This window comes from Pelobates fuscus, chromosome 2, assembly GCF_036172605.1.
Source record: "Pelobates fuscus isolate aPelFus1 chromosome 2, aPelFus1.pri, whole genome shotgun sequence".
In the NCBI taxonomy this organism is placed as follows: domain Eukaryota; kingdom Metazoa; phylum Chordata; class Amphibia; order Anura; family Pelobatidae; genus Pelobates; species Pelobates fuscus.
In genome coordinates, this window is record NC_086318.1 from 13,407,260 (window position 1) to 13,468,644 (window position 61,385).

At 40.9% G+C, this 61,385-nt stretch overlaps 2 protein-coding genes across 2 annotated transcripts; both read right to left on the reverse strand.

The window, feature by feature from the left end:
• Positions 1–19,083: 19,083 nt before the first annotated feature.
• Positions 19,084–23,718, reverse strand: LOC134586087 (olfactory receptor 2D2-like). The gene is made up of 2 exons (XM_063441597.1): positions 22,841–23,718; positions 19,084–19,198 (listed from the first exon to the last, which is right to left on the reverse strand). Exons 1-2 carry the CDS (start codon positions 23,716–23,718, stop codon positions 19,084–19,086), a joined length of 993 nt encoding a protein of 330 aa, XP_063297667.1.
• A 6,356-nt stretch (positions 23,719–30,074) lies between these two features.
• On the reverse strand, positions 30,075–52,015 carry LOC134586088 (serine/threonine-protein kinase N2-like). Its single transcript, XM_063441598.1, has 21 exons — positions 51,820–52,015; positions 51,559–51,650; positions 50,003–50,057; positions 47,504–47,634; positions 44,494–44,514; positions 40,978–41,137; positions 39,524–39,709; positions 38,795–38,904; positions 38,224–38,367; positions 37,630–37,705; positions 35,804–37,154; positions 35,044–35,167; positions 34,692–34,828; positions 34,500–34,575; positions 34,316–34,407; positions 34,031–34,213; positions 33,754–33,816; positions 33,412–33,488; positions 32,831–32,973; positions 32,082–32,192; positions 30,075–30,269 (listed from the first exon to the last, which is right to left on the reverse strand). Exons 1-21 carry the CDS (start codon positions 52,013–52,015, stop codon positions 30,075–30,077), a joined length of 3,723 nt encoding a protein of 1,240 aa, XP_063297668.1.
• Positions 52,016–61,385: the final 9,370 nt, after the last annotated feature.

Here is a 61,385-nt window from a genome sequence, read left to right on the forward strand (position 1 = left end):
CTGAAGTTAGATACAAAAGACCGAGAAACAAATAAATATGGATACTAATGACAATAGGACAACATTTACTAGGACCCCGAAAAAGGAGACTTTTGAGACCTCCAATAGATTTGATCAACTTAGAAACAAGGACACAGATGATTTTTTAGGACTAAGACCCCTAGAAATGAGGGAAAGAAGAAAAATTCATACCCCCCTAAAAAGATAAAGAGAACTAGGAGAGGAAGAAAAAGAACTAAAAGAAAAGGGGGAAAAAAAGAGGAGGAACGAAAATTTTTGGAGAAAATAAACCCTAATAAGGGAGGAGATAATTTTAGAAATTTTAATGTATCAAATAAAGTATTAACAGAGGCACATATGAACATTTTTTAAAAAGGTTTTAAATTCGCCCCAGCTGTAATCTAGATAAATTTAATTCATTTTTAGATATTAATAGGTTTTTAAGGAAATTATGTCTTAAAAATGTTTTTAAAGATTCTGTAGAAAACAAAATGAACGATATTAATAATATTTTTATTCATACTTAAGAAGAAATCCTAATTTTACCCTATTAACTGTAAATCCGATGTAATGAAAACTTTTGAAAAGCTATGCTGTAAAGATATTAAGAAGATAAAGTCTATTAATAAATACCTAGAAAATTTGACAAAAGAGTAAAAAATAGCAATGAAAGATTTAAAAACAGATAAATCAATTGTTATTAAACCAGCGGATAAAAGGGGTGGGGTTGTTTTATGGGATAAAAATAAATATTTACAAGAAATCCATAAACAACTTGAATATGATATAACGTATAAAGAATTAACACATAACCCCCTCGCAGAGATTAAATTAAAATATGAAGAACTTTTAAATGAAGGTTTAGAAACAGGGATTTTAACTAAGAAAGAGTACGAATTTTTAAATATTAAATATCCAAGAATCCCCGTTATCTATGTTTTTCCTAAGGTGCACAAAGATATTGAGAATCCCCCAGGTAGACCAATAGTGTCGGGGATAGGGTCTCTCCTATCCCCTTTATCTCAATACATAGATCAATTTTTACAAAAAAAGGTAATTGAATGTCCTGCATATTTAAAAGATACCATGAGCCTCCTTCAAATTTTGGATGATTTTATATGGCAGGAGGACTTTATCATGGCAACATGTGATGTAAAAAGTTTGTACACAATTATAGAACACGAAAAAGGATGTGAAGCAGTTAGATTTTATTTGGAAAAATCAGGAGAAATGGATAACCTACAAATTCAATTTTTAATGAAATGTATTTCCTTCATTTTAACGAATAATTTTTTTTTGGTTCGAAAGTAAATTTTATCTTCAAATTTTAGGAACAGCTATGGGGACCAGCTATGCCTAGCTATGCTAACCTTTTTATGTCTTTCTGGGAAGAACAACATATCTACTCCAAACCTGAATATGGGGCAAATCTGGTCCTCTACAAAAGGTATATAGACAATATCTTTATCATTTGGAAAGGTAATAGAGAATCCCTTGAACATTTTATCATTTCTCCTAATTGTAATTCTTATAATATTAAGTTATCGCATGAAATTAGTGCAGAATGTGTCAATTTTTTAGATCTCTTAATTTATATAGAAAATAATATTATTAAAAGTAAAACTTTTTTTTAAAGCGTTGACGTTAATAGCTTTATAGATCTAAAGAGCTGCCATTTTAAGCCATGGCTAACCAATATCCCAAAGGGACAGTTCTTAAGGCTCAAAGGAAACTGTACAGAAGGAGAGGATTATTTTAAACAGGCAAAAATCTTAAAAAGAAAATTTATTGAAAAGGGATAAATAGAAGAGGACTTTTGAAATTGAAAATGAGATTGCACAAAAAGAGAGGCAGCCTCTTTTGAAATATAAGAAGCAAGAAATTGAAACCAACAAAACAACAAAACATTTCCTTTTATCTTTAATTTTAGCTCTAATAATGGAAACTTGCAAAGGATAATTAGAAGACACTGGCGTATATTAAAAGAAGATTCAGAAGCAGTTCCTTTTTTAAATTCTAAACCAAAATTTATTTTTAGGGGGGCGAATAATTTTAAACAGATATTAACAAAAAGTTTTTTAGACAAAGAAAAAAAGGAAGATAAATCATTTTTAAAAGGAAGTAAAGGTTTCCATTACTGTGGTACATGCCAGGGTTGTTCATTCAGAACAAATAAAAATAAAAAAGTTTCCCAGTTTGTATCACTAGTTACTAAAAAAGAATATAAAATCAATACATTTATTAATTGTTCAAGTAAAGGGATAATTTATCTACTCACTTGCCAATGTGGTTTTCAATACATTGGCAAGACAATACGTAATTTAAAAATTCGAATCAGAGAGCATATATATAACATCAAACGGAAATTCCTGAACCATAATGTATCTAAGCATTTTGCCGAAGTACACAATGGGGACCCGAGAGGTATAGAGTTTATTGGGATTGACATGATAAAAACCCACTGGAGAGGTGGGGATAAATAATACACTCTAGGATATGCAGAGATGGAATGGATGTTCGAGATGGACACCATGGTCCCAAAAGGTCTGAATGTTGACTTTGAAATTAATAGATATATTTAATTTTATTCTATTCTATTTTTAATAAACAGTGAACTAAACATTTTATATTTTATTTATACATATTCTTTTTATTATATATTTTTAATTATTTTATACTGTATTATGTTTTTTGCCCATTTAACATTACAACATGTGGGATTAAACTGTTTTAAGTATCATTGATTATGATATCTTTTCCCTCTCTTTTCTTTCCTTGCTTGTGTGGGCATATTTTGTAATTTTAACGTCCTTTATACTGTAAATGAATGGACTTTGCTTAATGACGGTTCTCACACGTCATTTTCGCCGAAACTGGAAGTAACGTCAGGACGTGATGACGCAGGACGCGTCCTGACGTCAGAACCCGGAAGTAAAATGCCGGGAAGACGGCGAAAACGGCGCCAAATTAAGTTTAAAAAGAACTCCTCGCCAGAACAGAACATAGCACCTCTGATGAAGGCTTTGTGCCGAAACGTGTAAGGTGGACCCTGAGGACATTTTGGACATTTTGGGACGTTTTCCATATTTATGGGACTTTCCTTATTTTTATTAATTTTGTTTTAACCAGTTTATATTAAAAGTTTATGTGCAATCTTCAACCTGCATTCCTGTTTTTTGCACCAATCTTGGGAAGATACCCATTAAGAAATTTCCAGTTCGAGTCCTTAGGATTATTTCTGTTCAAGGCGCTTAGCTTGAGCCAGCTTCAAATTGGCTCCGTGTATGTGAGTGCAATTAATCCATTTTTATTTTGGTTTATTTGACGTTATTACCCTATATTATGTTTTATTTTTTTCAGTGTTATCCTCAAAGTGGGTAATATTTTCCTTTATAGGGTGCTCTCACTTAATTGTTTTTATTTTATCACTTGTGTTTATTTTAGTGGTTTATTGTGGCCCACTAAGGTGATTGTAGCACCAGTATCTGTTCACTATTTTTTCACCGTGTGTATTGTATTCTGTTTACACAATGCATATAAAATATGTGGGTTATTAGAACATAAAGGATAGAAAATAAATCATAATGTGGAAAGGAAGTCATACTAAACGTTTCCCATCATTACTATAGTATGCCTTGTGTGGTTAGTAGACTGTCAGATTAAGGGGAGAGTATTTAAGCTGATCTGTGCTCAAATCAGCATTGACACGTGGTAGATGTTGCATGGGAATAGAATTGTCAGTGCAACCTGTATGCTTATGGTTAAAAACAAGGGGGTAGGTGCAGCGCTTCAGTAATCTTTGACAACGTATATGTGAAGAGAACCAGAGAAGAAATAATAGTGTAGTATTTAAAACTGTAGTGGTGATAGATAAAATAAAAGATGTGCACTCACACTTTCCTGGAGCTTCAATACAGCTCCAGTGTATGCGCCTGGGCGGAATAATCCCCGCCTATGGATCAAGTGCAGAGGCAATTCTTCAAGTTGTAGATGTGGTAGGGGGTATCCTCATAAAAAACAAACAAATAAAAATCGTATATGGTGAAGTATGTAGAGCTATGAAGCAAGGGTAGGTAAAAACTATAAAATGTGCACTCACGTGTAATGGAGCCGTAAAACCTGGCTCCTCTGATAGCGCTTGAAGTGGTATGATCCCCACTCAAGGATACAGGTGTAAAACCAAGTTCTTCCCTCCGTATATATGTGGGGATAAACAAACAGAACCACAATAGTGTACACCGTAAAAAAGGAGTGTAAGCAGAAATAAATAAATAGTTTAAGCCTACTCACATGCTAATGAGCAAGTTCCGGTTTGCTCAATCCAAAGCGCTTGGGTGGTATGATCCCCACCAGGGATATAGCTCCAAACAATCCAACAGCAGCAAAGTATGGTCCAATTAAAAAAGTACTTTAATTTTAAAAAAATATAATAAAAGAAATACAATATATAGTAAAATAGTGATAAAAAAGTTATAAACAAAACACTTAACGAGTTTCTCCTTGGATAGGCTTTATCAAAAGTGTTTTTTTTGGTGTTCCAGCTGCTTTTGGACTATTATCACTTTGCTTCCGTGCTGAATTTATTTTTGTGTGATTGTGTTTCTGTATGCTTATGGTGCCAACTTGATAGTCAGCTAAATACACTGAAATAAAAACTAATATTCATATTTGAAAGAAATCCGCCGGCCAGCAGGGCGACAAAAAACTGAGAACCGACCACCGTGGAACGGAGGAGGGGTCGCGAGTAGGTGCACTCTCCTCCACCCGGTCGGCTGCCCGCGGCTCTGAGAGGGAGCTGAGTGCAGCGGCGGCCACGTGGCGCGCGGGGTGGCCACGTGGGAGAGCGGAGCGGTTGCCGGGTACTCCCGACAGGGGAAATATCTACACATCAATACACATAACCTACATAAGCAGGAAGAAGTAAATATATCAGAAATATATAACTAAACACAAAAAAATATAGAACATATAAATATATAGAAGAAGAAAACATATGATACTAAATATTAACTAAGAACAGCATAACAAAATAAGTAAATATATAAAGATACCAAATATATAAATCAGGAGGCAGTGGTACTCTGACCTGTACTGATGCGGAGCAGCAAAGGAAGAGGAAATTATGCATGGGGAGGGGAGTTTTATAGTACCTAACTTTTTTCTGATTGGTTGTTTTTCTGTGCTGCTGTGGAGTTCTAGTAAAGAGAGACTTAAGCAAATACGAAGCCTCCTGTCATGTTATAAAATTCACCACCGTGTTGACTGCATGGAAAGGCAAATACTTTTCCTGGCTGGGAGATTAGCCCCGATAAACATGATACTACCCCCAAAATGTCAGTACTTATTACACTCCTTGCCTATAGAGTTATCCAAAACCTACCTAAACTCACTACAACGACTTTTCGTCTGCTTTGTCTGGGCGAAGATGAGAATTAGAGTAGAATTACAACAACCGATACGGGAGAGGGGATTGGGGCTGCCTGATGTTCATAAGTACTAGAGAGCAACACAGGGGTCAAGTCCTGGGGAAAAAAGTGTGGGAACTCACCCAAGATTCCGCCTCCTTCCCCCCCCCGCCTTAAAAAAAATTGCACTCCTATGCATATAGTGCAGTGCAGGGTGTGTATAATGAATGTAGTGTGTTTGTAGTGAATGCAGAGTATGGATAATGAATGTAGTGTGTTTGTAGTGAGTGCAGTGTGTATAATGAATGTAGTGTGTTTGTAGTGAGTGCAGTGTGTATAATAAATTTAGTGTGTTTGTAGTGAGTGCAGAGTGTGTATAATGAATGTAGTGTGTTTGTTGTGAGTGCAGTGTGTGTATAATTAATGTAGTGTGTTTGTAGTAAGTGTAGAGTGTGTATAATGAATGTAGTGTATTTGTAGTAAGTGTAGAGTGTGTATAATGAATGCAGTGTGTTTGTAGTGAGTGCGGATTGTGTATAATAAATGTAGTGTGTTTGTGGTGAGAGCAGAGTATGTATAATGAAGTGTTTGTAGTGAGTGCAGTGTGTATAATAAATGTAGTGTGTTTGTAGTGAGTGCAGAATGTGTATAATGAATGTAGTGTGTGTGTAGTGAGTGCAGTGTGTATAATGAATATAGTGTGTAGTGAGTGCAAAGTGTGTATAGTGAATGTAGTGTGTTTGTAGTGAGTGCAGTGTGTATAATGAATGTAGTGTGTTTGTAGTGAGTGCAGAGTGTGTATAATGAATGTAGTGTGTTTGTAGTGAGTGCAGAGTGTGTATAATGAATGTAGTGTGTTTGTAGTGAGTGCAGATTGTGTATAATGAATGTAGTGTGTTTGTAGTGAGTGCAGATTGTGTATAATGAATGCAGTGTATGTAGTGTGTTTGTAGTGAATGCAGTGTATGTAGTGTGTTTGTAGTGAATGCAGAGTGTGTATAGTGAATGTAGTGTGTAGTGAGTGCAGAGTGTGTATAATGATTGCAGAGTCTATATAATGAATGCAGAGTGTGTATAGTGAATGTAGTGTGTTTGTAGTGAGTGCAGAGTGTGTATAATGAATGCAGTGTATGTAGTGTGTGTGTAGTGAATGCAGAGTGTGTATAATGAATGCAGAGTGTGTATAGTGAATGTAGTGTGTGTAGTGAGTGCAGTGTGTACAGTGAATTTAGTGTGTTTGTAATGAGTGCAGAGTGTGTATAATGAATGTAGTGTGTTTGTAGTAAGTGCAGATTGTGTATAATGAATGCAGTGTGTGTGCTGGATTATGTGTGTGTGTGTGTGTGTGTGCTGGATGATTGTGTGTGTGTGTGTGCTGGATGATGTGTGTGTGTGCTGGATGATGTGTGTGTGTGCTGGATGATGTGTGTGTGTGCTGGATTATGTGTGTGTGCGCTGGATTATGTGTGTGTGTGCTGGATTATGTGTGTGTGTGCGCTGGATGATGTGTGTGTGTGTGTGTGTGCTGGATGATGTGTGTGTGTGTGCTGGATGATGTGTGTGTGTGCTGGATTATGTGTGTGTGTGTTGGATGATGTGTGTGTGTGTGTTGGATGATGTGTGTGTGTGTACTGGATTATGTGTGTGTGTACTGGATTATGTGTGTGTGTACTGGATTATGTGTGTGTGTGTGCTGGATTATGTGTGTGTGTGCTGGATTATGTGTGTGTGTGTACTGGATTATGTGTGTGTGTGTGCTGGATTATGTGTGTGTGTGTGCTGGATTATGTGTGTGTGTGTGCTGGATTATGTGTGTGTGTGTGCTGGATTATGTGTGTGTGTGCTGGATTATGTATGTGTGTGCTGGATTATGTGTGTGTGTACTGGATTATGTGTGTGTGTGTGCTGGATGATGTGTGTGTGTGTACTGGATTATGTGTGTGTGTACTGGATTATGTGTGTGTGTGTGCTGGATTATGTGTGTGTGTGCTGGATTATGTGTGTGTGTACTGGATTATGTGTGTGTGTGTACTGGATTATGTGTGTGTGTGTGCTGGATTATGTGTGTGTGTGTGTTGGATTATGTGTGTGTGTACTGGATTATGTGTGTGTGTGTGTACTGGATTATGTGTGTGTGTGTGTGTACTGGATTATGTGCGGGTCTCGCGAGATTTGAAGCTGAGAGAGCTGGAGAAGAACGCCGCGTGTGATGGGTTCCTGTGTGCAGTTAGCAGGGCAGGTCCTGCAGGACTGGGAACGGCGTTCCTGCTTTGGAAAAAGTGCAGGAACGCCGTTCCCATGCGTTCCTGCAGGACTCGAGCCCTGGAGCAACACAACTGGCGGCAGTCAATGCTTCCACCTCCACAGGTGATCCCCTGCAATGGACATTATTGAAATCTCACTGGGCATGCCAGCAGGGCGTGAGACACCTATTCTGGCTCCCAAAATACGCACACCAATCGCAAACACATTCTCCAAACCACAGCCCTGATGCTTAAAACATGGGATGAGATAAAGGGCAACACGGGAGAACCTGAATCAATATCACCAAAGGCCCCAATTTCCAGCCAAGCAGTAGGGATTCTAACCTTTGACCACACGCAGTGGACTGGGGCAGGATGTAAAAAAATAAAACAATTATACAAGGAAGACAAGCTATTACCTTTCCTGTAAATCCAAGCTATCTTCCACATAACCAATACCTACAGTTGAAGTCCTTTCTAATGAGGGTAAAAGTTGCAAAAAACCTATCCCCACACAACTCCCCAATAGGGACAATATGTCTTGCCAACACACTGCCCAAAAAGACATTCTCCATATTGTACAACTTGCTCCTGTGCTACAGGCGTCCTCACTCAACCACATGGCCCTGGCGGACGTCAGAGGCCCATTGGATTCTTCTCCTGTCAGCTGGATATCGTAGCCAGAGGCACCCCCTCCTGCCTCCGTGCTGTCTTTGCAGCTCAAGAACTTATTGAGTGTACTGGGGACCTGGTTCTTGGTCACCCTCTTACTGTTTTAGCACCTCATGACATTTCTGCAATAATTAACCAGGTCCAAATCAAACATGTCACAGCTGCCAGACACCTTCGACTCCAGTGTCGCCTCCTATTACCTGACAACGTCACCCTCCAAAGATGCCAGGTTTTAAACCCGTCCACTCTTCTGCCACTCCCTGAGGGGGGTACCTATTATGGATTCATCATGGATGAAGGATATGTCCTACTCCTTACACACACTCTGGCAAAACTACTCCCCAAATTGCCTCCCTGTGACGGGCCTGAATATGCTTTTTGCACCATGTGGTACAAACCAACCATCAACCCTGAACCTCGCTATGAGGATGAACTTTTTCACTTGGTTGAGATAACACTCACCTTACAGGACTTCTACTATGATACTGAAGGTAACAGCATGACCTTAGTCCAACTTGGGCCCATGGCAAAACTATGGGCCACCATGGATGATTCACAACTTCAAGAAATATGTGTTGCCAAGTATGCATCAACTGAACGTGAACCTGTAAGAGCATGGCCACGTTACTTTCTGGAAGAAGAATTTGAAGACCTGGTCATACAGCATGACTATGATCCAGAAACCCCCCATGACTGCTTTGAACAGATGAAAGTGGAAACTACACATCTACCAACCGTGCATGAGGATCCACTAACAGATCCTGACATCACCCTGTTTGTGGACGGCTCCAGATATGCTGATGAAGAAGGAAAATATCATACAGGATATGCCGTCACCACAACAGATGAAATTATTGAATCATCATCACTACCATCAACAAAGTCTGCACACGAAGCTGAATTACAAGCCCTAACTTCAGCATGCAAGATTTCTGAAGGAAAGTGCGCCAATATCTATACAGACTCAAGATATGCACTGGGCGTGGCTCATGACTTCGGACTGATTTGGAAAACAAGAGGATTTCTTACCACTGACGGTACACCAGTCAAGCACAGTTTTGCAATCAAGGAGCTGATGGATGCCCTCCTACTTCCAGAAGAAGTGGCTGTTTTGAAGATAAAAGAACATGGGAAGTTGGACTCGGATGAAGCAAAGGGCAACCATCTAGCTGATCAAGCAGCAAAGCAAGCTGCAAGAGGACCACAGGAAGTGGAAAGAAGAGTGTCCGGAAACGAAGCAATCCCAAGAAATGAAGAAATTCCAAGAAATGAAGAAATTCCAAGAAATGAAGAAACTCCAATATTCACTCTGCAGACTCTTCCAACCGACCTAAAGATCTTACGAGAACAACAGGCTACCATAGCCCCTGAGGAAAATCAAAAATGGAAACAGAAAGGGGCTGTTCTAAAAGATGGAGTGTATTACAACAACCTCAGATTCTGTCTCCCTAAGAGTTTGTACCCAGCAGTTGTTGAATGGGCACATGGCCCTGCACACTTATCAAAAGATCTGATGAATGCCCTCGTACAGAAGTACTATGAAGCTCCTGGAATTACCACGCTAATCAATAACTACTGCAAAGCGTGTGTCATCTGTGCTAAATGTAATCCTGGGAAAACAGCTAAAGTCCCCGTGAAGCACCTGGCTAAGCCCATGTATCCATTCCAAAGAATCCAGATAGATCATATCCAGATGCCAAAGAGTGGCAACTACGAATATGCACTAGTAATAGTGGACATGTTCTCAAGCTGGCCAGAAGCCTACCCAGTGATTAACATGACCGCCAAAACAACAGCACGACGTCTACTTACAGAAATTGTGTGTAGATTTGGATTGCCGGAAGTCATTGAAAGTGACCAAGGTCCGGCCTTCACAGCATCAGTTACCAAAGAAATTTGGACTGCTCTGGGAGTGACCCTTGCTTTTCACACCCCTTACCACCCACAGAGTAGTGGTAAGGTGGAGCGTATGAATGGTACCTTGAAAACTAGAATGCTAAAAATGTCACAAGCAGGCCCGGACTGGCCATCGGGCACACCGGGCAAATGCCCGGTGGGCCGCGGTGGCCAGGGGCAGAGGCCGGCAGGGGAAGATCCCATGATCTCCCCTGCCGGTCTATGCAGGGCCGGCACTATCCAAGCGCCGGCCCCGCTGTGTGCCATGGCGGGCCGGTGAGGAGATCAGAGATCTCCTCACCGGCCCACTTGAATAGACCTGCGGCTGGGGAGGGAGAGGACCCGGCGGAGCTCTATCTTGCAGCTCCGCCGGGTTCCTCTCGCGAGATCGGGAGCGTTGCTATGGCAACGACCGGATCTCGCGAGAGTGAACTCTAGCCCTTAGGCTAGAGTTCACTCACCACTGGACCACCAGGGATCGTGTGCGACTGCCGGTCCCCCCCTCCCAGGTACCACCATGCCTGTCCCCCCCTCCCCGGCTAAAGGTAAGAAGGGAGGGGGGGATTTAATGCCTTCTTAGTTTTATAATTAGTTTTTTTACCCCCCCCTTAGTTTTTTTTATTTGTTTATTTACCCCCCTAGTTTTTTTATTTGGTTATTTACCCCCCTTAGTTTCTTATTTGTTTATTTACCCCCCCCCCTTAGTTTTATTATTTGTTTATTTACCCCCCTTAGTTTTATTTGTTTAGTTACCCCCCTTAGTTTTTTTATTTGTTTATTTACACACACAACATTTACACACAGCACTCTCACACACATCACACTCAGCACTCAGCACTCTCACACACATCACACTCAGCACTCAGCACTCTCACACACATCACACTCAGCACTCTCACACACATCATACACAGTACTCTCACACACATCACACACAGTACTCTCACACTCAGCACTCTCACACACATCACTCACACACAGCACACTCACAGCACACATCATACACAGCACTCTCACACTCAGCACTCACAACACTATCACACTCAGCACTCTCACACATCACACTCAGCACTCTCACACACATAACACTCAGCACTCTCACACTCAGCACTCTCACACATCACACTCAGCACTCACACACATCATACACAGCACTATCACACTCAGCACTCACACACATCACACTCAGCACTCACACACATCATACACAGCACTATCACACACAGCACACTCACACACATCACTCACACACATCACTCACACACAGCACACATCATACACAGCACTCTCACACTCAGCCCTCACAACACTACCACACTCAGCACTCTCACACATCACACTCAGCACTCTCACACACATAACACTCAGCACTCTCACACACATCACACTCAGCATTCTCACACATCACACTCAGCACTCACACACATCATACACAGCACTATCACACTCAGCACTCACACACATCACACTCAGCACTCACACACATCATACACAGCACTATCACACTCAGCACTCTCACACACAGCACACTCACACACAGCACACATCATATACAGCACTCTCACACTCAGCACTCACACTCAGCACTCACAACACTATCACACTCAGCACTCACACACATCACACTCAGCACTCACACACATCACACTCAGCACTCTCACACACATAACACTTAGCACTCACACACATCACACTCAGCACTCTCACACACATCACACTCAGCACTCTCACACACATCACACTCAGCACTCTCACACATCACACTCAGCACTCTCACACATCACACTCAGCACTCTCACACATCACACTCAGCACTCTCACACATCATACACAGCACTATCACACTCAGCACTCACACACATCACACACAACACTCTCACACTCAGCACTCACACACATCACACACAACACTCTCACACACATCATACACAGCACCCACACACACATCATACACCGCACCCACACACAGCACTCTCACACACAGCACTCTCACACACAGCACTCTCACACACAGCACCCTCACACAAATCAATCACACACACCACCCTCACACACATCACACCTCACACACATCACACCTCACACACAGCATCTATCACACACACATACTGCACCCCTCACATACACACACAACCCCCCCGATACACTGCATCACACACATACACAATACTTCCAAACATATTTATATAATATAGCACCCCTCACACACACAGCACCCCTCACACACATACTGCACCCCTAAACACATTACATTCCAGACACACACTACATCCTTTACCCAACTCTGGATCATCTACACACATACACACACTAGATCCCTATATACACTCTGAATCCGTTATATACGCACACCCACTAGATCTCCTATACACATTCTGGGTCCTTCAAACACACACTAGACTCCTATACATATATATATATATATATATATATATATATATATATAAATAAATATATATATATATATATATACACACACACACACACCAGATTCCTTGTAAGCAAACACATATTACACCCCTAAACACACACTCTCTACAAACACTACATCACCAATACACACACACACTATAGCCTGTATGCACACACTTGCTACATTCCCCTATACACACATTCTCTACAGTCCCTAGCCACATAAGCTCTGCGCATGGTCTGCCCTGGAAGAGCATTGAACCAACATGCTCACTTTGAGAGGGGGCGTGTTTGTCATTGGTGATGACAAAACACACACCCTCTCTGCCCCGCCCCCTTCTTAGTGGGCCGCTGTGATTAAAAAATGCCCGGGCCGAATTTTCTTCCCAGTCCGGCCCTGGTCACAAGAGACAAAAATGCCCTGGCCAGAAAGCTTGTCAATAGCCCTGTTCAGTGTCAGACATACACCCAGGGGAAAGCCCTCATTGTCCCCGTATGAGATTCTATTTGGTACTGCACCCAGGCTAGGTTGCTATTTTCCCCAACAACTGCAGCTTCAGACTGATGTTTTAGTAGATTATGTGACTGAACTTGCAAGTGCCTTAAACAAAATCCATGCCCAAGTTTTCTCTTCAATTCCAGATCCTGATTCTGACACAGGCAACCACAGTCTGCTCCCTGGTGATTGGGTCCTAGTCAAGAAATTTGTGCGAAAACACACTCTGGAACCAAGATTTGAGGGACCATTCCAAGTTCTCCTGATCACCGCTACCTCTGTCAAGCTGGCTGGTAGGCCACATTGGATCCACGCCTCCCATTGCAAAAAGACACCCGCTCCAGAGGAAGCTAATTCCACACAACCATGTACTTCTGGTACCTAATCCCCTTGATTGGCCTCCTTAAAGCCCAGCAGGTGGCCATTACCAAAGATACTAGTGGGTACACCTTCTGGTATAACTCATCATGTACCCGTGTAGCCACCTTTACTTTTGATTACTGTGACATTGTAAATTGCCCATTCCCTAAATCACAGTTTCAAGCCATTTATAAAGATATACCACAAGCAAAAGACCCCTACATTTGTGTAGTTGACAAACAGTGGGGGCACAATTGTAACCATTGGGGGGCGGCGGGATGGAATGCCGGGTCTGCCTGGGGTTACAAACCAAAAAGTGCTTTATCAAAAGTAGATGATCATGGCAGATCCCTCCTCCAAAGAATGACTTTAAGAAAGCCTGGAGGAAGTACACCTATGAAATTAATGTTAAATATTGAACATCCTGGCCCAGAGGATGCTGGTCAATACGTAATGGGAATGTACTGGAGAAGGGGTTCCTATAATAAACTAGGACATTTCTACCTCAAGGTAGCAAGGAGCTGTACATATGGTCCCAAATCCGAGCTGTACATATGGTAGCAAGGAGCTGTACATATGGTCCCAAATCCGCTGAAACCACATATCCAGTCCTTTAAGGACATGCTGGCCATTGCTAACCCTACCTTTGAAGACACCATGGCCGCTGAAACTGGATTTAATGACATTAATTTGTGGTTAGAGTGGATGAGATATAATGCCAACAAGCATAATAGAACCGCATGTTATGTATGTGGTGGTGCCCGACCTCATCTTGGCACCGTTCCCCTAATCCTCCCTTTAGAAATAGAAGAGTGTTTCTTGAGTCTTTTTGCCTACCGCTATGATTTTAATAGATCCCTCTGCGAAGCATGGACAGCAGAGTACCCTCTCCTAGTAGGAAGTGTCAAACCCCCAGATGGAATCACAATCTATAAAGGTAATTACACTTGTTACACCATGTATGATGGGATTGGTAAATTCATGGGTAAATTCTCCAAAGGTTATTGTGCCACTTACAGAACTGTTCCTACACGCCTGTTACAACACCATACCAAGTCACTAGGAGACATTTACTGGTTATGTGGGGATTTACAGTTAAGGTCTAGACTGGAGTCTGAGTGGTGGGGAGAGTGTACCCTAATTAAAGTCATCATGCCCATTCATATTATCTCTGATAATCATCCTGACATTTATGAATCTCCTCAAACATCAACCAGAGTCAAACGTGAAATCCCAGTAAAAGGCAGCTTTGACCCACATGTTTACATAGATGCCATTGGGGTACCTAGGGGGGTACCTAATGAATTTAAAGCTAGAGATGAAGTTGCAGTGGGTTTTGAATCACTGTTCACTATAGTCACTGCCAATAAGAACCTTAACTGGATAAATTATATCTACTACAACCAACAGCGCTTTGTTAACTATACCAGGGATGCCCTCCAGGGTTTAGCCGAACAATTACAAGCCACATCCCAAATGACCTTCCAGAACAGACTGGCCTTAGACATGATTTTAGCCGAGAAGGGGGGTGTATGTAAAATACTACCCGACACCATGACTTGTTGCACTTATATTCCAGAAAACACAGGCCCTAATGGTAAGGTCACTTTGGCCATAGAAAAATTAAATAAACTCTCAGAAGAGTTGAAAAGGAATTCTGGGGTGACAGATCCCTGGGAAAATGGTTTGGTTGGATGACTGGTTGGCAAAAAGCTTTAGTTCATATTGGTATGGCTCTACTAATTTTTCTTTTTATTCTTGCTCTTCTCGTTTGTTGTGTCCTCCCATGCCTCAGAAAATTCCTACAGAAGACTGTAGACCAAACGACACCAACCTTTACTCATCTGGATATTGGTGATCAAGATCTCACATCGCCCTGCATTCCGCTACAAACTCTTCCCTATGACGACGAAGTGCAGAAATTCTAGGGAGGGACAGGTAAGGGACAGCTTCCATCTGTATGGGTTAGCCTACCGTGTGGAGAAGTGATGTACAAGCCACCGTGGGATACCCATGGGAGTGAAGTGTTCGAGAGCCGTACTGACGGATGAGCTGCAGCCTACTAGGGTCAGATTAGGGATAGACTTGCACTTTGCACTAACATCAAATTAGCGGACATGGGGGTTTTATGTGTCTTTGGGCTAACAAATCTTCTGATATTAACAAATAAAGTTTATCCTTTTTAGTAATTAACACTCTATAGGGGGGACTGTTGTAGAATTATTAGGCCCCTTATAAACTATAACCATTACTGGGCCCCTTTAATACTATATTCTCATATTCAGTTCTCAGGCCTCATAGTTTAAACCTTACAAGATTGCTTTGTTCGTAGAAATAGCATGTCAGCAGGAAATGCTAGAATCTTGATTAAATGAAACACTGTAGCAGATAGTCTTAGTAGAATGTATAATTGCTAAAAAGGCCTTGAGGATACTAACCTTGAACGACTAACGTACCAGCTACTCATTATGGATAGCTGCCAAGCCCCCCTCCCATCGAGTAAGCTCCCTCGTGTTTAGCAAAATGGAGCCGAAACCTGTAGGAGCTCGTCATGACGTCAGCTATGACATAAAGATGTAACACCCAACAAGGAGGGCATTTGACTAACCACTTTGCACTTGAGCCAATTGACAATGTTTATTTGCCTATATCTTGATTTCTTTCAATGATGTAATTTTGCCTTTAAAAGGGTCTGCGAGCCCGCTTTTTAACAGATGCCAATAAATTTCCTCGAAGTTCTTTTAACCTGAACTCCGTGTGTCAGTGTGAATTTACTTCTGCGTATACGCAATTTAAACATCTCTAATTTGGTCAGGAACAGATAGTCATTCAAACTTATTGTTCAATATACAAAATAATCTGTGCTTTATAGGCGCTTTAAATAGAATTAAAACAAGTGCTCTTTAATACAGCTGCTCACACACAAAAAGTGGGACCTCTCCAATCCCTCCAAATTCAATGAATACAAGGTACACTATTTCCACAACCCGTGTGTAATAGTGAAAGTGCGTAGCGCTATAAAATATTTACTTACTCCCCGAATTACTTTAGGGGTGTAGATAGTCTCCTGGTAGCTAGAAGAAATTAAAAATACATAGTGTGTTCCAATTTTTACAAGTAATTATACCCCTTATAATTAAGAAGCACTCACGTGGTTTAGAGCCTATTTGGATTGGCTCTAATCACTTTCGCTTTGTGTCATTCAGGTGACACACACCTCAACGTCCAGATGGAGTGTACTCCTCAGAGAGGGAAACAAAAGCAGGGGAGGGGAGGACAGGAAGAGGGATTTGAGGGATTAGAACGTTGGGAGAGGAATCTGAACTTGTGGAGTCTATTTTTTGAATATATGAAATGTGAAAAATCTTTTGTGATATTGATATACATGTTTTTACTGATGATGGTATTTTGTATATATCCTTTTTTCTTTTTCTGTGCCTCATAATGCTCTGATATGAGCATGGCATCTTTAGAGTAAATAGAGTAACAATTTCCAGTAAATTATCACAGTACATTGACAGGTGTCTGCAGCCCATTGTCTGTAATTGCCCCAGTTACCTCAAAGACACCATCAGTGTATTGCAAATAATTAAGAATTTAGAATGGAAGGAAAATTATTATCTTGTAACTGCAGATGTCAACTCACTATATACAATAATCTCCCATGGAAAGGGTTGTGAAGCAACGAGGCACTTTTTGGAACTTTCTAAAAAATTTCCACAGGAGCAAATAGATTTTATAACAGAAGGGATAAATTGGATTTTAACAAATAATTATTTTTGGTATGGTGACCAGTTCTTTATACAAATTTGCGGTACGGCGATGGGCACGAGATTCGCACCTGCTATGCGAACCTGTTCATGGCGCATTGGGAAGAGGAGTATATCTATAAGGACCATAGATGGGATGCGAATCTCGTGTCCTACCGCCGCTATATTGACGACATATTCTTCATCTGGGATGGAGATGAGACATCATTGATTCATTTTTTAAATCATCTCAACACAAATGAATGGGGCATCAAGCTCACAAGTAACTTCAGTAAAGATTCTGTATTAAAGACCTGCACGCACTTTAAAAAGGTGGACGTTAACAGCTATATAGGGGAAAGCAGTTGCCATTTCTCCCCCTGGCTGCTAAACGCCCCTAAGGCACAATTACTCAGAGTTAAGAGAAACTGTACGGATCAACATAAATTTGTAGAGCAATCAGAGAAAATCATTAACGATTTTAAAGAGAAAGGATATAAAAATGACCTTTTAAACAAAGCCCTCACAGAAGTGACATGCAAAGATAGAACAGAACTATTAGACTATAAAGGGACCAGGGACAATACGAAATCAGAAAACGTGAAACTAATTTGTGATTTCAACCATAATAGTTGGCGTTTTGAAAAAATCGTCCGAAAATATTGGCCAATCCTAAAGAATGACCCTATATTGAATTCAATCCTTCCAGTGAGACCCGATATAGTGTATAGAGGGGTACCAAATTTAAAAAGTAGCCTAACGAAAAATCACATACCGGTGAGGAAATTAACGAATCAGTTCTTTAAAGAAAAAAACGGTTTTTATGGATGTGGTATGTGTGGAGCATGTAGGGGCTCCAATAATGGTAAAAGAGTAGTAAGGGAATTCCAAAGTATACAGGAAAAAGATAGAAAATTTAAAATTAAACAAGTAATCACCTGTCACACAACTAAAGTAATTTATATGATTACTTGTCCATGCGGATTAATGTATGTAGGTAGAACCACCAGAAGCCTGAATACCAGGATCCAGGAGCATATAAGGAACATTAAAAACGGGTTCCTGAAACATAGTGTGTCCCTACATTTTAAGAACTGTCATAATAAAAATCCTCACCTAATGGAATTCACAGGAATACAGAAAATAATTGGAAACTGGAGAGGCGGTGATCCGATAAAACAAATAGGGCAAACAGAGATGAGATGGATTTTTAACTTGAATACCATGCAGCCTTTCGGTTTAAATGATGATTTTGAACTATGCCATTTTTTTATGAATGGATATTCTTAGATTTTTTTATATAATTATTTTTAATATTTTTAATATTTCTAATATTATTAATTATTTTTTAAATATTTTTAATATTTCCTATATCCATATTTTTTATTATTCTTAATTATATTGATATATATTCCATTTTTTAATAAAGTTAGTTTAAAATCATCATCAATTTGAGGGATTAGAACGTTGGGAGAGGAATCTGAACTTTTGGAGTCTATTTTTTGAATATATGAAATGTGAAAAATCTTTTGTGATATTGATATACATGTTTTTACTGATGATGGTATTTTGTATATATCCTTTTTTCTTTTTCTGTGCCTCATAATGCTCTGATATGAGCATGGCATCTTTAGAGTAAATTGAAGACGAACTGACTGCATTATGGACGTTTTTGTGGATTGCCAGCACTTTGCCCTTAAGTGCAATGGCGGAAAATGAATATTGAGACAAGTGAGGATCGGTTACAGATCCGTGCAACAGGAAGTGGAACTGGAAAACGGACCAAACCGGATGTACAATAGAGGAGATACTACTCTCCCAGATTCCCGGAAGTGACGTCACACGCACGGTCACGTGTGGGTGCGTGATGACGCCACTGTTATGGGATAAAGCAACACAGCTGTGCTAATGCACCCTCCCCTGCACGAATGCCTGTGATTGGTTGGAAAGTGTTTTGTGGCCACCAATCAGGACGGAAAGTGGGAAATTTAACCGGAACCAAGCAGATCAGAAGACACCAATTGAGAAAGCTGAACGGATTCGGCGAAACGCGTTTTGGACTATTTTACTGTATGTATCAGATTGATTTTTAATATTTAAGCAATAAATGCTCTTAAAAGCTGAAGTACATGCATTTGAAGCTTCATCTATCCTGCTGAAAGAAGGGAGAGAGCTGTCCCTAAACTAGCTCATACACTATTATACTGGGAGCCAGGTCACAGGCTCTTAACCTGGTGAGGAGTAACCTTTACTCTTGTATTTATCTTATTATTATACTGTGTCCATAAGGATTTCAACACCAGGGCGAGCTCTTCCTGTCCTCCCCTCCCCTGCTTTTGTTTCCCTCTCTGAGGAGTACACTCCATCTGGACGTTGAGGTGTGTGTCACCTGAATGACACAAAGCGAAAGTGATTAGAGCCAATCCAAATAGGCTCTAAACCACGTGAGTGCTTCTTAATTATAAGGGGTATAATTACTTGTAAAAATTGGAACACACTATGTATTTTTAATTTCTTCTAGCTACCAGGAGACTATCTACACCCCTAAAGTAATTCGGGGAGTAAGTAAATATTTTATAGCGCTACGCACTTTCACTATTACACACGGGTTGTGGAAATAGTGTACCTTGTATTCATTCAAACTTATTGGTTTGCCTAAAAGATTCCCTTATCACTGTCATACAACACAAAAGTAGAAATGCCCTTCCAAATAGCTTGGCACAAATAACTAGGACATCCCCTAAGTAAAGATCTATGGGAAAGAGCATTTGAGGCCCATAACGGCAACACATCTTGCGCATCATACTTAGAGATTATCAGGAAATTACAAGGTATATGGTCCCAGATAGACTATCGAAAATGTATCCAAACTCCCCCAATATGTGCTGGATATGTAGTACAGACATAGGTACAATGGGCCGCATTTGGTGGACATGTGGGGTGATCCAGCTCTATAAGAAAAAGGTGGAGGAAATAGCATCAGCACTGTTGAGTAGACCATGGGAGCTGACCATGGAGCAATGTCTGCTCTTCATATTCCCAACTTCCATGAACAACATTGAAGAGAGATTACTATTTCACCTGTTGACATCAGCAGTATTACTTATAGCTAGAGCGTGGAAGACACCTAACACTAATTAACCAAATCTCATTGAATTGGAGATACAAAACGATGGCCCACAACCACATTAAACCAGGAAAATATCTCACTAGAGAGAGATGGGATGCTTTTCTTGTAAGTTCAAGCAGGGAAGAATGAGAAACATAAAATAAAAAAATAAAGCCATGCAACCAAGCAATGCTAGGATAGAGAGGGTCAATTGCGGAATTTCCATATGAGACCACATCACCGATCATAAATCTATAACGTGTGTTAATCTCTATTGTTTTTATGTTTGTTCACTTATGTTAACTAAGACTGTGTAGATTCAGTTTCTGTTAAAAAAATAAATAAATAACTAAATACTAAATGTATTATACAAGACAGTCAGTGCTCATGACCTTACTGATAACAAGAGAAACGACAAACAGAATACGTGTTAGGCCATGGGTCTCCGTAGACACAGTGAATACTCAAGAACTTTGACAGATAGCAAAGCAAAACTGTATGGTTTAACAACCTGTGCGGCACAGGGAACATACAGACCTAATGATATATGTCAATGGAATTAATAAACCCAGTAATACAATTATGTATATGACAACTGTCTAATGCATATCTGTTATATGTGTGATGCACGAAAGGTAAATACAATAAAAATTGTCACAAAAAAAACCCGAAATGGTGTGGTTTCTTATAAGGTACTGTACCTTTACAAAATAGTGTCTATGTGATACATTGCACAGTGTTTCTCAGAAGATGTATCTAATCATAATGGGGGTTATAACAATGGCACACATCCTATTTACAAAATAACCATCAAAAATTCATGACATAAATTGGTGAAAACATGGTGGCATGTGAAGGCACAATATTTATTATATACCCTTAGATGTCTACTTTCATGAATGGTAGGCCTTTGTGGGGTAATTTGAAAAATCAAACTGCTATCATGCCTCAAAATGAGACATAGACTCTTCACATCTGTCTCCAAATTGCACCTGTAAAACTGAAATGGTCAGGTCTCGTATGCTACTGTAACTTCACAAAATAGTGGCAAAGGCATACATTGAGGTATTGATTTACTCATAAGTTTCCTGAGCATAATCATAGTGGCACATATCTTATTTACAAAATGTACATTAAAATGAAATGTGTATGTAACAAAATGCAATTTGTTTTTACCACAAACTGACATAGACAGGTGAAAAAAACTGCAGCATCTATATAGCCCATATGTGATACAAAGACCTTCCACGTGTCTACTTTCACACATAGTAGGCCTTTGTATGGTAATTTGAACAGTCAAACTGCTTTGATGCCCCAAAATATTAGATATCATAGGTAATTAGAAGATGCAGCTGAATGCAATTTTGGGTTTGTACAGGAGTACAGGAGCACACATCAGGTTTCCGAAATGCACATGGAAAAAAAACTTGTAATATGTGTGTATGTAAAAAATATAATTTAAAAAAATCATATATTTCCTACAATTCTTAGCGGAGATGACAGTTAAATGGCTATGCAAAAATACCTCCAGGTAAATACCATGTAACGTCTACTTTATTTAAATATAAACTTCAGCAATGAAATTGTGTTTTCTGTTTTATGTTGCACTAATTATGTACACATTAGTATTGCTAAAACTAGTATTGTGCTCAGCTCTGTCTATTTTATGTGTTTTAATATTGTATGGGTATGTTTGTATTTTTTTCCAGCTCCATGTATTGTACAGGTATCTCTGTATTGTACCTACTTCTGAATATTGTATGAATAAATCTTAATTATACTTAGCTTTTAATGTTTTATGGATGTCTCTGTATTGTATGTGTGTTGAATAGAGACTACCAAATATAGCGAAGTATATGAGGTTAACGGAACAGAGAGCCCCATGTCAGAAGATAGTGGTCAGTAGAGGTTAGTAGGAGTTAGTAGGGGCTCAGTCATATTCCAGGGATGAAGTCTAGCACCCCACCATCTTAAAACTTCCAATAATAATAATTAACAACTTTGCTTCTCTGTTCATGAACAAAACGAGTAACAGAATAACATGGTAACTATTACCAGCAAAGTATATTTTAAGAAGCACTCATAATAAGGAAGGTATGACTGCAATATTCTTACTCTATTTTGTGTTCCATTGGATTCCCTTTTCTCTGCTGATTATTGGTTGTTTTTTAAAATGCCAACATGATGAACTTATATGCAAGCATTTTGGACAAATGTGCTGCATTCTAAATTAAAACAATATGGTGCCAGGACTTTACAATGGTTCTTAGACGGGTTGCAATGGGACTATAGCATCCCTAGTAGATTTTAGAAGTTAAATTCAGATGTTAAATTCTACAGGAAACAGCTTACAATAAAGCAGATGTTAAGACATATTTCTGAATCATTGTTTGATGTAATAAATCCACAATGGTGGGAAATTGTATTTTATGCGATAGACATACACCAAACCATGCTTTCATTTAAAATGTTATGTAAAAGAAATACATTTTCTTAATTTTCTTAAAGCTTGTTGTACATCTTTATTTCTCAGACTATAAATCAAAGGGTTCAACATCGGGGTGATTATTGTGTAAAACATTGACACAATTTTATCTAATTTGTCTGTCCCTGAATGCCTCGGTCGCACGTACGTAAATATGGCTGTCCCATAGAAAAATACCACAACAACCAGGTGTGAGAAACACGTGGAAAATGATTTGGACCACCCAGAGCGTATTTTTACAATACAAGCAATAATCTGGATGTAAGAAAACAAAACAAGAACAACTGGAATAAGAAGAATTAAAGAATCCCCTGCTAATATAACAATATTAAGATCGGAGATATCACTGCAGGTTAGTTGTATCAAGGCTGTAGCCTCACAGAAGAAGTGATCTATGATGTTGGGGCCACAGAATGTTAACCGATAGACGAAGAGAAGGTCAACTGAAGATATAACACCACCCATTAACCATGCAGTACCTATCATCCGACCACACAATGGAATGCTCATAATCATGTTGTAGCGAAGGGGATTACAGATCGCTACATATCGATCGTATGCCATAAATGCCAAAAGGACGCATTCACTTTCTCCTAGGAAAAGGAAAGAAAAAATCTGTACCATACAACTTGTATGCGAAATACTTTTCCTTGTAACCAGGAAATCCATAAGCATTCTGGGGACAATGATGGAGGTGTAACAAATATCTGCAAAAGACAGCGTAGCGAGAAATAAATACATTGAGCTGTGTAGCCGTCTTTCGACTTTCACTGCTGCAATGAGAAGAAGGTTTCCAGACAGTGTAGCCAAGTAGATAGTCAGGAAGATGAGGAAAAAAATGAGCTGCAGACTGGGTTCCGAAGAGAGTCCAAGCAGAATGAATTCAATCATTGCGCTGCCGTTTCCATTGTAAGTAACTTGTTTAAGGTCATCCAACTCTGTGGAAACACAGAGAAGACATTATTAAGATACAGATTGTTTTTGCTAATTAAGTGTTGTGACATCTATTTTTATAAACACAATTGGGACATCCTAAAAATTGTGATGTTCTTTTAAATTAAGTGCAGACATTTTGTGTACACATATAATAATAATCTAAAATTAACTTACATTCTAACTTTCACAATACAATAAAATATTATTTCAATGCATGTTCTCATCATGTTTTATACTTTTATTGTTTACTATTTTTCTTACTAGCAGAATTTGTGAATTAAAAATATTTCTCAATTGATACAAAATTTTAATTGTACGTCTAAATCCATAATTGAAATTAAAATTATACAAACCGAATTACAATCTATACCAGATACATTTTTATGCCAATAATCATTTATCATTCTTTTAGTTTTAATTTAAAATACTGTATTTATTTACAATATGTTAGCATTTATTAATTTGAATTATCTTACAATTAATTAACACTGCTTCTCCACCTTCGGCAGACTATTATGATGGACCGTGTTTACAGTCTATTTAGGAACTTGCTTTCCATAATGCAAATTATGGGAATTGAAATGTTAAGGAAAAACTAACTATTCAAGTTGTATTAATGTATGTATCAGGAAATGCACATGTAGCCACTTACTATTTTCCAAGCACATTCTGGAGTCTAGATTTTCTTATAACTCATCTTAATGGTACTCATTTCATCGTCCTTGGTAGAATGAGTTGACTCTGTTGGAAATCCATTCATTTGTTAACTACTGTGTCACTCAAATGGAAAAAAGACTCACTTACTGAACAAAATACAATACTTTATACAGTACAATATTTAAATTTGACTTCTGATTGTAAATAGAAATCCTCAGTATAATACAGAGTTCCATGATATATTCATTGGTCTCCAGAGTGCACCTTGCCACTTGTTCTCATATTTGTACCTTGCTTTAGAAAATACAGACAGGAGAGACACAATGTCTCATACATCATTTATGAAAAACATCTTAAAATCTCTGTACTGTTTTAACACATGCGAACATGCAATGTTATTCAAGGAAGTGTAAATTATCAGCAATTCTAACTTAATTAAGTGAATTGTAAATATGAAGGCAATATAACTAAATTGGAAAAAAAGCATCTAAAAAAAAACACATTTTCACTTCAATTATTTTAGCCTAGTATTTGAAATTCCCATATATTTGTTTTTTTATTCTCAACAGTTTACACTTTAGTGGATAACCCAGTGTTTGTATCAATACAATTAAATGCCAATACTGATATTGTTATGCCTTATTGTCACTAGTTTTATTGAAATACTTTACCTGAATATACTTTAATGAATATCCTTTAATTAATGTTTTCAATGTAAGAAAATCCTTTATTCAGATATTGCTTGAATATTTGAATGTCAATGCTTTTGGAAAAAAATAAGAATAATAATTAAAATTACTCATGGCACAAATACTTGTCAGTTTTTATATAATGTAATACAATATAATAACAATAATAATAATAATAATAATAATAATAATAATAATAATAATAATAATAATAATAATAATGAAAAATACCCTAGAGTTCAATGCTTTATACTAAATTATAATGAAAGTATTTAGGTATTTTTTCTTTTTTTTGCACACAAAAGAAGCATTTCAATGGAATTTCTCCCAACACAATTTCTTGTATATTATGATGATTAGGAAGAATGTAAAATAAAATATACAAAAAAATGTGAATATATAAAATGCAATAAACATGAACTGTTATTGAAAATCTCTAAAATATAAATGTTCAATGATATTTGTGATTCATATGGGAGATATTATATCGCTGTAATCACATCAGCATCATTTATGTTATGTTGAGTGTGATATTTTATATATGTATAAGTATATGGGGACTTCGAGGCTGAGAATTACTATCTTCCTCCAGAGACCTGAATACGCAATTACTATAATTGAAGATTATGCTAGCTTTAGTGTACTAAAAATCTTAATTTTAATAAAGACAGGAGGCGAGTATTTTGCATATCTCTCTTTACTAAAACTCCATAGCAGTAAAGAAAGTGATAATAAGAACCAATCAAAAAACAGTAGGAGGTATAGTATTCCCAGTGAACAGGCTCCTCCCCCTCTTTCAACTAGCGACATCGCAGACGGCAAAGTTCAAATAATGTTGAGTCGAAACCAGTCTTGGGTCTGTAACAGAAGAATAAATCCGAGTGTCTTAGGACCATCCATGTGGAGTGTAGGGGAAAACTTGGGAGAATCAATCCAAACCAGTTAGGATAAACTTGGGATAATCCACATAGGGATAGTTGGAGGTCCACGTTGATTTACGCTGAAACGAGAGTGTGGAATAGGTTAGGTACTAGTCGAAAGACTTTTAAAGCATGGGAGTCATTCGTACAGTATTTTCATGTAAGATTATAGTATTAAATAGTAATATACTGGTAATACATACTCTTCTCTCTAAAGAACAACAGGGTATAATAGTCATGATCTAAGATATCTACAGAATACGTAGAACAGTCGAATATGAAGGGAGAGCAGAGACTAGTTCCCTATAGAAAGATAAAGCTAGCATAATCTTCAATTTTATTACATGACAGGAGGCTTCGTATTTTGCATTTTTAACGCTGATGTAACAAGGAAAAAGCCGCGCAGTAGTTCGGTCTAAAGTAGAAGGTCCGGAAAGTGGATTCGCGGGACCAGTCAGCCGTGCGTAGGACATCTGATAGTGAAGCTCCGGCTGTGAAGGCCGAAGAAGCAGCCGCGCCTCTCACCGAATGAGCCCCGAAAGAGGCGTCCACGCCTGCCAGTGACAAGATCCAGCGTACCCATCTAGCGAGAGTGGTAGAGGAAACTGGATTGTGAGGTTTGACATAGGAGATCAGAAGTTGACCAGAGGGAGTCGGGCGGAGAGAGGCAGTAGCTGTCATGTAGCTGCGTAAGGCTGCGACCACGCACAATTGAGGCTCTGTGAGGAAAAAGGGATACAAAATAGTGGTAGAGTTAGATTTGGTGCGTCGGGAGACATGGAATGTCACCCCTTCAGGATCAATTGAAAAGGCATTGGCTTCGAAGGCTCTAACGTCGGATACCCGACGAAAGGAAACTAGGCAGAGTAACACCGTCATTTTGGCTGACAGTTGGCGGAGTGAGAGTCTGTCGTTAGGCGGCCATTCTCTTAAGAAGTTGAGGACGAGGTCCACATCCCATAGGTGAGTGTATTTGGGGGCCGGAGGACATTTGAGTTGCATGGCCCTCAGTAGTCTACATACCATAGGATCCTTGCCCACCGGAATCCCTTGGATGGGGATATGGGCCGCTGAGATCGCTGATCGGACTACGTTAATAGTCCTATAAGATTTCCCTGTTGTAAAAAACGAAGTCAGGAAGTTCAGGATGGTGGGAATAGGTGCCGTGAATGGATCGAGGTCCCGTTCCAAGCACCAAGAGGACCAGGAGGCCCAAGCAGAGAGGTAGCATAGTCTGTCCCCGGTGCCCACGACTCCCATAAGAGGTCCCTAGCAGTCTGCGATAGTTCGCTGACTCGCCAGGTGCCCCGGAAAGAGTCCAAGCCACCAGGGAGAGTCTCTCTTCCATTATTAGCGGGTGGGGGTTCCCTTTCGGATCCCTGAGGAGAGTCGGATGGGACGGCAGTAAGAGCGGGTCTGCGTAGGATAGTGCTAGAAGGTCCGGGAACCATGGTTGACTCTGCCATAGGGGAGTAATCAGGAGCAGAGAGATCTGGTGTGTCTTCAGATAGTGGAGAGTCCTCGCTATCATGGCGAATGGGGGAAATGCGTAGGCGCCGAAGGGCGGCCAGACCTGGAGGAAAGCGTCCACTGCTCTGCATTCTGGATCCGGGAGCCAGCTGAAGAAGTCTGGCGTTTGTCTGTTGTTGCGGGATGCGAAGAGGTCTAGATGGAAGGGTCCTCTCCTTCTCGAGAGGGCATTGAATATCTCTGGATCCAGCATCCAATCGCTGCCGTCTCTCAAATGGTGAGAGAACCAGTCGGCTGTTAAATTCGTCTCCCCTGGGAGATATTCCGCCTTGATGGAAATGTTGCGTGGGAGACAGAAGTCGAACACCTCTTTCGTGAGTTCGGATAGGAGTCGTGAGCGGGCTCCGCCTAAGCGGTTGATGCGGACTGTGTCACTATACCCCACTCCCTCTAACATGTAAGTTCACTGAGCAGGGCCTCAATCCCTCTGTTACTGTGTCACTATACCCCACTCCCTCTAACATGTAAACTCACTGAGCAGTCCCTCAACCCCTCTGTTACTGTGTCACTATACCCCACTCCCTCTAACATGTAAAACTCACTGAGCCGGCCCTCAATCCCTCTGTTACTGTGTCACTATACCCCACTCCCTCTAACATGTAAACTCACGGAGCATGCCCCCAATCCCTCTGTTACTGTGTCACTATACCCCACTCCCTCTAACATGTAAACTCACTGAGCAGGGCCCTCAATCCCTCTGTTACTGTCACTATACCCCACTCCCTCTAACATGTAATCTCACTGAGCGGGCCCTCAACCCCTCTGTTACTGTTTCACTATACCCCACTCCCTCTAACATGTAAACTCACTGAGCAGGGCCCTCAATCCCTCTGTTACTGTCACTATACCCCACTCCCTCTAACATGTAAATTCACTGAGCAGGGCCTCAATCCCTCTGTTACTGTGTCACTATACCCCACTCCTTCTAGCATGTAAACTCACTGAGCAGGCCCTCAATCCCTCTGTTACTGTGTCACTATACCCCACACCCTCTAACATGTAAACTCACTGAGCAGGGCCCTCAATCCCTCTGTTACTGTGTCACTATACCCCACTCCCTCTAGCATGTAAACTCACTGAGCAGGGCCCTCAATCCCTCTTTTACTGTGTCACTATACCCCACTCCTTCTAACATGTAAACTCACTGAGCGGCCCTCAATCCCTCTGTTACTGTGTCACTATACCCCACTCCCTCTAACATGTAAACTCACTGAGCAGGGCCCTCAATCCCTCTGTTACTGTCACTATACCCCACTCCCTCTAACATGTAAACTCACTGAGCGGCCCTCAATCCCTCTGTTACTGTGTCACTATACCCCACTCCCTCTAACATGTAAACTCACTGAGCAGGACCCTCAATCCCTCTGTTACTGTGTCACTACACCCCACTCCCTCTAACATGTAAACTCACTGAGCAGGCCCTCAACCCCTCTGTTACTGTGTCACTATACCCCACTCCCTCTAACATGTAAACTCACTGAGCAGGGCCCTCAATCCCTCTGTTACTGTCACTATACCCCACTCCCTCTATTATGTAAACTCACTGAGCAGGGCCTCAATCCCTCTGTTACTGTGTCACTATACCCCACTCCCTCTAACATGTAAACTCACTGAGCATGCCCCCAATCCCTCTGTTACTGTGTCACTATACCCCACTCCCTCTAACATGTAAACTCACTGAGCAGGGCCTCAATCCCTGCTCCTTCTAAATGGACCGCTCAACCTTTCGAACATTGTTTCATGGAGAAGGGGATAGAGCAGCAAGTGGGCATGTTCCAAACCAGTCTTGTCCTCTGACGTCGGCGCTCTCCATGCTGCCTCTTCCAAAAGCTGGTCCATATTCAGCCGAAGACCAAGAATGGGCAGGCAGTGGTGATTATAGTGCATTGCTTAGCTCTGAGCGCCGACTCAGTTTCAAGCTCCGGTCAGCAAAAGCAGGTCAAACTGTCAAACTGGTATCCAAACATTCTAAACTTATGCTAAATACACTGAGCCAATAAAAAAGTAAGTTATCTGCAGAGTCACACACCTTGAACTAGTAAAAAACGTAATAACTTAACTCAATACAGACTGAACCTAGCAGGGCTGCGTGTGATGTTTGTGGGCATAAATCCCATAACAGTTCATACTTTATTTGAAAATGAACCCTAAAAAGACTCTTAGTCCTGGAAACTTGGAGATCTTTAAGACATATAATCACTCACCGAATGCACATTACCCAATGCACAATGCATGAGGCACTTACAAACATCCTTTCCAAAAAGGTATGTTGCCTTTTACCATCTGCTGATTTTTTTCCATCCTTTCTTCTCTTTTCTATCCACCTCTTTTCTCTCTTTAGTTCTTTAAAACAGTCGCTCTTCTGTTGGACACATTTTCCACACATATATACTACATCAATGAAAATATTAATCAAGCTTTTATTAGAATAAATAATGACAGAATAAATAAAATAAAAAATGACAGATGTTAATATATTTACTCCCGCCGAGTCCATCCTTTTCTGCCTCAATGTTCAAATCCAATCGGCCACCCAGTCGAAATCTTGGAACAGGTCTTGGTCTTCTAAAGGTGATTCTTCCGGTGGTGTTAGAATGGGGTCCAGTGTTGTAAAAGCTCTGTCGAAATGACTGACGTCCTCTGGTCCGGCAATGGATGGTACAAACGGATGTATGATGTTTTTAGAAAATAACGCACTCCAGTCTAGTCCCTGTTAAAAAATAAAAAAGATTGAAGAAAAATTAGAACAATAAATCAGGTGTGCCACGATATAAACCAGTAAACTAATCATTTAGAATAATGGCCATTATATCTACACATCCATAGATGGAATTTATACAACATGGACATACTTTGAAAAAAGGATGTTTCTTGACAGCACTGGCACCAATCCTGGCTCCTAGACGGGATCTGGAATTTTTATTCATAAGCTGCATAAGGGGGGAGGAGAAAGGAAAATGTTATTTAATCTGAAAAATTAAAGAGTTAGAGAATTAAAGGCATTTTCTTGCAGGTCCTGTAAAATCTGCCTTTATCAGCTCAGGCTGAATACTTTACTACAGAGCTCAATACACAGTAGGCACCATGTCACAATGGCATCGTGTTTGGTGCCCAGAAATTGCTCTGCAATGATCGATGGCACAAGTCATGCTTACTGCTTGTATTTATTTCATTCCCCAAATATAAGTTTAACTTCTTTTAATCTCTAACTAGATCCATGTGTTTGTGACTGCTTGTCCTATTTTGTTACAGCCAATCACACCGTTTTTACAGAGGACCAGCTTTGTTTTCAGAGCCTTACCACTCAAACTGTCCGAGCCCACATTCACACACAGTGTTAGCAGCTACAACAGAGCGGAACAGGCAGGGGCACGCATCGATCGACCCACAGAATGAAACGTGTCTGTTCTATGGAGCAATGTGCATAATTGATAAGAGTAAAATTCTTCATATAAAAAAAAGAAACAATATGATTCACTTTTTTGTAAAAATCCTTCCAAACCTCCCCCAATGCCTTGACCCTTTCCGTATACCTTATATGTCACTTTCTAACAACTGTCAGAGTTCAAACAAGGTGATGGGTTGTATGATGTAAGACGCTGAGCTGTGATGTCATACATCATTAAAGCCATACGAGCTGTATTATTTAGAAACAGAGCTACATGCAGCATCTTTAATCCTGGAGCTTCCAAAAGCTATAAAGCTGTCACGATACTGGGGAACCCAACACGCTAACACACACTCAGACACACAAACAGAAAGTGTGCAGTACCGGTCCTTAGAGTGGTCGGGCTAAGCACACACAGAATAGTCAGGAGACAAGCCGAGTAAGGGGAACCAGAAAACAGAATAACGAGAAACAAGCCGAGGTCAAAGGGTAGGAGAAAGTCACAAAGTCAGTATAACAAGCCAGAGAGTACGTAACCAGAAAGCACACGTTCAGAATCAATACTATAAAGCAAAGACCACAACAGGGCACAGATAGACAGGAAAGGTAAGTATCTAAATCCTAGCCTGAATCCTGATTGGCTAACCACCAATCAGTATTAACAAACACACGTGGGGGATATCTATACCCCCCACTGTGTTTGTTGCACTGTAGCATTAACGCCGGGTCACGTGAGTGACCCCGGCGCTTAGATAATAGTGCCGGCTCCCAGCGTGCAGCGTTAGACATGCTGCCGCTGGGAGGAGGAGAGGAGGACGCGAGCGGCGTGTCAAGAGAAGAGGACGCCGCTCGCTTATCGGTAAGGGGAGAGGGGACCGCGGGCGGCGACGGACCGAGGGTGAGTGCTGCGAGAGGATTGCAGCCTCCCCTCACCGTTGCCCGCGGAGCCCTGACAAAAGCCCACCGTCTGCTTATCTCTTACCAGATGTAACTACTAATCTAACAGCTCTCAGACTTCCTTCATCCCAAGGCAGCTCGTCAGCAATCCACTCATCAACAGTGATTGCAAATTCTGACCTCCGCTTACTCAATATGTCAAAATCAGAAATCACTAAACATGCGTTGGCAACTTACACTTTTTATTATTGAAAACGCTTCTACAGACAGGAACTCCGGATAGTCAGGTTCGGTGTTTACAACCTTATACGATATCTCTTTCTCTCGATCTTTACCTTTAAAGGGAAACTGGTAGAAAACATTTTTTTTTTTTAGATACATATTGTAAGATGCAGAAGTTAATTTTTTTGTGATAAAATAGTGATTATTCTGCTAGAAATTGTCACACACATAAAATAAACACTCAATGATATATACTGCAATGAGAGTCATGAAAAAAACAACTTATTCATGTAAACCATTAAACACTGTTGCAAGATGACAATAGTGTTTATAGCACTCACACTCCTGAGAGCCCATAATCTGCTCTGTGTGAACGGCCCACACAGAGAGGGCACACGGTCTTCTCAAACTGTGACAAAGAGAGTGCCCACTGTGCAGGGTTGGCCTGGAATCTACAGTGGGTAATTTCTCTAATGTAAATGGTTTTCCAAAGCAGAAACAATAAATAAAATATTAAGAAATTGAGAAAGTATTAGAGAGATAAAATCAGTTTAGATAAAGTGGAGATGAAGGTATTGGGTTATGATATTTAGATAAGCACTATAATGAGCTGAAGGGGTTATGGTGCTCAGCTTGTCCCTTTAACCTTGACCAGTCTATACTTTGAAATACTATCAGTTTCATCAATAGACTGGATGACATCACACCAGGATTTTTGGTTTCCAAAGAAGGAATCCTACAAATTGGTAATATGCTATACCTACCCTTCCACACAGCATTGCATAAATTACTACGCCCAGACTCCACCAATCAACAGATCTTGTGTACGGTCTTCTCTCAAATATTTCCGGTGCCATGTATTCCAGTGTGCCACAGAAAGAGTTGGTTCTATCGAGGAATCCCATCCCTCGTAAAAAGAGAGAGTATAAATGTACATCGGTAAAGACACAGATAGATGTTGATTTATTTTGCTGATATACATTGTTATTTTTTATAATTTCATGTAATTTTTTTTCCAATTGATATTAGAAAATTGCTGCAAGGAGTCAGTGTGATGTATCTGCAGATTCTCTGTGAAATTACGTACAAATTTTTCCATGTTTTTTACGAATCTGTATTATGTTCCAGCATCTACTCTGACTAGTGTTCCAACCTAGCCTCTCACTGGATATGAATTTGTACAATGGCCCCTTATTTCATTTTACACCAATATTTGATTTCATTCCTTTGTGTTTCATGTATAGTTTTATTTCGGTCTGCAGTTGGATGTTATTTGTCTGTGGCTAATGTTAAATTCTGTAACTTTGTGATAAATTACGTTAGCTAAATATAACATTATGTTTACCTTGTTTGCTAAGACCAAAGTCGGTAATTTTGGCGTAACCGTCCTTGTCTACAACAATATTCCGCAATTTAAGATCTCTAGATTAAAATATAGAATTGGAGTTTTTATTATTTTTTACATATCACTAAAGGGTACTTGGATTACATGGTTTTCTTATTTAGAAAAAATAAAAGGTTAGATTTAAGGACGTATATAATTTATGATAAAGTTAACATAATAATATTACTAATTACTGTAATTAAGCCACAGACAATATTTTAATGGCAGTACAGTAAATAAGACAGATACCATTTCTGGGGACAATATATGTATGTCCATCTTTAGTTTTTCCTGTACACTTACCTGTGAGCAATCTTGTTCTGATGTAAAAATTCGAGGCCGAGCACACAACAGGCCGCATAAAACCTGTAGAAAATAGAATAAGTCTGTTTTATCTTGGGGAAGGAAATTGAGTTTTTGTACCATTGGACAGTTTAATTGCACCAACCTCTGTCACTCTATGCTCAGACATATTTCCTGCATTGTCTTGTGTCTGTCTAGGCTTCACTGAACTTGTAGTCCAACTTAACTTTTGTTTGGAGTTCTAGCTGGGTGATCATAATCCCCAAACTATACTTACATAGCTCTGCTTTCTGTAAAAGATGCCATGTTGTTATAAAGAGTTGACATTAGATCTCCACCAGCGGCATATTCCATTACAAAGCAGACAAGATCTTCAGTCTGGAAACTTGCAATCAAATTCACAAGGAATGGGTGTTGTGTGCTGCTTATGGTCTGAAAGATGTTCTTCTCATATTTAAGACTTGAAAATACAAACGGAATAACTAAATTAATCACTTTTGCAAACAACAAATAGGACTACCATCCAATATATTTCCATTTTGAGTATTCTCCATCCACTGACCAGTCGATAGAATCAGATGCAATTATCTTTCGTTTTTTCTGGACTTTTAGGGCGAACATGGTGTTTGTACCTTTGTAGTTAACAAGTAGAACCTGAACGTTAAAAATATATATATATTTGTTAGATAACATTTGTTTAGACACCTTTTATTTCTCACTAGAATTGGAATTTACCCGAAACCCACCTTTCCAAAATGTCCTCTGCCCAGCACAGAGAGACATTGGAAATCATCGAGGCTCAGTTGTACTCCTCGCTGAATGCTGCAAAGAAAATAATAGTTTTTTCATATTTATAGTTACTCATATAGCTCCCATCCTGATGAAAAAACAAATACCCCAAAACATGCTCCTATAACACACAGTATAAGTTATCATACCGTCGGTCCTGAGACTGTTCCAGATCTTGAAGGACACTGTTTTCCTGATTGGACACTCTGCCATCATGTAGAGGTGTATTACATGGCACTTGGCTTGGAGTGTAGTTCCTAGAATAGTCTTGTCCTGCTCCATAATCCTGGAAAAGAAAGTTAAACATTATTAATAACAACGTTCCATTAGCGCTTGTTGTAATAAAATAATTGAGGATCCAATTTATGTACTAAACCCATGATTTTATAGAAAACATTCTACACCGAGCTTGCAATTATTCCATGTTCATCAATAATACAGTTTGTGCTAAAGTGGAACAAAAAAACAAAATAAGCAAGGTAGAAAACGTTATATCTTTACCTGAGACAAAATATCTGGGATTATAACATGAAGTCCTGGCTGATCGCTGCAAAAAGATGTACGATATGCAACAGGAGACTCTTCTGGTTCAGATTCAGTGTCCGATGTTTCTACAGGAGAAACGCTTTAAGAAGGAAGAAAACAGTATTCATTTAGATGGCACCTTTTAGATCTTATATGATATCATCAATTCTTTATAGTCAGAGTGTCTTAGTGGAAAATTCTGTAACATCCAGTGCAATGTTAAAGGGATTCCCCTGGAATATCTATCACTAGAGTTGTAGATTGTCATGTTTTATAGGACACGATGATTATGTATTGTGTGAAATCAATTGATTAATTACAGATGGAATCACGAAGGATCTGCCGAGATTAATTACTGTATTTAACTCTGGTAACAGGTGAATTCCACATTCTGCTGGGAAGAATTTTCAAGTCCCGTCAGAAAAAATTTAATTCATAAACGTTCTATAAAAATATTTCGCTATGGTAAGCTTACTTGTTACAAACAAACTGTAGACAATGTTAATGATAAGCATGCTGGGAATTGGGCAGAAAAAAATGTTTACTGCTCTAACCTCACCCATCTTACTCTCACACGCAAGTTTTTGTGTACATAAAGAATAACTTTAATAAAAGACAAGCTTTATACATAAATAAAATGGAGTAAGGGGTGGTAAAGGGGAGCAAATAAGGAGTTTATGGTAAATGTGTAGCCGTTTTAACAGCATTGATGAGAAAGATGAATATGTGAAAATACCTAATTGACCATGATGACTCTTGGCTCTCAGTGTTAAACACTGGCAATGGAAGAACGTCAATAGCTCCATCCTCTGACACCGATTGGCTGGTCTCTTGTGATTCAGTATTGTCAGTGGGTGGTGATGACTCCACGCTATTGGTGTCAAATACTGGCAATGGAAGACTGCCAGATATTATATCCTCCTCAGATACTGAGTGGATAGTTTCTTCAGTATCGATATTGACAGCGGGCGGTGATGGAACCACGCTCTCCGTGTCTGATACTGGCAATGGAAGACTACTGAATACTATATCCTTCTCAGATGCTGATTGGATAATCTCTTCAGTATTGGTATCGACAGCGGGTGGTGATGGAACCACGCTCTCTGTGTCTGATACTGGCAATGGAAGACTACTGAATACTATATAATCCTCAGATGCTGATTGGATAATCTCTTCATCATCGGTATCGACAGCGGGCGGTGATAGAACCATGCTCTCAGTGTCCGATACTGGCAATGGAAGACTGCCAGATATTATATCCTCCTCAGAAGCTGATTGGATGGTCTGTTCAGTATCGTTAGCGACAGTAGGCAGTGATTGAACCACGCTCTCAGTGTCCGATACTGGCAATGGAAGAACGTCAGATGTTATATCCTCCTCTGATGTGGACTTGATGGTTTCTTCTGCATCGGTATCGACAGCTGGTGGTGATGGAACCACGCTCTCAGTGTCTGATACTGGCAATGGAAGACTGCCAGATATTATATCCTCCTCAGAAGCTGATTGGATGGTCTGTTCAGTATCGTTAGCGACAGTAGGCAGTGATTGAACCACGCTCTCAGTGTCCGATACTGGCAATGGAAGACTACTGAAAACTATATCCTCCTCAGATGCTGATTGGATAATCTCTTCAGTATTGGTTTCGACAGCGGGCGGTGATGGAACCACGCTCTCTGTGTCTGATACTGGCAATGGAAGACTACTGAATACTATATCCTCCTCAGATGCTGATTGGATAATCTCTTCATCATCGATATCGACAGCGGGCGGTGATAGAACCACGCTCTCAGTGTCCGATACTGGCAATGGAAGACTGCCAGATATTATATCCTCCTCAGAAGCTGATTGGATGGTCTGTTCAGTATCGTTAGCGAGAGTAGGCAGTGATTGAACCACGCTCTCAGTGTCCGATACTGGCAATGGAAGAACGTCAGATGTTATATCCTCCTCTGATGTGGACTTGATGGTTTCTTCTGCATCGGTATCGACAGCTGGTGGTGATGGAACCACGCTCTCAGTGTCTGATACTGGCAATGGAAGGACATCAATAGCTGTATCCTCCTCTGCAGTGGGCTGGAAGGTCTCTTCTATAAAAGTAACACAGAACAAAATATAAGTATTGCATATGATCACTAGTAAATATATTAATTACATTCATAGCATTCCAAAAACAAGAAAAAAAAGTAACAGAATCTCCAAAGCTAAAACTTTGTTTCAGCCAAGATTTCCATATTAAATTTAAACCATGACTCACAATTAATACATTGAAACAATGTTTAGTGTTTAAGTGGACTGGCATCCAGTGAAAATAATGAGCTTCAGGTAGGTATAAGTAATGTAATCTGTGTATACTGCATATGGTATAAGATGTACATCCTGCGCTATGGCTGTTATAATGGATGAACATGTATCAGTTTTCTATCACACAGGGGACTATTACTGGGGTACAAGGGTTCACTTCTTGTCAGTAACCAAATAATAACCAATTCTGCCTCATAGATGCCTTTAAAGGCCCCTGGGCGGTTTGCTATTTAATGCGAGACATGTTAAACGAACACTTACCTTGTTTTTTGGAGAAGAATGTCTGAATTGTCTGAAGTTTTGGCCTTTTCTGGATGGAAGCATTGGAAAATGTCACCTATTTCAAAACAAAAAACAAAATAGTTAACAGCGGGAAGGAAATGATCATATCCTCATTGTGCCAAACCAACATATAAACCCACACAAATGGAAAATAAACTGCTTCAAATCTCTTCCTCTACAGCTAATCACAATAAGCAAAGCCCTTCATTTACTTAAACAGTTTAGCATTTGATACAGTGTCTTTTATCTCAAAAATAGAACATTTCTTAAGATACTATTAGTGGTCATGTAGGTAATATGACGTACATTGAAAGGTTTATTCGCTAAACACTGACATGTGTGAATTGAAAACAAAGTTGAGCTAAGTCAAGCTGTGACTATAGCGGACATATTTTGCAACTCCATGTACACTTCAGTACAATTTAATATTAAGTCAATAGACTTCATAGCGCTCTTATATTTTTACATTTACAGAAATATGTTGGATAAATTAATCGTCCTTTTGTTTTCTGTATAATTAAAACATTTAAATAGGTAAATAACTATAAATTGATGGTAGCCAGAGGTTCTCACCTTGATGAAAAGGGTGCCCTGTGGCTCCAGCTGTAGACACAGTTCCTGCTTCCGGTTCACCAGGAATTCTTCCAACTTCAGCGTCTTTGTGGCACACAGTGATCTCCGATCGTGCCAATATAAAGATAATTCTAACTCCCGAGACTATGTACACATTAACAAAAAAAAGAAAGAAGAGTTATCTTCTATATCACTGATTCTATAAAAAAAAGATAAACAAACCCAATGTATAATAACTCTCTAAATCATAACTGGATGAAGACACATTAAGGTCCTAAAAGGTTTAGAAAAAGAGTTCCAGTTATACTGACTTAGACAACTCTTTACAGGATATGCAGATTTATGGATTAGTATAAATTCTTCCTGGGGCCACCAATGGATGTTGATTTAGAATGTAATATTCCTCCTAACACAAAATAAAAAAAATAATACAGGCATCCACTTAGCCTTAAAACTATCACCAAGACCATGTTTTTGGGGGTTTTGTTTTCTATTTTTCACTTAAGTCAATATTTCTGAAAAAAATGTCTCTTTCTAGGGGGAATATACTTGAGTTTAACTAAATTTGTACCTTATTTAACTCCAGTTTAAATGTCTCATTCCAGGATGGATTAGACACAGTTTTCCAACTGGTTGAACCCACTGGAATCTGGTCAATTTTCAGCAGAGCACGGACCTCGTCTGTAAGGAAATTTCAGGAACTCAACTTAAAAGGCTAAGAGTATTTTATTATAAAGAACATTTCTTATTGAGAATGTAATCAACACACAGCAATTGTAAAAATACACCTGGCAATATAAAGTTATTATCTTTAACCAGAGCTCTAGGAGTTTGATTTTATTTGGGGAGTCTATTCTCCTGCACTCCGTAAAAAAGAAATTAAACAAACAACAAATGTGTAGCTGGCCAGGTACTATGGTTAGAATATAAACGAGGAGAGATATGTGAAATAAAATAATACAAGAACATCGTAACGAAAAACATATTGAAAATTATATTTTTGTCCTCTGCCTTTTCTATTTGGTGAGTAATGTAGAAGATGGAGTTTGTATGATGAGTCCCAGTTTAAATGTGGTAAAGTAATTATTATTATCATTTATATATTCCGCAGCACTTTTAAGTTTTTTTATTTATTTGGGGGTCAACCTGCAACCACCCAGTACCGAGATATAATTATTCAGGTTGATTTTCCTTTGAGTGGCTAAGTGGGAGAACAAAAGTTCGACACCCCAGATATTGAGTGCTGTTATTTAGCGTCACTGGACACATAATGGGAATTATAAGATAAAAATCACTGTACTGGAAAAGTCAACAGTCTCTTGGGTGTTTTGACTGCAGACACGGTTGTTTCTTCTAATCCGGCTCATTAATGAGAATCTTCCACGACGTGTCCTCCTTCCTGGGAGAACAACTGACGGGTCTTTTAGTCTGCCAGGTACATTCTCCAGAATATTGTGACAGCCCTTTACTCGCACTTTCAGGGTACCTGTCAAACAATCAGAATTAATATTGTTACAATGACTATTACATTTTCACTTGTGTCATCACAGGAATATATTAACTCTCCTCTCACCAAATGTTCACTCAATACATTTCCTACAATAATCAAATATCAGGTTCCCAAATGGATTCCACCACCAATTTATCATCTCTGTAAACTGGCATATTTATAGAAAGAAAAAGACCTTCATCAACCATGAAATATGCCCCTTATGTTACAAGGAACTTAATGGTTGGTCTAAGTAGCGCACACAGAATATTCAATAATAAGGCAGCTTTTACATCTTTATCAGATATAAATCAACCAAGACAGAATTTATAAACAGATAAAAACTCAGTAGCTTCACTTGGTCCCTGCTCGATCCTCAAAGAAGGTTTATGTCACTTGTGCCATTAGAGAAGAAATCTATATTTGTAGATATTTCTAAACACACACAGGAGTAATTCAGAACAGAATGCAACAAGTCCACGCTATAGAAGTTGAAACCACAAGGAACCCATTTCTGGATTAACCTTTAGACTTAAGAGGACACAAAGATTACGCCAAAAAAGTAAAACAGAATTCATGAGAATACGGTAATTTAGAAGATAAAAGAAAAGAAAAAGGAAGGGACTGGAATGGAGCCAGAAGTTGCAGAACCTCCTGATTTGGGGGTTAACCCCGGTATAAATGTACACAAAGAGAAAAGATGGAGGATGCAACTAGGTGCATATATGACTGAAATACAGTTCAGTGAAATATTCGTTTGTTAAAACTTAACATTTAATAGATTGGCCAAAAAGTCCAATTGGTGGACTATGAAGAACAAAATAACCCACAAAAAATGTATAAAATAGTGCTTTACAAAAAAACGACACACAAAGATAAATATAAATAAGTGTAATGACTAAAAAAGCCCACTAGACTGGAACCTTAATGCTTTCTCGTAAAGATACGGGATCTGGAAAACATAGGTAGAAGGTGTCAGAGCTCTATATCTATGGTAACTATTTATATTAATATATTATATATTTAAATATGCTGATTACAGATTATGTGTTTGCTGGTTCCATATTGTTGTCATGTAAAAAAATGTCACCGGTCACCTTTAAATTTGTATTTACGTCATACAGAATTAAGTCTGCTGGAATATCGGTTGACTAACTGCGTGATCACAGTAGACAGACTTCACAGAGATGCTCTGATACTTCAATGTTATATATATTTGTCTTCTTTCCTTTATCGAAATATCTTTCAGAGGCAAAAGAACTTACCCGTTAGTGCTGTGGGCTTGGATATGTCAGAATTGAGGAACAATTCCTTGGTGGTAATACTCTTCCTGGGATGGCTATCAGGAAGTTCTTTCACTAGTTCCTCCATGGAATATTTAAGGAGGTCCAGCTTTTCATTTGCCTGGTTTAATATTGATTGAGCCTGTTAAAAAGAAAAAAATGGAAAAAAGAATGTGGGCAATACTTGCATTGCATTTATAAATGGTTATAATTCTGTATAGTGCTCAATGTATAACAACTCAGGATTAATCACTAAAGTCTAGAAAGTAGCAAATCAAAATCTGAACTGCAAATATTTAAACTAAAATTAGTGATTTGGAGAAATTCCAATCTCGGCTTTAGTCACAGTGTGTCTATGTTTATCTCAATTTAGTAATTCAGATTTTAATTCCCTACAAGTCAGAGTTTATTGTAGCCCCTTGGAGCGATCGCATTTTAGTAGAATGTAGGTCCTTATAATGGCCGGATTTAACGTACAAAGAATAGTCAAAAATACTAGCTGAGGTCAGGGAACACAGAAAGGGACACAGCGATGAGGAAAGCCAGGAGTCAGGATACCAGAATATAGAGAAGTCAATAAACAAAGCCAAAGTCAAAAACCAGGTAGAAAACTATAAACAGGAACGCGCTCTCGAACAACCACAAGGGAAACCACGACAGGGCACTGAGCAGGATGAGATTTGGGCCTAAATACCCCTCCTCTAGATCTAATAGGCTGTAACCGGCCTTTGACCCCAAAGTCAGTTATCAGGTTTCATTTGCATAATTGCTGCTCAGCATTAACCCTTCTGTGGATTAGGTTGCTGCTCGGCACAACTTTTCCTGTGTGGACAGTAAATGTCATTAACCACATTTTTATAAGCAGATGAATACGTGATATTACCCCCCCACCTGAAGAACGCCCACCGGACGGGCAGGACCAGGCTTGAGAGGAAATTTGGCGTGAAAAGCGCGGATCTTACGGCCCGCATGCAGGTCAGGAGCCGAAACCCAAGAACGATCAGCAGGACCGTAACCTTTCCAAACAACCAAGTACTGTAAAGTGCCCCGAGAAAACCTAGAATCCACGATAGAAGAAACCTCATACTCCTCCTGACCACCCACCACCACCGGAGGGGGAGGAACACAAGGAACAGTATATCTATTGCAGACAAGAGGTTTGAGTAAGGACACATGAAAAGTGTTGGGAACCCCTAAAGATGCAGGAAGAGCCAGAGAGTAAGACACTGGATTGATCCTACGAAGCACTCTATAGGGACCAAGGAATCTGGGGGCAAACTTCATGCTAGGGACCTTAAGCTTGATGTTGCGAGATGACAACCAAACCCGGTCCCCCACTTGGTACACCGGGTTGGCACTCCTACGCTTATCAGCAAAATGTTTGAAGCGTTCAGCAGCAGCCCCTAGAGCAGTTTTAACCTTAACCCAGGTATCCCGAATGGAGGCCAGACGCTCATCCAGAGCAGGAATGTCAGTATCAGAAAATACAGCAGGGAGAACTGTAGGATGCCTACCATTGTTGACAAAAAATGGGCTGTGCCCAGAGGAGTCATGAACAGCATTGTTTCTAGTGAACTCGGCCCATGGGAGTAGTTCGGACCAATTGTCCTGTGTGCTATTAATAAAACAACGCAAATAAACCTCTAATGACTGGTTAGCCCTCTCAGCTGTACCATTGGTCTGTGGATGGTAGGAGGAGGAGGAGGAGAGATCAATCCCCAATTGTTTACTGAATGCCCTCCAGAACCTGGACACAAACTGAGAGCCCCTATCAGACACAATATTGTGAGGGATGCCATGCAAACGGACAATTTCACGTATGAAAATTAGGACCAATTCTTGCGAAGATGTCAACTTCTTGAGAGGAATGAAGTGAGCCATCTTAGAAAATCAGTCTACAATCATGAGAATAGTAGTGAACCCAGCAGAGCTAGGAAGCTCAACAATAAAGTCCATGGATAAGTGGACCATGGAATCTCAGGAACAGGAAGAGGCTGCAACAGGCCACAAGGAAGTGCATGAGTCACCTTAGAAACTGCACACACAGAACATGCTTGCACATACTCCTTTACATTTTTCCTGAGTGAATCCCACCAAAAGGATCTAGTGATCGCGGCAGTGGACTTATTGATGCCCGGGTGTCAAGCAGTTATATTGTCATGGAACACTTTCATGAAATTAACCCTTTCACATAGGGGGACAAACAGTTTATCACACGGTTTACCACTGGGCGCCTGAGGCTGGGCCTCCAGTATGGTGCCAAGCAGTGGAGAAGACAGTGAGAGGACAGTAGTAGCAATAATACACTCTGGTGGAATAATAGGAGATGTCACCTGTTCCGGAGCTGACTCATTATCAAATTGCCTGGACAAGGCATCAGCCTTGGTATTTTTAGAACCAGGTCTATAAGTAATGAGAAAGTTAAAACGTGAAAGGAACAGTGGCCATCTAGCCTGTCTGGAAGACAAACGTTTGGCATCCCCTATATATGCCAGATTTTTGTGGTCGGTTATGATCAACAGGGGGTCCTTGGAACCCTTCAAAAGATGTCGCCACTCCTTGAGGGCAAGAATATTGGCCAACAGTTCTCTATTGCCAATTTCGTAGTTGCGCTCAGCAGGAGACATCTTTCTGGAGAAGTAGCCACAAGGATGCAATGGTGTTCCCTGGCTTTCTCTCTGAGAGAGAACAGCCCCTACCCCTGTCTCGGATGCATCAACCTCCAAAATAAAAGGTTTACTGGTGTCGGGATGTTTTAGTATGTCCGCAGAGGCAAATCTTTGTTTAAGAGTCTCAAAAGCATTCACAGCCTCTTTGGACCATACCGTGCTACTAACCCCTTTGCGAGTCATATTAGTGATGGGGGCTATTACAGAAGAAAATCCCTTGATGAATTTTCTGTAATAGTTGGCAAAACCAATAAACCTTTGAATGGCTTTTAAACCAGAGGGTAATGGCCAGTGTAGTACAGCCTCTAGTTTTTTAGGATCCATTTGAAATCCCGATGCAGAGATGTTGTAACCCAAAAAGTGGACTTCAGGCTGGTCAAATATGCACTTTTCTAATTTACAATAAAGTTTATTTTTCAACAACGTCTGCAGAACCTGTTTCACATGGGAGTGGTGAGTTTGTAGATCAGGGGAATACACCAAAATATCGTCCAAATAAACCAAGACAAATGAGTAAATGAATTCCCTGAGTACATCATTTATAAAGTCTTGGAATACGGCGGGGCGTTGCATAACCCAAATGGCATTACCAGATATTCACTTCCACTCATGATTCTCTTTAATTCTAACCAAATTGTAAGCGCTCCTAAGGTCAAGCTTAGTAAATACTTTAGCTCCCTGAAGTCTATCGAACAATTTGTAAATGAGTGGGATAGGGTATGCATTTTTAACAGTGATTTTATTAACTGCCCTGTAGTCTATGCAAGGGCGTAACTCACCACCCATTTTCTCAACTAAAAGGAATCCTACACCAGCTGGTGAGGATGACTTTCTTATGTGCCCTTTGCTCAAGGATTCTTTGATGTATTCCTCTATTATTTTACTCTCCTGGGGAGATAAGGCATAAACTGCCCCCTTAGGTGGCATAGCGCCTGGAAACAGGTTAATGGCACAGTCATATGCTCTGTGGGGAGGCAATACATCGGATTGAGCCTTGTTAAACACCTCCTGAAGTTCTCGGTATTGTATGGGAACTCCAGGAGTTTGGGGAGTGGTAGTGGGAAGGTCAATAGTATCCAATCTCTTTAGTACTGGTTTTATACATCTCCCCATACACTCTTTACCCCATTCTAATATCTCCCCTTTAGCCCAGTCAATGTAGGGATTGTGCTTACTCAGCCACGGAAACCCTAATATGATAGGACATGATGAAGAAGGAATAACCTGAAACGTCATCTTCTCTACCCAATGGCTCAAACGTGAGCTTGAATTCGGCAAAGAATTCCTGGTAATTATGAGCAATGCTCCGATTACTCTCCCACAACGGATTAGCCCAGGCAAGGGCCTTGCCCTTTAATTGATTCATTAGCTAACCATTTTTTGCTCTGTCCGTGGGGAACGACCCTGGTGAGGCCTCAAAATGGTACTCCACCTGATTAAGAAAACCCTTGCATTCATGGATATTGCCATCAAACTGTAGGGATAGCGATAAGGAGATGCTAGGAGTCCTATTAACAGTGGGTAGAGGTACACAGGGTAGAGGTGCTATAGGAGGAGACGCTGCAGGCTGCAGATGCGCCGTTCTAGCGAGAAGCGTACTGAAAGCCTGAGCGAATTGATCCATGCGGTGATCATTCTCCTCTAATTTCCTCTCGCAAGCAGCTATGTGCTGACACAGTTCTACAGGATCTATGGCCATGTCGTAATGTCAGGATTACTGTTTGATCCAGCACGTAGAACTGGATAGCACAGATGACAAATAAGTAACGTATTACCGGTCCTTAGAATGGCCGGATTTAACGTACAAAGAATAGTCAAAATACCAGCCGAGGTCAGGGAACACAGAAAGGGACACAGCGATGAGGAAAGCCAGGAGTCAGGATACCAGAATATAGAGAAGTCAATAAACAAAGCCAAAGTCAAAAACCAGGTAGAAAACTAATAACAGGAACGCGCTCTCGGACAACCACAAGGGAAACCACGACAGGGCACTGAGCAGGATGAGATTTGGGCCTAAATACCCCTCCTCTAGATCTGATAGGCTGTAACCGGCCTTTGACCCCAAAGTCAGTTACCAGGTTTCATTTGCATAATTGCTGCTCAGCATTAACCCTTCTGTGGATTAGGTTGCTGCTCGGCACAACTTTTCCTGTGTGGACAGTAAATGTCATTAACCACATTTGTATAAGCGGATGAATACGTGACAGATATCAACTGGATTAGGGATGTGGTCATGGTCATCTGGTCAGAGATTGTACCGTGACTTTGATGGTGGCATGCGAGGAATGCAGCGCGATTGATCACTGTCGATGTAAGGTTATCAGTTTAATGGCTAGCTTTATTCTGAAGCTGGAGGGCTTGTGGTCAGGCACAGGGAACTGGAGAATAGATTGGCTGGGTATTTCCGGCAAGACAACATGCACCTTTCTGAGGTGGGTTGGGATTTGTTGAATCTGGGGTTTCAAGAAGGGCTTAGCCAGGCGCTGTTTTTGCAGGGTGGTGGAGCTCAGAAGTCTTAAGTGATCAAGGTCTGAGCTTGTGGCGGAGCTGGTAAAGGGAAGAAAATGGGGGATAGGGATTTTGGAGTTAGAAAAGGAGCAAGGGGTAGGTAAAAAGGAATGGTGAAATGGAATTGGAGTTATAAGTTGGTTATGGTGTTGGGAGATTTCGGGTCCATAGGTGGCTCAGAACCTAGGAGGAGTGGGGGGATCCGGATATACCCTCACCACTGGGCTGTTAAGAAAATGTTGGCACTTTATTGGCTATGTGTTATATATTATTATATATTATTATTATTAGATCTGCTAAATTATAAGACGGCAATAGGTGGAGGGCAATGACTTTTATTTATTATTATATGTTATGTTACATAAAAGCTGTGGACAATTTTCCCCATACACAGACGTGTTGTGTTTTATTAAAGAGTGTGGGGATGGTTTGATAGGTACAGATTCACCTGCCCATATGGCGACACTGCACCTGTCATTAAAATAAACCTGTAAATAACTTAAATGCAGAATGTGTGTATGTATGTTTCTAAAGATTAAAGTGGGTATAACGGCAGATCAATGCAGAACATACAACATGTTATTGGCTTTTAATAAAACTAAAGGGAATTAAACAATTGGGAGAATTTTAAAGGGACACTATAAGCACACAGACCACTTTAGCTCAGTGAAGAGGTGTCCTCCTTAGTCATCTTAGTCCTGCAATGTAAATCATTGTAGTTTTTGAGAAACAGCAATGATTACATTACAGGACTAAGACTCCCTCAATCAGACAGACAGAAGAGACTTTTGGTTAAAGCGACGTTTGTAGTCTGATGCTGGACGCCCTCACACTCTGCACTGAAGCAATGCTTTCCTATGGGGAGGGCCTAATTCACTTGCGGCGCTCGCCATGCATGCGCAGTAGCCACCCCTCCAGATATCGGGTAAGTGTTAACAGGGATTTTGTAACACGGGAAGGAGAAAGGGCGTGAGGTAGGAGGCGGCCAATGGGAACTAGAGTGTATGGAATACAACTTTGTTTGCCTTACACTATAGATTCCCTTTAAATAAAGCATTATAGAGACAGAATAAAATACAGAACAAATGGCCCAACAAAGACTTCAAACAATGAAAATCTCATAAAAGATAATATAAATGTGTAATTTGTATATTATTTATCAAGCGGAATTTGTTGGCGCTTTATAAATAATAATAATAATAATAATAATAATAATAATAATAATAAACCATGGCTACTTGGCTAATGCCAACAAACCCCCAGACAGACATTGAAAGCCCATTATTCGTTCTGGGGATAAAATGGCTAAAAGAATACACTTTATAACTGACCTCAGCAAGTGGCTTTCCATGATCGAATGCATTGATGGCACGTTTGGCTCCTTCAGCCACGGCACGCTCGATCACAAATCGGTGGCCGAGCTCCTCAATGCGTTTTTCCAATGTGCTTATAGCAGGTGTTTCTAGGAGACAAATTACTATATTTTATTATATTAATGGTAAAAGGGAAATTGACACGGTAGCGTCAGGTGTCACAGAACTAAACAGGTCATTTCTATAAGGTTTCTCTGCATATTTCTTCATGTATCAGGCACTGTTTCATACACAAACTATTTTAAAGGGACAGGTTAGACACCCATCATGGAATAACTCGTCTCATAATGTTTCATTCAAACATTATTGAAAAATAATGTAAGAAATAACTTGTGAATCATAGATGCTTTCCCTCTGTATCTTACCTTTTCCTGTTTTTTTCGAGTGTGGAGTGGTCCTTTAATGATGTGTAGTCTGGTAACTTTAATGGGATATGTGACATGGATATGATATATGGTTATACATTTACATATGTATTTAAATGTGTTAGTGGTATCCACATCAGTCCATCCTTGCAAGCACGCTGTCTTGGTGTCATACTTGAGTCTGGCCTCGCCTTTGAACCTCACATCATAGGCGTGCGCACGGGGTGTGCCGGGTGTGCCTGGGCACACCCTAATCCCCGCGGCACGCCTATGTATTGAGACCGGCAGGGGAGATCTCAGGATCCCCCCTGCCGGCTCATGCAGAGCCGGCGCTATCCGAGCGCCGGCTCTGCTCTCAGCCTCCCCTCACCGGCTCACAGGCAGTGAGGGAGGCAGGAGAGTACCGGCGGAGCTATTGCCAGCAGCTCTGCCGGGTTCCTCTCGCGAGATCTGAGCGTTGCCGCGGCAACGCTCAGATCTCGCGTGAGTGAACTCTAGCCCTGCGGGGCTAGAGTTCACTCTCCACTGGACCACCAGGGATGGATGGCAGCAGCAGGATCCCCCCTCCCAGGCATAAGGTAAGAAGGGAGGGGGGATAACTGATCTGCCCCCACCTCCACTGGACCACCAGGGACAAGGAACAAGAATCCCCCCTCCCCACATAAAGTAAGAAGGGAGGGGGGATATTAAATAATGTACCCCCACAATCACCCGCACACATACACAGCACACACACACACATACACAGAGCACACACACACACATACACAGCACCCACACACATACACAGCACACCCACAGACATACACAGCACACCCACAGACATACACAGCACACACACATACACAGCACACCCACACACATACACAGCACACCCACACACATACACAGCACCCACAGACATACACAGCACCCACAGACATACACAGCACCCACAGACATACACAGCACCCACACACATACAGCACCTACAGACACACAGCACCCACACACATACAGCACCTACAGACACACAGCACCGACAGACACTCAGCACCGACAGACACACAGCACCCACACACATACAGCACCCACAGACACACAGCACCCACACACACAGCACCCACACACATACAGCACCCACACACATACAGCACCCACACACATACAGCACCCCCACACACACAGCACCCACACACACATACAGCACCCACACACACATACAGCACCCACACACACATACAGCACCCACACACACAGCACCCTCACAAACACAAACAGGACCCTAACACACACACACAAAACACTACCAGTACCCTCACACACAAACAGCACCCTGACACACAGTACATTTACAGCACCCTCACAAGTGCACACACACACACAAACAGCACCCTGACACACAGTACATTCACAGCACCCTCACAAGCACGCACACACAAACACCCTCACCGACATAGTACACTACCAGCACACACACATCACACTAACAGCACCCTCACACAGCACACACACAGCTTTGTGTGTGTGTGTATATATGTGTATATATGTGTATATATATACATACATATATATATATATATATACACGCCGCGTGTGCTTGTGCTTGAGGGTGCACACCCTAATGCAATAGGCTGCGCACGCCTATGCCTCACATATAGTATGTTGCCAAATCCTGTAGATTCCATCTTACAAACATAGCCCACATCCGCCCCTTTCTTACGCAAGATGCTACCAAGGAGCTTGTCCATGCTCTAGTAATTTCCCGCATGGATTATTGTAACCCTCTCCTGATTGGTCTACCTTACATACCTATCTCTTGCTTTCTCCTATAGGGCAGCACTCGACTCTCTCCTCCAACTCTGCTACACTCTCAACTTATTTGATTGCTATTTCCTGTCCTGTGTTTTATACCCCACATCCTATAGACTGTAAGCTCGTTTGAGCAGGGTCCTCTTCAACCTATTGTTCCTGTACATTTTCTTGAAATTGTCCTATTTATGGTTAAATCCTCCCTCTCATAATTTTGTAAAGCGCTACGGAATCTGTTGGTGCCATATAAATGGCAATAATAATAATAATAATAGCACACACACAAAGTGTTTTAATTTACCTGGATGTTCCCCTGCTCCTTGCTTGATAACATCAATAACTTGCGTTTCGCTGACCTGAAAAGGTAGAAATAAAAAGAATCAGAAACCCACAGGCTCTTAGCCAGAAGAAAAGGCTCACAACGTGTTCCTGTGTCTCAGTGTGTGCTGTCCTTACTAACACCTTGCACCCGGTTACTGTGTGCTGGATTGTATGGGAGGACTCTGGGGTCGGCACCTTGGGTCCTGCCTGCTATGGTAGACCCCGCTTCTATTGATCTGGTGCTGAGTGTCTGTTCCTGTGTCTCGGTGCTGTCTTTCATTCCTGATATATTTATTATATACATATACAGGATATATGTGTGTGTAAACATCCTAATAACAATACTCTATAATACTTCCACATGACATACCAGTAACTGAAATGAATAAAGGGCAAGGAGTTCATACCACGAAAACTGACACAGTAACCATATGCTGTCACTGTGTTTGGGACATTAAATACTGAGCCATGAAAGGGTTAAATATTGAGGAAAGAATAAAATGATAGATCTGTGTGTAACCCCCCAGTGTTCCCCATTAATAATCATATCCAGGGTCCCATCTGTATTCTCTTTCTCCCCCATCCTAGACTACACTGGGGATTTAACATGACAAAACTCTCAGATAATAATATGTAGAACTGGAACCTTATACAGAAAATCAAGTATTTTACTTACATCACAGCGTACACATGAAAAACACGAGAAAATATTTCTACTATCTCCCATCTTTAGCTACGTTATCACCACAGCAGCTAAGCAGTGTCTACTGTCTAAGCAGTGTCTACTGACTGAACTGTGCTCAGCAAGGATGATGTCACGGTGATGTCACAGGGAACAATCACACTATCTATAGCCATCTCTGCCTTGCAATATCTACTGACTGAACTGTGCTCAGCAAGGATGATGTCACGGTGATGTCACAGGGAACAATCACACTATCTATAGCTATCTCTGACTTGCAATATCTACTGACTGAACTGTGCTCAGCAAGGATGATGTCACAGTGATGTCACAATCAACAATCAGAATTTGACACATCACAGGTCCACCCATCATACTAAAAAATAAATCCATCTATTTATCTATCTCTATCTATCTATATACACCCACACATATATAGTTAGAGAGAGAGATATTTATTTAATAACATTATTATTATTATTATTATTATTATTATTATTATTTAAATCTGTCTGCTTACCTACTTTTCTAATTATCCAAATGAAAGTGAAAAAGTGAAAATTGATCCAAATGAAGATTTTTTTATTGTTTATTTTTTTAGAAAAAGGCTATTAGTTCAGATTTTAACAGGAACCGGACAGAAAAATATATTTTTTTTAACATTACAAATAATAGAGAATTAGTTATTGAAGTAATAAGCCAGGAATAACGTTATATTTTATTTTAATAAACTACGTTATAAAATAAGGAATGATCCCTTAAGTAAGATAATTAATAGTCGACCACAGACAAGCTCCTGGACAGAGTCCACTGTGAAGCATCCTCCCCAAATTAGGACAGCAGTACCTGCTGACTTGCACCCGCTCCCACCAGACCAAAAGGATGGTCCATGCGTCCAGTCCCTGGCCAGGTGGCGGTAGGACTTTGAGAAAGGGATGGAACATTCCTGCAACATAAACGCATCACAATTCTGAGAGGCTAGATATCCTAGCACAGCATGTCTGCGTAACGTATCCTTAATGCTCCTAACATTAATGGTGAGAATGGAAATAGACGCCATAATTAATGTGTAGGAGAAAAGACAATGTCACCGGCAGACATGACTGCTCAGTTACCGCTGCCTTCCTCCTGTTGGGGAAGGCTACTTCCTTCTCCTTCTTCTTGGTCCTTAGTGTGCAGTGGTGGTGGTGGAGGTGGTGGGCGCGTCTCCATCTGAACCGGCTCTGCAAGGAGGAGTTGTAGGCTGTCGAGGGTTTCCGTATACTGCGGCTCTGGGATTAAGTATGTACCACATTCCAGGGCTTCTCGCATGAGCTTGTCTGCCTCTGCGTCGGGTACTTCTGCAGGGGAGGGGAGGCTGCTGTTTTCGCCTTTTTCTTTTGCTGGCCCTTGGGTGGACTTGTATCTCCCAGTCCTGCTTCTTACTTGTTAATTTTCCGCTTCCGCTGACAGGAGTCTCGCAGTTTGTAACGGACATCTTCCGTTGATGGATGCTCCTAACGCTTCCTGAGGACTCCAAGCACTGCAGCAGACACCACAACCACCGCAGACTCCACGACCGCCGTAGCTTAACTGGAGTCTCGCCGTCTTCCTTCCACCCTGTATGAACCTCCAGCATCCAGGACCGTGTGGGGAAGACCTCTCCTCCAAAGAGAGCCAAAGAGGAGCAAGCTCTCAAAAGAGCTAAGTGATTAAAGCTCAAGGGAGTATGCAGCGCATAGCAATCCCCAGTGTGAATATAGCAGCTCCCTCCAATAACGAGACAAGATTACGTTTTGAGGGATCAAGAAAAACTCAGGTTTAATGGCACACAAACTGCTTTTATGCAATTCTCCCCTGCAAGGGAGACGCCCACATACAATTATGCATTACCCAATCACACAATGGTTACATCCCACAGATTCCCTCCCCTTAGCCTGAGAGGTAACCCAAATATACGTACAGTTTAAACATACTTTTTACCCAACTTTCATAACTCTAAAACCATACATCCAATATTAATAACATATTATTAATATATTATTATTAATCAGCACATTCCAAATACAAACATACCCAAAAATCATTTAAATCCGTTCAGCCGTTCGGGAGATAGGTATAAGTCCTTTATGACCAACCGCAAGCCCTTTTTCATGCCCAAAACAGTTCCATGGATTTGGGCTGTGCGGTTGGTCTATTTTGCACCGAGAAAATGACTAAGTCCCATTCGAACGAGCGTTCGATTCTTCGAACAGGACTTAGTCTCCAGCCGCGGTGTTGAAGAAGGTACGGGTCAGCGGTGTTCGTGCAATTGGGTAGCCGCAAACAGTTCCATATATTTGGATGCACACACCGCTGACTGCGTTCGAATAAGTTAAAATGGCCGCCGCCACGTGTTCGTTTGTCGAATGGCGGCCACTTCGACGACTTCGGCACTTCGACGACTTCTGCACTTTGACTGCATTCGAAGTGACAGTTTATAAGTTGTATCCCTGCTCCAAAGCATTTAAAGGGCCAGGAACAGCATTAAAAAATCCATTATGCCCAAATGTCATTCTTAAAGGGCAATACATCCCAGGGCCATAGTCGCAGGGCAGGAAGCTAGCGATCAGTCCTCTCCAATGCCCAGTGGCAAATGGCAGTTTGTCACACAGTTGTTCCTCGAGGGGTCTGCCTGTAGCGGAGAGAAGAGCGGGGAAAGGGTCCTGGGGGGGTCTGCAGCAGTGAGGGAGAGGGTTAAATCTGCTGCAGTGGGTGAGGGGTAGAGTTCAGAGGGGAGTGGGCTGGGTGGGGGTTGGGTGCTGTTAGGTGCCGTGAAGGGTAGGGAGCAAGAGGGGGGAAGAAAGGGGGCCAGGTTTGTGGGAGAGGAAAGTATGGCAGCAGGGCTTGGGCTGGTTTTCTTACCCTTCTTTTTGCCTGGCTTCTGTTTCATTGGGAGGGGTTCAGCTGGGCCTGTTGATGGTAGACCCTTACTTGCTACTGCCGCGTAGCTCCTGGTCCTCTTTGGGCAGTCCTTGTACATGTGTGAGGTATCCCCACACAGGTTGCAGGTCATGGCCTGCCGCCTTGCATATCCTGCAGATGGATGCCTTGCAATCCTTTCCCTGGTGCCCGGGCTGGTTGCATTTTAGGCAGTTCCTGGGTTGGTCTTCGTAGAAAAGCATGCCAGCTGAGCTACCTGTGGAGAAGCACTGCGGCAGGTGTTTCAAATTCCCAGGAGAAGATGGATCCTGTTTCAGGCGGACAATCAAGGACCATCTTCCTGTCCAGAAGCCATGCTTGTCTTTGATCGGGGCCGGGTCGCTCATCACCGTGCAGAATCTGCTCAGAAACGTTGCGATGTCCTTGCCAGGGGTGTAGGGATTCCTCATGGATACCGTCACCCTTCTTTCCTCTCTCTTTATCGGGCAGCTTCCTATGAATTGAGTGAAAGGGGAGTTTGGTTTGGCAGCAAGGAATTGCTCCCAGTACCTCTTGCAGATTGCCTTCGTTATGAACGTGATGTAGAACAGACCTGCTGCAAGGGATTGTACACTCAGGGTCTCCGCTGCGGTGAATCCTTGGTCCAGTATCATCTGTTTTCTGAATGTTTCCGGGGTTAAGTTGGGTATCCTCCCATCCACTTTCTTCAGTTTCAAGGCCACTGTGGTCTTCATCCATGGCTCCAGGGTGGGTGCTTCCCCATGGTTTGCCCCGGTTCCCTTGCTCTTACCAGTGGAGGGGAAGGGTGCGGTCCCAGAGTTCTGGGGTTTGGACCCAGTGTCTTGTGTTGTGGCAGTCTTGGCTCCCTTGGCTGCCATTCTTGGTGCTCACTAGGCAGTGATGGGAGAAGCGTAAATTGTGGTTGAGCTGTTCAGCACTGAGGTTTCCTCCTCCGCAGGAGTTGCTACTAGGTTACCTCAGATTTTTTTCTCCTCCGCAGGAGAGTCACTGGGATTACAGAGAGTAACAGGGTAGAAGGTGTGAGAACCTGCTTTATATGGGGGAAGCACAATGTGGACAATGGGTGGCCATTTACAGGTGTGGCAGTAGGTCGGGCTCCCTGATTGGCCAGGTATGGGTGTGTCTACTGATATGTAAATTACAGTGTATTCTCATTACTTTGTGCTAACTGACAAAACCAGAGAAGTGAACAATATGAATGGAACAGTTTTTGTGTAGAAACCAAATTCAAGCCTAAAGTTATAATTCATTATCCGATATCTATCTAGTATTAAATCCTTATCTTCACATTAATATATTACTCTTTGTATCAGGTTCTAACATTATCTTAAAATAAAGTTAACCAAGGATAGTCAATAGAACATGATACATTGGCAATCCTTGAACTGTCCACTTTATAAACATCCATTACAACACAATCTCTTTTTAGTGACAATTTCCTGTTTGTGAACATTCATTAGAATAAATATATCCTTATAAAAATTTGCTAAGAGTGAACATAATTTATAATTCAGACTTTTTATTTTCTTCCTATATTTTATTTATATGGTGGGATAAATCACAGATTCCAGTCTCTTTATGGGTGAGGTTCTGTGCCGTTTTTATACCCTATAGTTCCTGGTGAATATGTGGGAAATCCATTATGAAAGTGTAGAATCCTACTTTCCCAGATGGGAAGAATATATTTGATACTTTTAGATAATTATACACAGCCAATTTGAAACTATTTTTAAATACAGTAATTGAATATACATAACCTGCAATAGTCAGTATGAAACATATATACTGCAGGATTGTTGGCCAAATCATTTGTCTCAAAATTGAAATTTAGTTTGGAATCCCCACTCATTCATGTAAGGGTTTGGCTTAATATCTAATGGAATGTTAATACCCGAAGATTAAATAAATTAGTATATTTAAAGAACTGTTTAAACTTTGTATATTCTTTGAAATATTTTACATAAATAACCCTGTGGTTTTGAAAACATTTACCCTGTATTTAGGAATATTAACATACATTTTATTACAATAGTGTATACACCCCCCAATATGCATAAATGGCAGACTATGAATTACAATGCCCTTTCAGTATCTGGTTTAAAAAGTGTGTAGATATCTATTGTTTGATATGGTAAACCTGAGAACTGGGGATAAACAATAGTTCTATTTAACCCCTTCAGGACGGAGTGAATAGTACACGTTCTGATCAAAACAAAATGTAAACAAAACCTGGAATTTGCGCTATATGTCTGTTCACCCGTAGTTCACCTCTTTCATATTAAGTGCACCCACACTTATTATATATCATTTTGTTCAGGAGAAACAGGGATTTAATTTATCATTAACTATTCATATATGGAACATAATTTATTATGAATAAAATAAATATTTAACATTTGTATTTCCGTCTGACATTTTAGCTGTCAATGTCAAAATACTGTTAGGTTTTACTGCAAAAAAATGCACATATTTGTAATCAGCGATGTCTCACAAGTATAACAGTATCCCCCATTAACAGGTTTTATGGTGTTTTGGAAAGTTACAGGGTCAAATATAGAACGTTCCATTTTCAAATTGAAATTTGCCAGATTAGTAATGTTACCTTTGAGACGGTGTGGTAGCCCAGGAATAAAAAATTACCACCATAATGGCATACCATTTGAAAAAGTAGACAACCCAAGGTATTGAAATTGGGGTATGTTTAGTCTTTTTTAGTAGCGACTTAGTCACAAACACAGGCCAAACCGAGCGTTTGTATTTGTTATTATTTTAGTTCAGCAAAGTCTCCCGAGTAAAACAGTACCCCCTATGTACAGGTTTTATGGTGTCTTGGAGAGTTACAGGGTCAAATATAGTGCTTGCGAATTACATTCTCTGCACTTTCTCCCTGTGTTGTCAGGCATGTCAATCAAATTTTAATGACCGTATTTTTCGCTCCATAAGACGCACCTAGTTTTTAGAGGAAGAAACCCAGAAAAAAAAATATTCTGAACAAACTGTCCCATAGTGTTTCTTACTATGGGACAGTTTGTTCAGAATATTTTTTTTTCTCCCCTGTCCCATAGTGTTCTCCCCTCTCCCATAGTCTTCTCCCCCCCTCCCATAGTATTCTCCTCTCTCCCATAGTCTTCTCCCCTTCCCTCCCATAGTCTTCTCCCCCCCTCCCATAGTTTTCTCCCCTTCCCTCCCATAGTCTTCTCCCCCCCATAGTGTTCTCCCCCCCTCCCATAGTCTTCTCCCCACCATAGTGTTCTCCCCCCTCCCATAGTCTTCTCCCCCCTTTCCCATAGTCTTCCCCACATAGTCTTCTCCTCTCTCCCATAGTCTTCTCCCCCCCATACTCTTCACCCCCCCATATTCCTCTCCCTCATAGTCTTCCCCCCATAGTCTTCTCCTCTCTCCCATATTCTTCTCACCCCCCCCCCCCCATAGTGTTCTCTCCTCTCCCATACTGTCCCCCTCCCCTCCCCTTGTCCCATAATTACTTACCTGTCTTGTAGTGTGGGCTGGCCTTACAGCGCGCTCCACGGTACTGGAACTTCAATTTCAGGTTCCGGTTTACGGCGGGACTGAAAGGAAGTGTGCACACTGAGTGCGCACTTCCGTTCAGTCCCGCCGGAAACCGGAACCTGAAATTGAAGTTCCAGTACCGCGGTGCGCGCTGTGTAGCCGGCCCACGCTACAAGACAGGTAAGTAAAGCTTCATATTCGCTCCATAAGACGCACAGACATTTCCCCTCACTTTTGAGGGGAAAAAAGTGCGTCTTATGGAGCGATAAATACGGTAATCAAATCACCTAATTATGTTAAAAGATTACTTAAATATACACATAGAAAGTTAATATATATGCATTTATAGGTATTTAAATTATACGTGTATACTAATGTAATCGTTTATGTAATTATATGTATTTATCTATATATAATAATAATAATAATAATAATAATATATATTTGAGGTTATTTGTATTTTATATATAGATAGATATATATAGAATGTCATTCTAAGTGTATTTTGTTACATATATATATATATATATATATTAATAACAAAATACAGTTAGACTGAAATTACATATGAATATACAATTTATATTAAATTTTGTTTCAATATTTTATTTATTAATTGTATTATTTTATTTATTTATTTTTGTAATTATACGTATATATATATATATATATATACTATATGTGTATATATGTGTATATATCTATATCTATACATACTATATTTATGTATCGTCATTCTAAGTGTATTTTAATACTAATATATGTACTTATATTAATATTAAAATACACTTAGTATGACGTTACATATATATAATATGTATATATATTATATATATAATAGATAAACATATATTATATATATAAATACATTTCTATTTTCATTTTACACATGTCTAATATATATTTTTTTACACTTCCCACCAGCAGGGGGACTGTCTGATATTTTAGATCCACAGCCAGCTATAGGGAGCCATGTGATCGCTCTTTGAGAGCGATCACATGGCCCCCGGGGGCCTCATTTGCCAGGGGAGGGCTGCCTGGGCTGTCAGGCAGCCCTCCAGAAGAGGATCGTGGCAGAGGTGATTAAATTGGAGCTCCAGGGGCAGAAAGCCGTTACGGCGTTCTGTGCCGCCGCAACGGCTTTAAAGCCCTTTTAATGCGTTACGGCATAGAACGCCATAATGGCATTAAGGGGTTAATCTTTCTTACATCCCAATTGTGTTATGTAAAGGGTTTGGGTGTGTTATAAAAACTGGTAGAAAATAACCATCTGTGTCCACAAGGGGGCAGATCTACATAAAAAGGTGAGTGGACATTCTACTCTACCCACTGTGACTATGTACGCCTGAATGAATGAAGGGGGGGAGGAGGTCTGATAATTTAACGTGTTAATTAGTTTAAGAGGACAACTTGTAGGAGTACTGTGCAAGAGCCAGTAGAAAATCCCCCAACAATTCAGCACTTTTAAAGCCAAGAATTACCTCAAGTAATTTCAAACTTAATATACTAAATCCCATATGTACACTATGTCTGGCATTGTATTAAAGGACACCTCTCTAGGGTGAGCTTAGAGGATGAAACAATAGACTTGTATGTGGTGAAACATTTAGTTTTTTTCTGCCGAATTGATTGTTTGGTTTCTGTAACTTCATGTTTCTGGAGAATTCTGGTTAAAAAATGTTTTAGTTCTGAAAACTGTCGGATCAAAATAAATATTGCCAGGGAAGCCCTAAATTGAAGGAAATGGGTAATTATGGTGTCCTTTTAACCCACTTCTTTATAAAAGCATATCAATTAAACTGTTAATAGCTCTTGACTGATTCCTCTTCTGCAACTGTCACTAGTCTAATACTATCCTTACCTTTTTGTGTCATTATACCCCAAATCCCTCTAGCATGTAAACTCACTGAGCAGGGCCCTCAACCCCTCTGTTGCTGTGTCACTATGCCCCACTCCCTCTAACATGTAAACACACTGAGCAGGGCCTCAATCCCTCTGTTACTGTGTCACTATACCCCACTCCCTCTAACATGTAAACTCACTGAGCAGGGCCTAAATCCCTCTGTTACTGTGTCACTATACCCCACTCCCTCTAACATGTAAACTTACTGAGCAGGGCCCTCAATCCCTCTGTTACTGTCACTATACTCCACTCCCTCTAACATGTAAACTCACTGAGCAGGGCCCTCAATCCCTCTGTTACTGTGTCACTATACCCCACTCCCTCTAACATGTAAACTCACTGAGCAGGGCCCTCAATCCCTCTGTTACTGTCACTACACCCCACTCCCTCTAACATGTAAACTCACTGAGCGGCCCTCAACCCCTCTTTTACTGTGTCACTATACCCCACTCCCTCTAGCATGTAAACTCACTGAGCAGGGCCCTCAATCCCTCTGTTACTGTGTCACTATACCCCACTCCCTCTAGCATGTAAACTCACTGAGCAGGGCCCTCAATCCCTCTGTTACTGTCACTATACCCCACTCCCTCTAACATGTAAACTTACTGAGCAGGGCCCTCAATCCCTCTGTTACTGTCACTATACCCCACTCCCTCTAACATGTAAACTCACTGAGCAGGGCCCATAATCCCTCTGTTACTGTCACTATACCCCACTCCCTCTAACATGTAAACTCACTGAGCGGCCCTCAACCCCCCTGTTACTGTGTCCCTAGACCCCAGCCCCTCTAGCATGTAAACTCACTGAGCAGGGCCTCAATCCCTCTGTTACTGTGTCATTATACCCCACTCCCTCTAACATGTAAACTCACTGAGCAGGGCCCTCAATCCCTCTGTTACTGTGTCACTATACCCCACTCCCTCTAACATGTAAACTCACTGAGCAGGGCCCTCAATCCCTTTGTTACTGTGTCACTATACCCCACTCCCTCTAACATGTAAACTCACTGAGCAGGACCCTCAATCCCTCTGTTATTGTGTCACTATACCCCACTCCATCTAACATGTAAACTCACTGAGCAGGGCCCTCAATCCCTCTGTTACTGTGTCACTATACCCCACTCCCTCTAGCATGTAAACTCAGTGAGCAGGGCTCTCAATCCCTCTGTCACTGTGTCACTATACCCCACTCCCTCTAGCATGTAAACTCATTGAGCAGGGCCCTCAATCCCTTGTTACTGTGTCACTATACCCCACTCCCTCTAGCATGTAAACTCACTGAGCAGGGCCCTCAATCCCTCTGTTACTGTGTCACTATACCCCACTCCCTCTAACATGTAAAACTCACTGAGCCGGGCCCTCAATCCCTCTGTTACTGTGTCACTATACCCCACTCCCTCTAACATGTAAACTCACTGAGCAGGGCCTCAATCCCTCTGTTACTGTGTCACTATACCCCACTCCCTCTAACATGTAAACTCACTGAGCAGGGCCCTCAATCCCTCTGTTACTGTGTCACTATACCCCACTCCCTCTAACATGTAAACTCACTGAGCATGACCCTCAATCCCTCTGTTACTGTGTTACTATACCCCACTCCCTCTAACATGTAAACTCACTGAGCAGGGCCCTAAATCCCTCTGTTACTGTGACACTATACCCCACTCCTTCTAACATGTAAGCTCACTGAGCAGGCCCTCAATCCCTCTGTTACTGTGTCACTATACCCCACTCCCTCTAGCATGTAAACTCAGTGAGCAGGGCTCTCAATCCCTCTGTTATTGTGTCACTATACCCCACTCCCTCTAGCATGTAAACTCACTGAGCAGGGCCCTCAATCCCTCTGTTACTGTGTCACTATACCCCACTCCCTCTAACATGTAAACTCACTGAGCGGCCCTCAATCCCTCTGTTACTGTGTCACTATACCCCACTCCCTCTAACATGTACACTCACTGGGCAGGGCCCTCAATCCCTCTGTTACTGTCACTATACCCCACTCCCTCTAACATGTAAACTCACTGAGCGGCCCTCAATCCCTCTGTTACTGTGTCACTATACCCCACTCCCTCTAACATGTAAACTCACTGAGCAGGACCCTCAATCCCTCTGTTACTGTGTCACTACACCCCACTCCCTCTAACATGTAAATTCACTGAGCAGGGCCCTCAATCCCTCTGTTACTGTGTAACTATACCCCACTCCCTCTAACATGTAAACTCACTGAGCAGGGCCTCAATCCCTCTGTTACTGTGTCACTATACACCACTCCTGTTAGCATGTATACTCACTGAGCAGGCCCTCAATCCCTCTGTTACTGTGTCACATTACCCCACTCCCTCTAACA

What these genes read in the sequence shown, in the direction of transcription:
- LOC134586087 (XM_063441597.1), bottom strand. Translation starts at nt 23,718, where the DNA reads ATGATTGAATTCATTCTGCTTGGACTCTCTTCGGAACCCAGTCTGCAG. An exon ending in GTACAACAAGCTTTAAGAAA is followed by an intron (nt 19,199 to 22,840) that starts ATTAAGAAAATG and finishes TCCGTCCTGATT; the next exon opens with GGTGGCCACAAAACACTTTC.
- LOC134586088 (XM_063441598.1), bottom strand. Translation starts at nt 52,015, where the DNA reads ATGCGAGAAGCCCTGGAATGTGGTACATACTTAATCCCAGAGCCGCAG. An exon ending in TCTGGTGGGAGCGGGTGCAA is followed by an intron (nt 50,058 to 51,558) that starts GTCAGCAGGTAC and finishes CTACCTTTTCAG; the next exon opens with GTCAGCGAAACGCAAGTTAT. An exon ending in TCCCAGATATTTTGTCTCAG is followed by an intron (nt 34,829 to 35,043) that starts GTAAAGATATAA and finishes TTTCTTTTCCAG; the next exon opens with GATTATGGAGCAGGACAAGA.